Here is a 72,089-nt window from a genome sequence, read left to right as displayed (position 1 = left end):
CAAACTCAAGGAGAAGGGAGACGGAAGGGGAAAAAAACGCTTCGTACTTGGATTCTGTGTGATACTTCAATCTGCCTCCTTTTGTGCCTCTTTCTGTCCGCTCACAAAGAGAGTTGCTAATCCGGAGCTCAAAGGAGAGCTGGCTTTTCCTGTGTAATTACAGACGCAACGCAACGCAATTACAGCTGCCACACGGGAGAGATGGAGGGAGAGAGAGAAAGTAAGGGGTAAAGGGGAAAAAGAGGTGAAAACAGTGATATTGAGATCAGTCAAATTGCTATCAAAGGCATGTCTTTGCCACACACACACGAATGCACACGCACATACACACACACACGCACACACACACACGCACACACACACACAGCATATGTTTTACTATCCTTGTGGGGACTTAAAATTGATTGCCATTCAAAATCCTATTTTCCCTAACCTCTAACCCTAAACCTCACCTTAATCCTAACCCCAACCCTAACCTTAACCATAACCCTAACCTTAAAGGGAAATTTCATTACTGCTCTTTTACTGTAAATGTCCATTAATATGTTATTAACATATATGTGTCATAAAAATCGTGAATTTCCTCCCTAGACGCAAATACGAGCATTTCTGCATCTCACTGGTAGAAATGGGCCATCTAAATTTCCTGGCTGTAAGCAAACCACAATATTCAGAATTCATTGAGATTTCAGGATGTAGTACCGCCCTTGTCAAGGTGGATCCAATTGAGAATGGGTATCAAAAGGTAGCTAGCTAATGATACTCCCTGGATTAGCCATTCATCCATAGAACGTCAGCTTGCAAATAACTAATTATTTGTATTTTTGTGTAGAGAACAACTAACATTTTGTCATGGTGTGGTGCTCAGTACTTGGATGTGCAAACTACAAGCAAGCACAGGCTGTTGGGGTAACATTTCATTGGTTACCTTACTAAGAAGTCAAGCAGAGGTAAAATAGCTAATTTAGCTAGCTAACTATATTTGTTTATCTAAACCCAAATCTAGCTAGCTTTCATAATATGCTGGCTAGACATTCCAAAGCAAATCACCGTAATTAGCCAGCTACTATCGGGCGATGTAATTTGTAACTTTGCAAGCTAACATTAGCTATGTTCGGTTACATTAGCTACAGACTACCGGACCATATCTAACCATTAGCTAGCTAACTAACTGCCGCAGAGGCTAACGTGACTGGCCTATGTGTTCTATTCACAGAGTCCAATTCCATCAACATCTATTGCGGCATAAACATTGAGCAAAGCACCAGGAACCTTTGCTAAATCTTTCCATGACTCCATGATATACTGGAGCTAGGCATAAACATGGACTGTGTCTTGCTGTCATAGTTGGTGTGTTTATAAGTAGGCTATAACTTCTACTGTAGTTTTTCTGTATTATGGAGGCTTAGTTGATTGTTTATGCAGAGCTTGAGGTCTAAATTGAAGAGTTAGTAGTAAGGAGGGATTGGTGTGGGTGACTGACTGGTGTCTGTTGGGGATGGGTTTTATTTGTGAAGTTTAGTATGCATGATCTATTGACACGAGGAGGATGGGTGAATATAGTACAGTGATTGAGTGTGTACTGATGTACTTAAAGTAGTAAAATGTTGGCTAATCACTGACTAGTGTATGTCCTACAGACTAATCATGCTGCTGCTGCTGCTCTTACGATAAAAGATTGCAGTCAGAGTGCAGTATAACTGCAGTTATAGTGCAGTATAACTGCAATTATTTAGCAATTACTGCATCCAAAATAGCACAGTTGACTGCAGTTACTACACTTTAACTGCAGTTTTAATATATATCTATTTTTTGTTAGGCCTGTAGACCCATTGGATGAAAGCTTTCAGCCGGGAACACGTTCAAGCACAACATCATCTGACTTGGATGAGGAAAAGACTGCACATGGCTGGCAAGAGCCAAAGTGTATAGTCTATGAGTGTAAGGTCTGCTGCCATTGCCCAACACAAAACGAGGTTCACGCTGCTTGGAAGATTCAACCAACACAACATCCATATTCAGTTAGACTGATGTTGTAGTATAATATAGAATGCCTAGTATGCTCACAACAGCGGTGTGGTATAGATATTGCTATCTATTGTGCATACAGTGCCTTCGGAAAGTATTCAGACCCCTTGACTTTTCCCACATTTTGTTAGGTTACAGCATTATTCTAAAATTGATGAAATATTTTTTTTCCCTCATCAATCTAGACACATTACCCCATAATGACAAAGCAAAAACAGTTTTTTTTTAAATGTTTGCTCATTTATATATATAAAAAAGAAATATAACATTTACATAAGTATTCAGACCCTTTACTCAGTACTTTGTTGAAGCACCTTTGGCATCGATTACAGCCTTGAGTCTTCTTGGGTATGATGCTACAAGCTTGGCACACCTGTATTTGGGGAGTTTCTCCCATTCTTCTCTGCAGATCCTCTCAATCTCAGTCAGGTTGAATGGGGAGTGTCGCTACACAGCTATTTTCAGGTCTCTCCAGAGATGTTCGATCGGGTTCAAGTCCAGGCTCTGGCTGGGCCACTCAAGGACATTCAGAGACTTATCCCAAAGCCACTCCTGCGTTGTCTCGGATGTGTGCTTAGGGTTGTTGTCCTGTTGGAAGATGAACCTTCTCCCCAGTCTGAGGTCCTGAGTGCTCTGGAGCTGGTTTTCATCAAGGATCTCTCTGTACTTTGCTCCGTTCATCTTTCTCTCGATCCTGACTAGTCTCCCAGTCCCTGCCACTGAAAAACACCCCCACAGCATGATGCTGCCCCACCATGCTTCACCGTAGGGATGGTGCCAGGTTTCCTCCAGGCGTGACGCTTGGCATTCATGCCAAAGAGTTATATCTTGGTTTCATCAGACCAGAGAATCTTGTTTCTCATGGTCTGAGAGTCTTTAGGTGCCTTTTGGCAAACTCCAAGCGGGCTGTCATGTGCCTTTAACTGAGGAGTGGCTTCCGTCTGGCCACTCTACCATGAAGGCCTGATGGTGGAGTGCTGCAGAGATGGTTGTCCTTCTGGAAGGTTTTCCCATCTCCACAGAGGAACTCTTGAGCTCTGTCAGAGTGACCATTGTATTCTTGGTCACCTCCCTGACCAAGGTCCTTCTCCCCCGATAGCTCAGTTTAGCTGGGCGGCCAGCTCTAGGAAGAGTCCTGGTGGTTCCAAACTTCTTCCATTTAAGAATGATGGAGGCCACTATGTTCTTGGGGACCTTCAATACTACAGAAATGTTTTGATGCCCTTCCCCTGTCTGTGCCTCGACACAATCCTGTCTCGTAGCTCTACGGACAATTCCTTATTGGTTTTTGCTCTGACAACTGTTGGACCTTATATAGATATGTGTGTGCCTTTCCAAATCATGTCCAATCAGTTCAATTTACCACAGGTGGACTCCAATGAAGTTGCCCAGCAATGCTGTTGTGAGCATACTAGGCCAGCATCCCGGAGTCACCTCTTTATTGTTGCTGTTGAGACTGGTGTTTTGCGGGTACTATTTAATGAAGCTGCCAGTTGAGGACTTGAGGCATCTGTTTCTCAAACTAGACACTCTAATGTACTTGTCCTCTTGGTCAGTTGTGCACCGGGGCCTCCCACTTCTCTTTCTATTCTGGTTAGAGCCAGTTTGAGCTGTTCTGTGAAGGGAATAGTACACAGCGTTGTATGAGATTTTCAGTTTCTTGGCAATTTCTCGCATGGAATAGCCTTCATTTTTCAGAACAAGAATAGGCTGAGGAGTTTCAGAAGAAAGTACTTTGTTTCTGGCCATTTTGAGCCTGTAATCAAACCCACAAATGCTGATGCTCCAGATACTCAACTAGTCTAAAGAAGGACAGTTTTATTGCTTCTTTAATGAGAACAACAGTTTTCAGCTGTGCTAACATAATTGCAGAATGGTTTTCTAATGATCAATTAGTTAATCCAAGTTTATCATTTTAAAAGGCTAACACAACGTGCCATTGGAACACAGGAGTGATGGTTGCTGATAACGGGCCTTTGTACGCCTATGTAGATATTCCCTATCAAATCTGCCGTTTCCAGCTACAATAGTGATTTACAACATTAACAATATCTACACTGTGTTTCTGATCTATTTGGTGTTATTTTAATGGACAAAACATGTGCTTTTTTTTTCAAAAACAAGGACATTTCTAAGTGACCCCAAAGTTTTCAACGGTAGTGTTTTGTATATAAACATAGAGATATATATTATACAACTTTTGAAGTTAATGCAATGCCATTGTTAAGTGAGAAAACCACTCTGGAGAAGGGCGGAACAGCTTCTCTGGATGTGAGCATGAAACAGATTTTAAATTCACTGTCTAGTGATATGAAGAACCATTTTAAAGTAGAGAAGTGTAGGCAAGCGATTTGGGGAAAAAATACAGAGAATGTCTAACTCCTTGACAAAGACACGATGGTCTTTAACTGCTTTAGCCAAAGTAAGAAAACGGGATGAGAAATTATTTCTGGAGAATCATGACCGGACATTGCAAATCAAATCAAATCAAATGTATTTATATAGCCCTTCTTACATCAGCTGATATATCAAAGTGCTGTACAGAAACCCAGCCTAAAACCCCAAACAACAAGCAATGTAGGTGTAGAAGCACGGTGGCTAGGAAAAACTCCCTAGAAAGGCCAAAACCTAGGAAGAAACCTAGAGAGGAACCAGGCTATGAGGGGTGGCCAGTCCTCTTCTGGCTGTGCCGGGTAGAGATTATAACAGAACATGGCCAAGATGTTCAAATGTTCATAAATGACCAGCATGGTCAAATAATAATAATCACAGTAGTTGTCGAGGGTGCAACAAGTCAGCAACACAGGAGTAAATGTCAGTTGGCTTTTCATAGCCGATCATTGAGAGCATCTCTACCGCTCCTGCTGTCTCTAGAGAGTTGAAAACAGCAGGTCTGGGACAGGTAGTACGTCCTGTGAAGAGGTCAGGGTTCCATAGCCGCAGGCAGAACAGTTGAATCTGGAGCAGCAGCACGGCCAGGTGGACTGGGGACAGCAAGGAGTCATCATGCCAGGTAGTCCTGAGGCATGGTCCTAGGGCTTAGGTCCTCTGAGAGAAAGAAAGAGAGAAAAAGAGAATTAGAGAGAGCATACTTAAGTTCACACAGGACACCGGATAAGACAGGAGAAATACTCCAGATATAACAGACTGACCCTAGCCCCCCGACACATAAACAACTGCAGCATAAATACTGGAGGCTGAGACAGGAGGGGTCAGGAGACACTGTGGCCCCATCCGATGATACCCCCGGACAGGGCCAAACAGGCAGGATATAACCTCACCCACTTTGCCAAAGCACAGCCCCCACACCAATAGAGGGATATCTTCAATCGCCAACTTACCATCCTGAGACAAGGCCGAGTATAGCCCACAAAGATCTCCGCCACGGCACAACCCAAGGGGAGGGGCGCCAACCCAGACAGGAAGACCACGTCAACGACTCAACTCACTCAAGTGACGCACCCACATTTAAGACATTTACATTTAAGTCATTTAGCAGACGCTCTTATCCAGAGCGACTTACAAATTGGTGCATTCACCTTATAATATCCAGTGGAACAACCACTTTACAAAAGTGCATCTAAATCTTTTAAGGGGGGGGGGTTAGAAGGATTACTTTATCCTATCCCAGGTATTCCTTGAAGAGGTGGGGTTTCAGGTGTCTCCGGAAGGTGGTGATTGACTCCGCTGTCCTGGCGTCGTGAGGGAGCTTGTTCCACCATTGGGGTGCCAGAGCAGCGAACAGTTTTGACTGGGCTGAGCGGGAACTGTGCTTCCTCAGAGGTAGGGAGGCGAGCAGGCCAGAGGTGGATGAACGGAGTGCCCTTGTTTGGGTGTAGGGCCTGATCAGAGCCTGAAGGTACGGGGGTGCCGTTCCCCTCACAGCTCCGTAGGCAAGCACCATGGTCTTGTAGCGGATGCGAGCTTCGACTGGAAGCCAGTGGAGAGAGCGGAGGAGCGGGGTGACGTGAGAGAACTTGGGAAGGTTGAACACCAGACGGGCTGCGGCGTTCTGGATGAGTTGTAGGGGTTTAATGGCACAGGCAGGGAGCCCAGCCAACAGCGAGTTGCAATAATCCAGACGGGAGATGACAAGTGCCTGGATTAGGACCTGCGCCGCTTCCTGTGTGAGGCAGGGTCGTACTCTGCGAATGTTGTAGAGCATGAACCTACAGGATCGGGTCACCGCCTTGATGTTGGTGGAGAACGACAGGGTGTTGTCCAGGGTCACGCCAAGGCTCTTAGCACTCTGGGAGGAGGACACAAGGGAGTTGTCAACCGTGATGGCGAGATCATGGAACGGGCAGTCCTTCCCCGGGAGGAAGAGCAGCTCCGTCTTGCCGAGGTTCAGCTTGAGGTGGTGATCCGTCATCCACACTGATATGTCTGCCAGACATGCAGAGATGCGATTCGCCACCTGGTTGTCAGAAGGGGGAAAGGAGAAGATTAATTGTGTGTCATCTGCATAGCAATGATATGAGAGACCATGTGAGGATATGACAGAGCCAAGTGACTTGGTGTATAGCGAGAATAGGAGTGGGCCAAGAACAGAGCCCTGGGGGACACCAGTGGTGAGAGCACGTGGTGCGGAGACAGATTCTCGCCACGCCACCTGGTAGGAGCGACCTGTCAGGTAGGACGCAATCCAAGCGTGGGCGGCGCCGGAGATGCCCAGCTCGGAGAGGGTGGAGAGGAGGATCTGATGGTTCACAGTATCAAAGGCAGCAGATAGGTCTAGAAGGATGAGAGCAGAGGAGAGAGAGTTACCTTTAGCAGTGCGGAGAGCCTCCGTGACACAGAGAAGAGCAGTCTCAGTTGAATGCCCAGTCTTGAAACCTGACTGATTAGGATCAAGAAGGTCATTCTGAGAGAGATAGCAAGAGAGCTGGCCAAGGACGGCACGTTCAAGAGTTTTGGAGAGAAAGGAAAGAAGGGATACTGGTCTGTAGTTGTTGACATCGGAGGGATCGAGTGTAGGTTTTTTCAGAAGGGGTGCAACTCTCGCTCTCTTGAAGACGGAAGGGACGTAGCCAGCGGTCAAGGATGAGTTGATGAGCGAGGTGAGGTAGGGGAGAAGGTCTCCGGAAATGGTCTGGAGAAGAGAGGAGGGGATAGGGTCAAGTGGGCAGGTTGTTGGGCGGCCGGCCGTCACAAGACGTGAGATTTCATCTGGAGAGAGAGGGGAGAAAGAGGTCAAAGCACAGGGTAGGGCAGTGTGAGCAGGACCAGCAGTGTCGTTTGACTTAGCAAACGAGGATCGGATGTCGTCAACCTTCTTTTCAAAATGGTTGATGAAGTCATCCGCAGAGAGGGAGGAGGGGGGGGGGAGGGGGAGGAGGATTCAGGAGGGAGGAGAAGGTAGCAAAGAGCTTCCTAGGGTTAGAGGCAGATGCTTGGAGTTTAGAGTGGTAGAAAGTGGCTTTAGCAGCAGAGACAGAAGAGGAAAATGTAGAGAGGAGGGAGTGAAAGGATGCCAGGTCCGCAGGGAGGCGAGTTTTCCTCCATTTCCGCTCGGCTGCCCGGAGCCCTGTTCTGTGAGCTCGCAGTGAGTCGTCGAGCCACGGAGCAGGAGGGGAGGACCGAGCCGGCCTGGAGGATAGGGGACAGAGGAAATCAAAGGATGCAGAGAGGGAGGAGAGGAGGGTTGAGGAGGCAGAATCAGGAGATAGGTTGGAGAAGGTTTGAGCAGAGGGAAGAGATGATAGGATGGAAGAGGAGAGAGTAGCGGGAGAGAGAGAGCGAAGGTTGGGACGGCGCAATACCATCCGAGTAGGGGCAGAGTGAGAAGTGTTGGATGAGAGCGAGAGGGAAAAGGATACAAGGTAGTGGTCGGAGACTTGGAGGGGAGTTGCAATGAGATTAGTGGAAGAACAGCATCTAGTAAAGATGAGGTCAAGCGTATTGCCTGCCTTGTGAGTAGGGGGGGAAGGTGAGAGGGTGAGGTCAAAAGAGGAGAGGAGTGGAAAGAAGGAGGCAGAGAGGAATGAGTCAAAGGTAGACGTGGGGAGGTTAAAGTCACCCAGAACTGTGAGAGGTGAGCCATCCTCAGGAAAGGAACTTATCAAGGCGTCAAGCTCATTGATGAACTCTCCAAGGGAACCTGGAGGGCGATAAATGATAAGGATGTTAAGCTTGAAAGGGCTGGTAACTGTGACAGCATGGAATTCAAATGAGGAGATAGACAGATGGGTCAGGGGAGAAAGAGAGAAAGAGAGAATGTCCACTTGGGAGAGATGAGGATTCCAGTGCCACCACCCCGCTGGCTCGATGCTCTAGGGGTATGCGAGAACACGTAGTCAGACGAGGAGAGAGCAGTAGGAGTAGCAGTGTTATCTGTCCCTCCTAGGGACGGCATGGAAGAGCACCAGTAAGCCAGTGACTCAGCCCCTGTAAAAGGGTTAGAGGCAGAGAATCCCAGTGGAGAGAGCGAAACCGGCCAGACAGAGACAGCAAGGGCGGTTCGTTGCTCCAGAGCCTTTCCGTTCACCTTCACACTCCTGGGCCAGACTACACTCAATCATAGGACCTACTGAAGAGATGAGTCTTCAATAAAGACTTAAAAGTTGAGACCGAGTCTGCATCTCTCACATGGGTAGGCAGACCATTCCATAAAAATGGAGCTCTATAGGAGAAAGCCTCCCTCCAGCTGTTTGATTAGAAATTCTAGGGACAATTAGGAGGCCTGCGTCTTGTGACCGTAGCGTACGTGTAGGTATGTACGGCAGGACCAAATCGTAAAGGTAGTTAGGAGCAAGCCCATGTAATTACATTTACATTTAAGTCATTTAGCAGACGCTCTTATCCAGAGCGACTTACAAATTGGTGCATTCACCTTATGATATCCAGTGGAACAACCACTTTACAATAGTGCATCTAAATCTTTTAAGGGGGGGGGGGGGTTAGAAGGATTACTTTATCCTATCCTAGGTATTCCTTAAAGAGGTGGGGTTTCAGGTGTCTCCGGAAGGTGGTGATTGACTCCGCTGTCCTGATGCTTTGTAGGTTAGCAGTAAAACCTTGAAATCAGCCCTTGCCTTAACAGGAAGCCAGTGTAGGGAGGCTAGCACTGGAGTAATATGATCAAATTTTGGGGTTCTAGTCAGGATTCTAGCAGCCGTATTTAGCACCTACTGAAGTTTATTTAGTGCTTTATCTGGGTAGCCGGAAAGTAGAGCTTTGCAGTAGTCTAACCTAGAAGTAACAAAAGCATGGATGACATTTTCTGCATCATTTTTGGACAGAAAGTTTCTGATTTTTACAATGTTACATAGATGGAAAAAAGCTGTCCTTGAAACAGTCTTGATCTGTTCGTCAAAAGAGAGATCAGGGTCCAGAGTCACGCCAAGGTCCTTCACAGTTTTATTTGAGACGACTGTACAACCATCAAGATTAATTGTCAGATTCAACAGAAGATCCCTTTGTTTCTTGGGACCTAGAACAAGCATCTCTGTTTTGTCTGAGTTTAAAAATATAAAGTTTGCAGCCATCCACTTCCTTATGTCTGAAACACAGGCTTTTAGCGAGGGCAATTTTGGGGCTTCACTATGTTTCATTGAAATGTACAGCTGTGTGTCATCCGCATAACAGTGAAAGTTAACATTATGTTTTTGTATGACATCCCCAAGAGATAAAATATATAGTGAAAACAATAGTGGTCCTAAAACGGAACCTTGAGGAACACCGAAATTTACAGTTGATTTGTCAGAGAACAAACCATTCACAGAGACAAATTGATATCTTTCCGACAGATGAGATCTAAACCCGGCCAGAACTTGTCCGTGTAGGCCAATTTTGGTTTCCAATCTCTCCAAAAGAATGTGGTGATCGATGGTATCAAAAGCAGCACTAAGGTCTAGGAGCACGAGGACAGATGCAGAGCCTCGGTCTGACGCCATTAAAAGGTGATTTACCACCTTCACAAGTGCAGTCTCAGTGCTATGATGGGCTCTAAAACCAGACTGAAGCATTTCATATACATTGTTTGTTTTCAGGAAGGTAGTGAGTTGCTGCGCAACAGCTTTTTCTAAAATTGCAGAGAGATAAAGATAGTTTGAGAGCTCTTGGTAAACAGATAAAAACCTTGAAAGGAGAAATTCAACAATTACAGGCAAGGGTCGTAAAAACAGACATGGCTGCCTTTGTTCCCTCAATCTACCCTCACACTGAGTTGCGCAAGGCAGATCGGGTTTCAAGCATTTTGTCAGCATTGCCTGGTTTTGAGTCAACAGATACTGACAGAGGTGACGAACGATGTCTTAGGCCAACCAGAACACAGGCTGTAAAAGGAAGTAAATACAAACCTCTGGTGACAGTAATCACACATAAATCAGCATCTCCAAAACAGTTGGATGAATGGTCAAAACCGTTGAAACATCCATGAGACATGGGTATTAAAATATGGGACTTGGGTATAGTTGAAAAGACACATTCTGCTGACATGTTGTTCATACTGATCGTTGGAACAAATGGTCAACTGTGTTGGAGGCTCCTATCATCATCACACAATGTGGCACAGCATGTAATCCAGTTACTCTGATGCTTCCTCCAGAAACAACATTACTGTTGTGAGTTGGTTTATGATCAGCTCTCTGATGGGTTTATTAAGAGTTATCCGTTGGAAAACCCTGAGTTTATCTTATACACAGATGGTGTATAAGGAAAAACAGCTAATATCTACACAGACTCAAGGTATGCTTTTGGTGTTACCCATGATTTTGGAAAAATATGGAAAAACAGAGGATTCATGGGAGCTCCTGTGAAGAATGGACCAGAGGGGATGGTTCTACTGAATGCTCTCCAGTTACAGGACAAGTTGCAATTTTCAAAATGAAAGCACATGGAAAAATCTTTACAGATGAGAGTAAAGGTAAGGATCTGGCTGACAGGGCTGCCAAGGCGACTGTCAAGAGAACATCTCTGTCACCTAAACTGATTAGGAAATAGATCTTGGATATATTGCAACACATTAGAGACATGCAAAGCAGTGCACCAAAAGATGAAGTGTGGGAATGGATGGCTGCAGGATGCAAACTCAATCAAGAAGGTGTGTGGAAATACAACCTGAGATGTGTAGCACCAAATGCACTCTTACCCTACTTGGTGACACAGATCCACTCTTTGGGACACATTGATGTGGACAATATAGTTTATCGTTTTTGTGGGCAAATGGTGGAATCCTGGTGTGCGGAAAGAGGCTGAGGCTGTTGTGGCGAATTGCAACATTTGCATGGAAAACAACACCAAGGGACGAGTGAAAGTACAGACATGACGAGCGCCTGCCCCACCAGGATCGTCTACCCAACCAGCGCCTGCCCCACCAGGATCCTTCAGACATCTACATCACACCTCCCAAATGTAAAGGACACAAAGATGTGCTGTTTGTTGTTGATCGTTTCTCACGATGGGTTGAAGCCTACCCTACTAAGAATGGAACTGCACAACACACAGCTAAAAGTCTGATTCGAGAAATCATAGACAAGTAAAAGAGGCGTGGGGAATAACTCCCGAGGGGGGACATGACGTAATACCAGGACAGTGGGTGATGGTAATAAAATATGTAACAGACACATTAGGGACAAAATGGGAAGGTCCTTATCAAGTTTTGCTCATAACGAGTTAAAGTCCAGGGAAAATCATGATGAATACATGTCACTCATTGCAAGGTTGTCCCTTTTGATGACAAAGCGGAGCCTGGAGAATAAAGAACTGATTGATTAGCAATCGGGGGCCAATCTCGGGTGAAGAAGCATAGTAAGATGATCAGAACTTGATAAGCTTCTATGTTGTACACCGGAGTCATCATATTAGGGATTTCTAGGTGAAATATCCAACTTTTTCCTGAACATGCTTACTTAGGGAAATCTATGTGAAATATAATTTTCTCTTGAAACAAGGACATGTTACTTTCACTCTTTTGTTTCCTTTGTTACAGGTTATGAGAATCTACCGTCTGAAGCTAAATAAATATTCCTTGACCCAAGGACTGTACTTGACATGATACAAGATCAACGGTGAAGTGTTCATTAGAGAAGTCCTTATCAACCAGTGGAACGGAAGAAGAATTCCTCACTACCAGCAGACTGTCAGAACATAATTTCTAATAGTTATCTATGTGGGACTGATACCAGTGTGGAAGAGCTGGTCACTTTTAAAAGACTTGGGGAATGATTGCCTTGCCAATTGGACGATTGAATATTATTGTCTTCCTCCTAATACAGGATGTGGTAGGAATCGTAAGCGACATCATCATTACACATGTCAATACTTATTTTATCTAACGTTGTTAGAAATCTATTTCTTATAGTAACAGCAAGTAGAATATGCCCTTTGTGTTTTATAGAAATGCAAGGTGTTTAATGTGAATGATTTTATGCTTACTGCAAATGTTTTTTATACCGTCTATTTTTTCATGTTTTCTATTGTTTCTAAAAATACATTTTAAGTATATTTATTTTGAAAATGTTCTAGGGGGAGTGTAAGAATATTTAGAAGATAAATACACAATGCAGAGGACGAGAGGTCAATAGAGTACTAACTGTCAAGAGGACTAAAAGTCAATAGAGTACTAACGATCAATGGAAATAGTGTTTTTTCTGTAATAGGGGATTAATGATCAATGGGTCAGATACATGGGAGGAATTTCAGTCCGGGACTCATAGCTACATGGCAAGTTCTCGTTGGTCCAAATTGTTTATACATTGAGCCTGAAATATGCTACTTGTTATTTGGCCATTGTCCCAGTTAATTGCAAGGAATTTTAATTGGTCAACCACAGGCTAGGGTTGGGATATAAAACTACATCCTGTCCCTTTGTTCTGTGGAGAGAATCACTGAGTAGAGAATAACTAAGGACAGGGGAGAATGGGGAGAATCTACCTCCCCGCATGATTTGTTCTCTTTGAATAAACAAACCTATTTTCCTCCCCCTGATTTGCTTTGGGGTTTATGTTATTGAAGAGTAACATCAACAGCTAACACATGCGACAAATACAACTGGTGTAGACTTTACAGTGAAATGCTTGCTTACGAACCTTTCCCAACAATGCAGAGTTTAAAGACTAATAATACACAATTAAATAGTAACTAACACAAGGGGAATAAAATAAAATACACAAGAATGGAGCTATATACAAGGAGTACCAGTACCAGATCAATGTGGAGCTATATACAAGGAGTACCAGTACCAGATCAATGTGCAGAGGTACAAGATACTTGAGGTAGATATGTACACGAAGGCAGGGTAAAGTGACTACGCATCCGGATAGAGAGTAATAAGAGCAAAATAAAGAACAAAGTAGCAGCGGCAAATGATGTGTTTTACAAAAAGTGTAAAAGTGAGTGTGATTGTGTGTATGTAAGTTTGTGTTGTGTTGTGTCGGTATGCGTGTGTGTGTTTTGAGTGTGTATACATATGTAGTGTTTGAATGTGTGAGAGATTTGTGTGGGACTGACAGTGTGTGTGTGTGAGTGAGTGTGTAGATGGTGTGTATATAAAATTGAATGAGTGTGCGTAGGGTCAGTGCAAGACAGAGTCATTGTAGATAGTTTGGGTACCATTAATTGACTATTTAGCAGTCTTATGGCTTGGGGGTAGAAGCTGTCTCGGAGCTGTTGGTCCGAGAGCCGATGCTCTGGTACAGTTTGCCGGACGGTTGCAGAGTGAACAGTCTATGGCTTGGTTGGCTCTAGTCTTTGGCAATTTTTCGGGCCTTCCTCTGACAATGCCTGATTGAAAATGAATTACAGAACCCTGAGTCAATACTTTGTAGAAGCACCATTGGCAGCAATTACAGCTGTGAGTCTTTCTGAGTAAGTTTCTAAGAGCTTTTCACAACTGGACTGTGCAACATTTGGCCATTATTCTTTTCAAAATTCTTGAAGCTCTGTCAAATTGATTGTTGATCATTGCTAGAAAACCATTCTCAGGTCTTACCATAGATTTTCAAGTAGATTAAAGTCAAAACTGTAACAGCCACTCAGGAACTTTCACTGTCTTCTTGGTGAGCACTGTATATTTAGCCTTGGGTTTTATGTTATTATCCTGCTGAAAGGTGAATCCTTCTCCAAGTGTCTGGTGGAAAGCAGACTGAACCAGGTTTTCTAGGATTTGTGCTTAGCTCCATTTAGTTTATTTTTTATCCCCCCATTCCTTAACGATTACAAGAATACCCATAACATGATGCAGCCATCACTATGCTTGAAAATATGGAGAGTGGTACTCAGTAATGTGTTGGATTGGATTTGCCCCAAACAAACACTTTGTATTCAGAACAAAAAGTTAATTGCTTTGCCACACTATTTGCAGTATTACTTTAGTGTGTTGTTGCAAACAGGATGCATGTTTAGTAATATTTTTAATCTGAACATGCTTCCTTCTTTTCACTGTCAATTAGGTAAATATTGTTGAGTAACTGCAATGTTTTTGATCTATCCTCAGTTTTCATCCATCACAGCAATTAAGCTCTGTAACTGTTTAAGTCACCATTGTCCTTATGGTGAAATCCCTGAGCGGTTTCCATCCTCTCCGACAACTGAGTTAGGAAGCATGCCTGTATCTTTGTAGTGACTGGGTATATTGAATCACCATCCAAAAACGTTATTAATAACTTCAGTGCTTGCTTTTTTTTCTTTCTTTTTTACCCATCTACCAATAGGTGCCCTTCTTCGCGAGGCACTGGAAAACCTCCCTGGTCTTTGTGGTTGAAATTCACTGGTCGACTTATGGACCTTACATGTGTGGGGTACAGAGTTGAGGTAGTCATTAAAAAATCACGTTAAACACTATTAGTCCATACAACTCATGCGACTAAGAAGTTTTACACTCCTGAACTTATTTAGGCTCGCCCTAACAAAGGGGTTTAATACTAATTGACTCAATATATTTCCGCTTTTCATTTTTTATTCATTTGTAAACAATTCAAAAAACCTAATTACACTTTGACATTTTGCGGTATTCTGTGTAGGCCAGTGAAAAAACATGACATTTATTCAATTTTAAATTCAGGCTGTAACAACAAAATGTGGAAAAAGTCAAGGTGTGTGAATACATTCTGAAGGCACTGTAGCTACAATCTTATTGCTAAAACAAATTATGCAGGGAGTTGGTTTATCATTTCAGCTTTTATTTCTTGGCAAGTAAACATATTTCAATAAAACAGTAGCAAATAAATAGATGGATTGTATTCAAGATAAAGTTAATTTGCTCAGGAGACCGAGGTGAATTAACACAGCAGTATGCAGGAACAGTTATGACCAAATATACTACTAACGCCTATAATAAATACTACAGTTCTACAAAGGGAATACTTGCATATGATGTGTTTCGTAGGTGCAGTGAGGTGTTTGGAGTCACTTTGATACAACGGGAGATTTCACATCTCCTCTTGAGTCATCAACCAACTTATTTGTATCCAACATACTGTCCAACATACTGTCCAACTTGTGAGGGATAAATGGCCCCAACAACACACACAGGCAAGGGGATTCGGTGTCCTGTGCCTAGTTTCTCCCCACATAGAACTAACTCCAAACAGATTCCGTAGGCCACCGAACGGTATTGCCTGTACGAGAATGACAAACGCTATTAGACTTTCATGAGCAATCGTTGTGTACAGTCTGTATTCCTGCTGTAGCAGCACAATGAATAATATTACACATCTCACAGGAACACGTTAGCAATCTAGCTACAACATATAGGTATAGTTACTCAAAGACTAATGTGTCATAAAACCAAAGTCATTCCATTCTTCGTTGTCATCATCATTATCAACAAAACATTTCTCCAGTTTTGCTAATAAGAATCTCCTAATAAGATGCACTGAGGGTAACTGGGCTAGCTTATAATGTTAGCTAGCTATCTAGCCAGCTATAACATTAGTCTACAGTACATTTTGGATATAGCAAATAAAGCTACCTAGCTCAACTTGGCTAGTTTGGCTTGTAATGGTACTAGCAAGCCCCGTTACGGCTGACTCGATCCCAAAATTACACTGCCTTGTGTAAAAAGAGAGCTTATATTGCTAGCTAGCTACTGACAGCAAAACAACTTACTCGTTTGTCATTTAACCTCCTGGTCAAGCTGGTCTAGGCTGCCACCGCCAGTTGATCATGGAGGTTCTGATGAATGTCTCCAACACACCTCTCCATATCTGCATCGAAACTTTGATGGTCTGTCACAGACACACGATCCATAGGGTCTGCTGTGACCCTCTTCAGTAAGAACTGTCCGCCCCGTTTTGAAAAGCCTGCCTTCTTACAGCTATCAGGCTGCAGTCTGCATGTTGTGGCTCTATTGAACACGGACAACCATATTGATGCACTGCTAGTGTGATTGTGCAATTGGCGACACACAGAGGCCAGCATAATTGCTACAAAACATGACTCCATTCAATTTTAGATCAGACAGCAGGCTCAATCAACCAATGACGTCATTGGCTGAATTCTAAAATACTACCATGGTGCATAATTATGTCTGAAACACCTCTCATCACTCATAATTATGTAGGGAGACTGAAAAAACATTCCAAATAGTAGTGTTTAGCGGTGAAGTTTCCCTTTAACCCCTAACCCACTGTCACACCCTGATCAGCTTCACCTGTCCTCATTATTGTCTCCACCCTCTCCAGGTGTCGCTTGTTTCCCCCAGTATATTTATCCCTGTGTTTCCTGTCTCTCTGTGCCAGTTTCCAAGTCAACCAGCATTTTTCCCGTTCTCCTTCTTTTGCTATTCTCATTTTTCTAGTCCTCCCAGTTTTAACTCTTGCCTGTTTCTGGACTTTGTACCCGCCTGCCTGACCGTTCTGCCTGCCTTGACCATGAGCCTGTCTGCCACTCTGTACCTCTTGGACTCTGATCTGGTTTTGACCTTTTTGCCTGTCCACGACCATTCTCTTGCCTACCCCTTTGGATTAATAAACATTGTAAGACTCCAACCATCTGCCTCCTGTGTCTGCATTTGGGTCTTGCCTTGTGCCTTGATACCCACGAGGGAGAATTTTCCTTGTTTTGCTATCCTTATGGGGACTTTCGGGGATTTCCAGTACCCATTAGGGTAGCAATACAAGCACATAGATGTGCTTGCACGCATGCGCACGCACACACACACACAAACTGTCATCAGACATACATTTTCTAACAAGTAGCCTGACATTTTCTCTGTGATAATCAGGGCCTGTGCATTGTTCCATGCTGATGTCACCGTTCAGAGTGCCTCTCTCTGATTTCATATTATTGTGTGCCGCCAGCTGCGGCTGAATCACCAAATCGCTTTACTCCCTCGGGACAAGGAGCCCTTTCACCCCAAACCCCTCGCTCTGATCTGCTGGATAGTCTCAGGCTTTCACTGTGTGTTTGTGCATGAATGCCAAGGAGGGAGAACACTTCTGAGGTATTGTGGACATCTAAAAGTGTGTGGTGTTTGCAGTATGGGTGTGTATGTGTGTAAGAGAGAATAATAATGCATGTGTGCATACGCAGGTGTGAGAAAGATCGAATGTCTACGTGCATGTGCACATGTACGCATGTGTTAGAGCAGACAAGTGTGCATGTGTGCATACATTTGTGTATGTGTGTGCCAGCGAGGAGGAAGCTGAGAAGCAGACAAGACATTAAACGGTGTCTCAGAAGTGAATGTGAAATGTCCAGCCTTCCCCCTAGGTTACAGACCCTGAGAGAGAGACAGGCCACACCTGGACACAGTAAGACTTATGTGAAGAATCACAACAAAGAGGAAACGACAACCCAATTAGACTCTGCTGTTCACTGCTCATCCTGCCGCCACAGCTGGTCTTTGTCTGAAGCCCAACAGCACTATACTCCCTGAGCTGTGTGTTAGTGTTTCTCAGTTGAATCCCATAGCCCTGCACCTATCAACCATTGGTAATCTTGTGCCGTTGTTTATAATGTTTATGACTGCCTATGACAGATGTTATAATGTCTTATGTAGCTGTTATAAAGACTTTATAAATGTATACATAAGGGGAGTTGCGGTAAAGTGTCCCAACCATAACAGGTTAGAAGTTCTTACCTGGCTCTTGATCAAAATGCTATCTAATACTTTATAAACATAATTATTTCTAATGGCTTAAACGGTTAGTCACTCTGTTGTCCTCCGTTTGATAATAATTCATATGAGTAATTATGATGCCATCTTGATGCTTAGGAATGATTGGGGTGGGCAGGGAGGGACTGCTGGAAGAAACTCGATGCTGAGAACTGTGACATCATCAGTTAGTAGAGCATTTATCTCTCCAAGCACAACTCTGTCTCAATCACAGGAAGTGCCTGTTATTCTCAACAGCCTGTGTTCTCCATAAAGGACCAGAATGCTGCTATGGATGATATCCTATAGACGTGCCTAAGAATTGGTTTGCAAATCTCTGACTATGAGTGAGAAGGTCGTTGCGTACTGTAGTTAGTGATATATTGCTGCATATTGCATATAAATAGTTCCATGTAAATAGTTAATGGCATAACCCATATTGCAACTTATTAATTTCAAGTTTTAATGTCACTTGGACAAGTGCAATGAAATGCCATTCTTGCAAACTAAAAACCCAAGAATGCAATAATCAATAACAATGTATTACTAGAAAAAAAACACGAGAAATAAGAATAAGAAATATGAAATACACAATAAAGTAAGTAAGCATACTATATGCAGGAAATATTTCAGAAGTCAGTTCCAATAGCCTATTTACATGTGCAGGGATACTGGAGTGATGGGGGTAGATATGTATAGGGGTAAGGGCACTAGGTGTCACGTCCTGACCAGTAATAGGGGTTATTTGTTATTGTAGGTTGGTCAGGACGTGGCAGGGGGTATTTGTTTTATGTGGTTCGGGGGTTATGTGTATGTAGAGGGGTGTTTTATTTATGTGTTTTGGTGTATGTTCTTGTTTTGGTATTCTAGGTTTTTCTAGTTTGTATATTTCTTTGTTGGTCTGTGTGGCTCTCGATCAGGAACACCTCTACATCGTTGTTCCTGATTGAGAGTCATATATAGGGAGCTTGTTTTCACCTGGTTGATTGTGGGTAGTTGTATTTTGCACTGCTGTTATCATTAGCCTGTGAAACTGGCGTTCTTTGTTTATTGTTTTCGTGTTCACTTTAATTAAATAATTAAAGTATGAGTATTCACGTACCCGCTGCACCTTGGTCCCCTTCTCTCTTCAACGACGACCGTTACACTAGGCAACAGGATATAAGACAAACAGAGTAGAAGCAGCTTGCATGTGAGGGGTTGTGTGGGTGTGTACAGTCAAATGTATGTCCATATTATGTGTGAGCGAGCAAGTGATGGATCGAGTGTTTGTGTGTTTGTGTGTGACAGTGTGTGTGAGTGTGTAGGGCCCTGTGAGTGTGCATAGAGATATTGAAATAAAAGGTAAATTATGATACAAGGTAAACTCGGTGATAGAAGCTGTTCAAGAGCCTGTTGGCAGACTTGATGCACCGGTACTTCTTGCCATGCGGCAGCAGAGAAAATAGTCTATGGCTTGGGAGGTAGGGGTCTTCGACGATTTTCCGGGCCTTCTTTTCACACCACCTGATATAGAGGTCCTGGACGGCAGGGACCAGCAGCTACTCTTCCTGGGGTCCAGCAAAATTAAGGCACCTGTACATTTTAAAAACATTACAATACATTCATAACAGATTTCACAAAATATTAAGTGTGTGCCCTCAGGCCTCCACTCTACTACCACATAAACTCAGCAAAAAAAGAAACGTCCCTTTTTCAGGACCCTAAAAATCTAAATAACTTCACAGATCTTCATTGTAAAGGGTTTAAACACTGTTTCCCATGCTTGTCTACCTTTCCACAGGTGCATGTTCATTAATTGTGTATGGTTCATTGAACAAGCATGGGAAACAGTGTTTAAACCCTAACCCTTTACAATGAAGATCTGTGAAGTTATTTGGAGTTTTACGAATTATCTTTGAAAGACAGGGTCCTGAAAAAGGGACGTTTCTTGTTTTGCTGAGTTTATATGCCTCCCTGCTGTTCTGCGCATGCTCTGAGAATGCGCCCTGGAATACCTCTGGGGTTTGCGGCCTTGCGGGTGTTGACCTGATTAAAGACCTTTCTCACATTGTCCTTGCAGAGCGAGCTTACCCAGTCCTCTGGGTCGATGACGGCCCTCACGCCCGGCTCGATATTGTTGTTTTCAAAGCGTGCATAAAACGCATTGAGAATGATGTGTTGAACATTGCAGTCGTATCCAACGGGATCATTTGAGAATAGAACTGACCCCCCATTGGTTCAGGCTCAGATGATGCCAGAGTCTCGTTGGGTCCAGCAGAGATGTTGAGACATGTTTTATAAGGGGCCAGATGTCTTTAGAATGGAGCCAGGCACTAGGTTGGCCTAGAGGGTGTGTGCGTGTCTTCCTTAGTTACCACACAGTAAGCCCAGCTCTGCCTGGGACCACACTGTCTTTATTTATCTCAGCGGTTATGTAGATATCTGCCATGTCATATTTCTCCCTGGGCAGCCTGCCTGTCTCCCTCTCAAGGTGAGAAGCGTCATACCAGAACAAACTGACTCACACCTCCCACATACTTTTAATACTGTTCATACTCCTTCCATCTCTCTTTACTTTCCTGCACCCTATCTGTGCACACACTCCCTCTGTTTTTCTCCTCATCTGCAGACTCCCTTTCGTTCCCTTCTTAGTCAATATCTGGCAGTTACTCTTCTGGAGAGTTATTCAATTCTGGCAAATACTGTAAATGTATATTCATGGAGTACTAACTACGTGCCATTCTAGCTTACCTCCATAGCTTTTCACAGTAAGAAATAGAGAGAGATGCATTCAGTGCTTGTGTTGGAGATGAAAATGACAGCACACTCATGCCACATAAAAAAATCATAATGTTATTGTTTTGCTCAATGGGAGTGTAAAAAAAATCTGTTTTTGAAACTTCTCTCTTAATATCTCTCTCAAGGTTTGATAAAATGTATGTAATATCACGCTTCGATTAATACAGATTAACAGAAAAAAGAAAAGGCGAATTGTGTTATTCCCTTGTAATTTAAATAATTTATTTACCACTAGAGTACAACAACAATAATGTGTTACAATACATCATAGTGGGTCAACAACAACAAAAACATAATCATCATAAACAACAACAACGGAAAATAATAGCTCTATCATGACAATATTGGTGCCTCGCTCCTCTTCCTGGTTTTCCAGGAAGTCCACTGGCGCGGGTGCCCAAAGGGGGGTGGGGTTAGGGGCGGGGTAGTGTCACCTACACTTCCTGCTCTAAGTCACATCATCAACACTCCTCATTTAATAAGGGGGAAGTAACGACTAATAAAAAATCAAAAACAGAATCAAAATAGCGTCAGTGCAATTCTTTGTATCCAACAATTTTTATTCCTACAAAGGACAAAAACCTATGACTGAATAATGGCTTTACACTTTGAGGGAGGCGGGCGAGACGAAGCTTTTCAGATGCAAATGAGCAGATATAAACAACGCTGGTGTCCATAACAACTACTGCACACCTGTAAATATGACCTTTTGACCTCCGACCTAAAGTAATCTCAGACCTAATGGAATGGTCTCAAAGGTTCATGGAGAATCTCTGAACCAGGTCGCATCTACTGTCCATTCTCACCTATTGTATCCCTTCTCTCTAATTATCACTACAACACCTCCCTAACTAATATACCTCCCCATTCCCATACCACTGCATCATATAGACAAGGACAACCCTGTTCCAATAAGAACAATCCAACATATCCACAGAAATCTTAAATGTGTGTTTATGATGACATACCTTGTGTAGTTAATGGAATCACTGTTGGGCTCCCTAAAGCATTCAAGATTCAATGCACAAGGTAAACAGAGCTCAACAGTACTTTGGGACACTTTTTTTTAATTATTATTTTTTTAATCAAAATGTCAGAACTGTTCATTCCAGCAGTCTGAATATGTTGCCTGCTGCAGGGCTTGGGATGGGTGTGTGCTTTTTTAATGAATATGCCTGTGTGAGGATGAGTCTCTGTTGAAAAGGTAGGCATACTAGGTGTGCTTATTTTCTTTCATTCTGTCTCTCTCTTACAGTCTCCTAGCCTCTTTCTGCCTTACGTGGCTGTTACAGCACATATAAACAGCATATGGGATGCGATTATAACATTACTATGTTATAACATATTAGTAAACTGACATTGGGAAGTGGATTCAGAGAGTTGAAAACAATTTGGGTGCTAACCATAAAACACTTGACTTTAAATAGGCAATACAATTATCAAAAATCAAAACAAAATATAAAATCACAATAGTTTCAAAAGGATGCAAAAGGAGACAAACAAAATCAGGAAGATGGCTTGCTTTGAATGTTGAAACCGAGGGCGGTTGTCTTTGTTTATCAGACGTATTATTTCACATATAGACACATACTTTTTTCCAGTGTTTACCGTACTCTTGCGTCTTTGTGTGACAAGTGTGTGAGGTGAGGCATGTTAACAGGGCCTTTCTAAACACAAAAACACAGGCACGCCTGTACAAAAGCCACAGCTGTGTGTGTGTGTGTGTGTGTGTGTGTGTGTGTGTGTGTGTGTGCATGGTTGTTTCGGGAGACATGTTTTCTGTACCTAGATCTGCTCAGCACCTTTTCCACTTGTGCTTGTAGGAGATCAAATATGTCTTTACAATAGTGCAGGAGAGTGATAGTGTGACTGACTGTGTGAATGTACAGTATGTGTTTGTTGATGAATGTGTGTATGTGTATATATACAGTATGTGTATTTATGTGGGTGGGTACGTGTGGGTGGGTACACGTGTGTATGCGTGTGTGTGACTGAATGTGTGTGTATCCAAGTGTGTGTGTGTGTGACTGACTGAATATGAACGTGTATATGAATGTGTGTGACTGAGTGTGTGTGTATGCAAATGTGTGTTGCCTTGTAACAGTTCCTAGCTGCACTTGCAGGACTTGACAATCATGTTGGAGAGCTGCTCTATCTTGGGGGTCTTGCCGATGTAGTAGAGGATGGTGAGAGGTTCCAGATCCTGAGACACACAGCAGGGCGATGCTGACGCCTCCGGGTTGATGGTGTTGTACAGACCTAGCACCTGAAGCGAAGAATCACACACAGAGGTCAAGTATGAGGCTTGATGTTGACAAAGGCAATGGTCTTTGACCAGTGCTGCTTGAAACTATGAAAAAACAAAAAAGAGGAATGAGACGATCTACAGAAGAACTCCACTGCACAACGCTGCCACAATGATCGCTACGCCACACTGCTACTCTCACCACTGCTCTACACTACCACTCTGACCTCTGCTGGCTCTAAACTGTGGATTATTTGGATTAATATCCTGTGGATTATTTAACCTTTGACCCTTGACTTCTCACCTTGGAATGCTGGGTGTCAGCGCTCCATAGATAGGGACAGGCCCCGGCGCAGAAGTTAGCGTTGTAACCCTTGGGCTCGTGGATCCACCTCCAGCCCAGATCCTTCTTGAAGTCGATGTAGAGCGACCGCAAGCAGCAGTTATCCTGGACGTTTCTGTGTGTAGGAAGACAGAGAGAGTTAGGAGTGAGGGATGGATACGGTTCTGTGGGAGCCACACGTGTGTGTGTGTGTTTGTATGTGTGTGTGGGTGTGTGTGTAAGAGAGTGAATACATGCATAGCTGTGAGCAGAGAGAGTTCTGCAATAAGAACAATTGCCAAGTGTGTGTGTGTCACTGAGATGGTGAGCTGCTGACAGAGAAGGTAACTATTTACTAGGTATGTACAGTATCTATTAGGTGTGTGTGTGTATGCGCACATGCTTGTGTGAGTGTTGAGTTCCCGACAGCAGAGTGGTGTCGGGGTCATGTGAGGATCTGTGGGGTCAGTAGGGATCAGTATGGGTCAGTACCTGGAGCAGAAGGCAGCGTCCAGGGCTCGTTTGGAGCGGTGGCTCTTGTGCTGGGACTCCAGGCGGTAGGAGGGCAGCAGCATCATGAGCAGGTGTGGAGCCTGGGCGCTGTGGCGCCGCTTCCTATACACCTTCAGGTCTCCGCTGTGGTGGAAGCTGTCATCTATACCTGTCAATCACACACATATCATCAATATTCATCATGTTCATACAATGTCAAATCAAGTTAAGGGAAATGAAGTGTGACATTTTAAAGTGGAAATGACACATTTTTTCCTATTTTTTTTTTTTAAACCTTGAATACATTACAATTTGCATTTCCTGCTGCACAGGAAAATTCTCTGCGACAACAGAGTGATCAAATTAAGATAGAACGTCTGTGTAGGACCCATAGGGCTCTGCTCAAAAGTAGCGCTCTATATAGTGACTAGTGTGCCACTTGGGACGCAACCAAATTATCTGTACCAGTGAATCACACAAACTGCATATCTGCTACTTGCTGCACTTCTTATTTACACTTGCCAAACACATTGTTGCATAACTATTCATGTCAGTTATCTACATATGAATAAAAGTAAAATACAATGTACTTATTTATCAATATACAGATATCTTTATTTGATCTCTCTGTTGTCGCAACTGTGGCTCAGTTGGTAGAGCATGGTGTTTGCAACGCCAGGGTTGTGGGTTCGATTCCCACGGGGGACCAGTACGGAGAAGAAATGTATGCATTCACTACTGTAAGTCGCTCTGGATAAGAGCGTCTGCTAAATGACGTAAATGTCGCAGAGAATTTTCCTGTGCAGCAGGAAATGCACACTGTAGTGTTTCAAGGTTTAAAAAGGCTTCTAAAGTTTGTAATTTCCACTTAAAAATGTCAGACTTGATTTTCCCAAATGAAAAATGTATCAACCCCTTCAAAACTGTCCATAATAATTCACATTTCCTGTTGCTGCAGGATTCTTTTCCTGCTGTGAGAAACTGGTCAAATTCAGATAGCATCTGTCTACCTGTAGTGTAACACACATATACTTCCCAATACATACCTGCAAAGCGGGTTTCCAGCTCCTCACTCTTATTGGGGATGATGTAGTTGTTTGAGGGCACAAACGTGCAGCACGGACAGTGCAAGCTGATCTTGAATCCACTGTTTCTGTCTGGGGGGAAAAACAGGATTGTTCATATACATCAGGCCAATGAGATTTCAGCAACATGTACGGTCTGATCAGTGATTCAGCTGTAGTATAGGAGGTCAAAACCTCTGTGTCCTACCTCTGTGAAGCAACCATTCACTGACTGCCTCTGTCACGTCAAAAGACAGCCACTCCCCCTCCATGCGTGTGCGTACCACCTTGCTGTCGATGTAGCGCTGCGTTGGGGAAGCCAGGTCCTTGTGACTTAAAATCTGTGGAAACACATCAAGCGCACAACACAAGTCCTATGTATGAGAACAACCTGGAGGGAAATTGTGGTAAGTCCCAGAAGTCGCTCCTGGTTCAGTTACTCGGGTCTAGTAGTGGTCCCCCCTGTCCCCCCAGTCTCCCAGAATGCTCTCTCCCTGATCGATTGAGCAGGTCTAGGAGGAGCCGAGCTGGGCCGGAAACAGATGCCGGACAGAGCGTTGTTATTCTGCTGTCCTTCATAACCATGTATTTATGTTGGCCATGCTCTCCTTAATGTGAAAAACACTGCTCCTCTACTCCACCACTGTCTGCTACACCACTGAGATCTACTGCTGCTACAGGGAAGCCTGACAAGAGAAGCGAGAGAGGGAGGGAGGGAGAAGAGGTAGGGGAAAGGCGAGAGAGAGGCAGAGAGAGAGAGAGGCAGAGCGAGAGAGAAAAGGAGGTTGAGACCAGTCAAAATCTCTGAAAAGTAAGCCTACAGAGACTGTGGCCAATTGCTTACAAACTCTTGAGATGAGAAACAGGCATGGGGGGCCCATCGACCTGGATGGTCACTTACTTCAACATATCTAGGCCCTAGCTATCTTTCCTCTAGGCCCTGGTTAGTTTTCACTAGGCCCTGGCGAGTGAACCATCTCAGGGTCCGATTACTCCTCAACAGTCATGGCAAAGAGAAAGCCTTCCTAGTAGCTAATGTATAGTATCACTGTATCTCTGAAAAATACATAATTATGATTATGCTCAATTCCACTCTGTATCTGAATGTGTGTGGAACTACACACGTCAGCGTAAGGTTTTGGGTGTCCAGTTCATGTACAGCGCGACTTGAATTAATTACTCAAGGTTGTCAGTTGATCTCCTTGGAGAAACTCTCCCTGGTTGTACCGGCTCTATCCGTCCTCCCTCACACGCTTTCAATCGCCTGTGTTCGCGTGAGAAAATCCTTCATGTTGAGCTGTGTTTAGGCCACCTGTCATTCACCCTGGCTGGACATAAACACTACCACGCCCTGGGAATGGGCTGGTGCCAATGGTCCTACACTGTGTGGAGGCAGTAGACATTGGGCTGGCTGGGCCGGAGCGCAGCCCTCGGAGACTCAGCACCGGGTCTAAATCACCGCTCTGCATTCCACACTACTCTCTCGACTCACAAATAACGCTGGACTGATCCATGAGCCGCCCGGCTCCCGACACTACTGACTCACACATTTCTAACAGGCCCACGCTGAGCTTCATAATGTGTGTGTGTGCACGCATGTACGTTCAAGTAGGGTTTATAGTAATTTAGCGATAAGCATTACGTGCTGGTGTGAAGTGGTAAAACTTGGGGGATTAAAACAAAAAATAGTATCTTTGTGGAATACCACCATATTGTTATTCATGCTATGTCAAATGTGCTAATAGAGACACAGTATGTATATAGTATGGAGTGGTTGAGTAAAGAATAAAGGAAAATACACACCATAACGTACATCAGCCGTGCACAGTAAATCACCTGCTGTGTCGATGAACGGTGGCGATTGAACATGTAGAATCGTCGGGAAATTAACAGAAAATTACAACTGTTGTTCTGTGGTCAGAGGTGATAAAATGGCCACTCACTGCTTTTAATTCGCTGGCACGGTCTGTTTTGTCCTTAAGTGGAAATGACACTTGATCCAGCTCAGAGTGGTTCATCAACTAGGTTTTCATCCAATTGGCTAAAGATTTTCATGCAAATATTCTAAAATCCGCATAAAAACAATATGCACATTCTACCACCAGAGATGTGTTTCCATAAAATGGATTTGTTGTGGATAAAAAGCTGTGCCTGATGACATAGTGCACATGTACCAAATAAAAAAGTAAAATGGGTTTCCAATGCATTTTCAACTCTACCGATGGTTTTCTCACAAAAGATGTTGCGTTATATAGCGAGTGTGCCCACTCTGGTATTGACACATGCGCTCTAGCCAACAGCTCGCAGATACACTGCAGTTAGGCCTATCGCCTACAAAATGAGATTATTATGGACAAAAGAGCAAGATTATTTTAATTTGTGAAACGCCAAGCATCAATGATCATGTCACCAAAATAAGACCCTCGATATTTATTGGAAAGGAGCATCAAGCTCATCACATTGCACTTTCACCAACCTGTGAAGTTCATCTTCATTTATTTAATCTGTAGCCTAATAAATTGCATGCTTTCCTGGACAAGTCGTAGTGGGAGTACCACACAACATGTGTGACTCCAAGTTTACTTCAATATGATGGTTGTTATATCAATATTGGTGAATGAAAGCATTTCCACCGACATTTCTCGCATAATTAATTATACTGACAGAAAAAGATGCCAACTTGTCTAGTGTACTTTGTTTAGGTCTACATTTGGTAAGTTTACTGACAAATGTTCTGATTCCATCAGGCTTGTCTTACATTTTGTATCCAACATGTACAGTACTTCACTCACATAAAAAGGTTGGAGTGGCGTCACTACAGACTTAGGTTCGAATCCAGGCTGTATCACAACCGGCCGTGATCGGGAGTCCCATAAGGCGGCGCACAGCGTCGTCCGGGTTAGGGGAGGGTTTGGCCGGGGGAGGGGGGGCTTTACTTGGCTCATCATGCTCTAGCGACTGCTTGTGGCGGGCCAGGCGCCTGCAGGCTGACTTCGGATGTCAGTTGAACGGTGTTTCCTCTGACACATTGGTGCAGCTGGTTTCCAGGTTAAGCGGGCGGGTGTTAAGAATTGTGGTTTGGCGGGTCATGTTTCGGAGGACGCATGACGGGACATTTGCCTCCCGAGCACGTAAGGGAGTTGCAGCGATGAGACAAGATTGAAATTGTGGAGAAAAAGGGGGTTAAAAAAAAATCGAATACATTTAAAAAAAAAAAGGTTGGATGGAAACCTGGTTAGAGATGAGGACAGAAGGGAGGTTTACCTGGTACAGCTCAATCCTCTGTTCAGACACGCGGGCCTTGGTGTTCTGGAGACGGAAGACGCGTAGCTCAGCCTTGACCAGGTTAGAGGCATTCTTCTCCATTGAGGTCACGTCGAAGGTGAGCCGTCTGTAGTACGGGTTGTAGTGCGTGGGAGAGATGACATCTGAAATACAGGAAGGAGGACGGAGTTTAGCAACACGACTGACGATTGTGTTTGTGTGTGTGTAAAGACAAGACCAATCCAAATGTAATGGCTGACAGGGTGGAAATTCTTCCCTACTTTTACTCTTCCCCAGTTAATTCACTCACTGTGTTCAGTTGAGGGGTCATAAAAAGGCAAAATGACATTCACTCTCATCTTTGCAACTTCAAAGAATTCTCATAGTTCTCTATGAGAAACCACAGCAGTTAACAAAATAGCTCACACACCAGATTAGAATTGATGCCATTCGCTCTCTTGCAAATGTTAAGACACACACATCTCCCTGTCTCTCGCGAGGGTCACTTGGGGGGTAATTCTGCAGTTCATATGGTTCCTACAGGAACCCGGTACTATGGTAACACTCACTGAATACTCCCGAACATGTGTGTAGCTCTGTGTAACTATCTGATATGGGATCTGCACAGTAGTACTGTAACACTCACACACAACTCAAAACCATGTGTGGTGGAAGCGTGTGTTTGACAGAAGCTTACACAGTGGAACCGGGTGACACACTTCACATTGACAACCCTGTGTGTAGTGGTGCGCCTGACAGCCGTGCTTGGGCGCAGAAAGTAATGCAACACACGTAATGCTGGGAACCATGCGTGCGGTGGGGTGTGTTTGACAGTTCTCGACACCACGGTGTATTAGGAGGCCCGGAGCCTTAAATTGATGGCTGCAACGTTAGGCAGAAGCCCAGGATTAGCCAGCCACCATGGTTTGTTTAAAGAGAGTATACAACCGCAACGACCATCAAGACAGGAGGGAGAGAGAGGAGAGAAGGGGGAGAGAAACTGCTAAGCAGTTGTACTTGGAGCCAGACCTAAATGGACAACTACAGACAAAATACAATTTACTTTACTCAACACTGAGATAAATTAGTAGAATTATAATAGCTTGTGTGTGTGGGGGGTTTGTATGCGTGTTAAACACAAAGCTGTGAAAATGCTCTTGTGTCAGAGGGAGCATGGGTGAGGTGACTGTGTCTAATGTGACCTTTGACCTTCTTAGTGAGATCCCCACTCAGGTCTCTCACAGGCACCTACCAAATACCCGTCCCAGCGTCATGTTTCAGAGCAGTTCCTGTCTTTTTTTTATCAGTCTATCAATCTTTTTTCTCTCTCTCTGTGTGTTGCACCAGTGACCAATGGTCTGGGCGCGCCAACACTAACCCTTCTCTGTGTGACCAGAGAGTCAGATGAGCCAAGACTAACTACGCTCTTGCTCACTTCCTTCCCATCCGTCAACAGAGAAAGTCACACTTCCAAGTCCCAATGGGCCAGCTTAAGGCGGTGTGTAACTTCTTCACAGCAGCGCTGCCTCATGAATGAGGCCGCTGTGCTTAACACAACACTGGCCGCATTGACCGAGGGCACAGGAAATAGTGCAGCTGGACTAACCACAATGAACACACACTCACCTAATGTACAGGTCTGGATATCCATTCGCACACATACAATCTATTTGCATACACTTCAAACAGACATACATACCCCACCAGACACGCCACAACGTGTTTCTTCATGGTACCCAAACCAAAAACAGATTTAATGCATTGCTCAGTTATGTATAGAGCCATGTCATCGTGTAATGCTCTTCCACCAGATGTAACTTAAGCAAAACGCAAGTTTAGCTTAAAAAAACGGATTAAAAATACATTGTGCATCACAGCGCCTCCTCTTTCTAAAGATGTAATTTAACTGTACTGTATATAAGAATATGAATATGTATATATGAATTGTGTGTAAATAGTATTTTTTGTTGTCTCCACCTGTCTTTCCTATATAACTCTTATTTAATAAAAAAAGGTATAATTTAATGTATCTTGTCTATAACTGTTCTGTACTTCGTTATGTATTTGTACGTTTTATGTGGACCCCAGGAATAGTAGCTGCTGCATGTACAGTAGCTAATGGGGATCGTAAAAAACTAAACCAAACACACGCAAGCACACACACAAAGATACTGTATATCCGTTATATATACATGGCATGCTCTCTCACACACAACTACTGCTCAATAGGTCCTTTTGCTCAACAAAACATAAACAGTCAAGCAGACACACACAATACAGTAAGACATCCTCCCTCAAGTCAACTGGGGAATTCTGGGTGACTCAATAAGCCAACCACTGGTTGACATGAGGTTCAGTGGCATAGATAAAGAGAGAGAGAGAGAGAGAGAGAGAGAGAGAGAGAGAGAGTCAGACCACAGTAACACTGATTTATACGAACATGACACCAAAATGATCCACCACAACTGGCGCCGCTGTAGTCTGTCTGTAGAGCACTGCACCCGGGCTCATTCAGGGAATTGAGACACGAGGAGGCAGTGGTGATGTCACAGATGGAACGGAACACACCAAGCACAGGCTCATTGGGAGGGGGTGAGGGGCTTGGTTAGAGGGGCTGCACTATACCTTCATTAACCAGACCAAGGCCTCCCTTCTTCCCCCTTTCCTCCCAGAGGGGAGCCTGATGTCACATGAGAGCTGTCACACACAGTGAATAGACAGCCCCCCTGATGCCTCTAATCATTCCCTTCATTACTCATCACTTCCATGACATTACAGGCCAGTGACAAAATAGTCAGGCATGTGCTGCTGGGAGAAAAATACTATACTGCCCTCATGTATATTCAGAAGCCAAGCAATGATTGTCATGGACTTTTCAAAAATAAACAACAAGCACATAGTTTTATTTCTTATCACATTTTTCAATCAGGCAAGTCAGTTATGTTGTAAGTCACATACAAGCAACTGAGGGAGGAAAAAAACTGGGCTTATCTTTCAGGGATCACAGTTTCATAATAATACACCATGAATTTCTTCCTGCGCGGGGAGGAAGAAACCTATCCTGGGATACTTCAAACATCAGCTTATAACATTTATTCATAACAACCTTCGGAAACATAGTGCCGGAAAGTATTCAGACCCCTTGACTTTTCCCTCATTATTTTGTTACGTTTTGCCTTATTCTAAAATGGATTAAAAAAACATATAATAATCAGCAATCTACACACAATAGCCCATAATGACAAAGCAAAAACAGGAATTTTCTGTCGAAGGAATTGTCTGTAGAGCTCCAAGACAGGATTGTGTCGAGGCACAAATCTGGGGAAGGGTACCAAAAAATGTCTGCAGCATATAAAGGTCCCCAAAAACACAGTGGTCTTCATCATTCTTAAATGGAAGAAGTTTGGAACCACCAAGACTCTTCCTAGAGCTGGCCACCTGGCCAAACTGAGCAATCGGGGGAGAAGGACCTTGGTCAGGGAGGTGACAAAGAACCTGATGGCCACTCTGACAGAGCTCTAGAGTTCCTCTGTGGAGATGGAAGAACCTTCCAGAAGGACAACCATCTCTGTAGCACTCCACCAATTAGACCTTTATGGTAGAGTGGCCAGACGGAAACCACTCCTCAGTAAAAGGCACATGATAGCCCACTTGGAGTTTGCCAAAAGGCACCGTATAGACTCTCAGACCATGAGAATCAAGTTTATATGGTCTGATGAAACCAAGATTCAACTCTTGGTCCTGAATTCCAAGCGTCACGTCTGGAGGAAACCTGGCACCATTCCTACGGTGAAGCATGATGGTGGTGGCATCATGCTGTGGGGGTGTTCTTCAGCGTCAACGACTGGGAGACTAGTTCGGATTAAAAGATACTGACGCAAAGTACAGAGCGATCCTTGAAGAAAACCTGCTCCAGAGTGCTCAGGACCTCAGACTGGGGTGAAGTTTCACCTTCCAACAGGACAACGACCCTAAGCACACAGACAAGACAACGCAGGAGTGGTTTCGGGACAAGTCTCTGAATGTCCTTGGGTTGCCCAGCCAGAGCCTGGACTTGACCCCGATAGAACATCTCTGGAGACCTGAAAATAGCTGTGCAGCAACACTCCCCATCCAACCTGACAAAGCTTGAGAGTATCTGCAGCGAAGAATGGGGAAAAACTCCCAAATACAGGTGTGCCAAGCTTGTAGCGTCATACCCAAGAAGACTCAAGGCTGTAATTGCTGCCAAAGGTGATTCAAAAAAGTACTGAGCAAAGGGTCTGAATACTTATGTAAATGTGATATTATTATTTTTTTAAATCTTCTAAAAGTTTTTGCTTTGTCATTATGATGTATTGTATGTAGATTGATGAAGGGGAAAAAACAATTCAAAACATTTTAGAATAAGGCTATAAACTAATAAAATGTGGAAAAGGTCAAGGGGTCTGAATACTTTCCGAAGGCACTGTATATACCTGCTCACCGAACATCTCATTCCAAAATCATGGCCATTAATATGCTCTCCTCACAAGTAGAGTCCTATAGAGTAGTGGTTCCCAAACTCTGGCGTCGGCAGAGGGGTTGCGGGGGTCCAACCCCTCTCACAATATACAGCTCTGCAAAACAAATAAGAGACCACTGCAAAATTATCAGTTTCTCTGGTTTTACTATTTATAGGTATGTGTTTGGGTAAAATGAAAATTTTTGGTTTATTCTATAAACTACTGACAACATTTCTCCCAAATTCCCCCCCAAAATAGTGTCATTTAGATCATTTACTTGCAGAAAATGACAACTGGTCAAATTAACAAAAAAGATGCAGCATTGTCAGACCTCAAATAATGCAAAGAAAATATGTTGACTAGCGTTTATCTTGGGGGAATTACATTAAATATGCATCTTTCCCACGGCTCCAGAGTCGGGAGGACTGTGAACTGCTCAATGTCTGCTGTGCCGTTATCTAAACAGCAGAGTCACAGGGACCTGTGTCAACTAATGCAACCCCTCCCAGCATCCTTCACTCCTCACACTGTCACTGACCTCCACTGACCCTACACACACTTCCTGCATCCTGGCTCCACCCCCTTGCTTCCTGTCCCCAGAGTGGTTCCAGAACTGCAACCAGCATCATCTTTGTCTTTTAATGCACTCCAGACATGCAGGTTTTATACAGTACACCGTGGTGTGTGTGTTGCCCAAACTCTCTCAGTTTATACTGTAATGACACTAAAACTGCCCTTAATTGCAGACTGTTTGTCAAATAGTGATGTTTCAAGCTGTGTCTGGCTTCTACTTTACAGAGAGACATTAAGGAGGGTTTTTTTTACATGAAAGGGACTTTATGGTGCTTGGCACAGGTCAGTGAAACACCTGAAGTGGGCAAACATTTGACCTTCGAGAAAGGAAAAAACTATTTAAGGCCGAACTGTTTAAATTGGAGTTGGTCTGTGCTGGTTTCGGCTGAGCCCACTGCACCAGCAGCACTTGACTTTGACTCCTTTTGCTAATGGTCAGCCAATAAAAATGTCTGCTCAGTTTTTACTTAGGATCTACGCACTATTTTAAAATCTCATTCAACAAGCTCTTTCGTCTCCTTAACTGAAGACAACTTGATTTTTCCTGCCCTCACTCCCTGATAATAAACAGTGCAAATCATTGAGAAACAGCTGAAGAGTGCCTACAAAAGTTAAAATACCTAACTCAAAAGGTTCTGCTCTGGAGAAAACTTGCCTGGTAGCAGATCTGGGATCAGGCTAAAAACTGTGGTTTCAATAAAAACCTGTGGTACTAGCACAGGCTATTAGGATTTCATAACAACACCTGCAAGTGTTTTTTGCAGATAAATTGGCATGTTGCATGCAAACACAGTCTCACACACAGTCTCACACGCATGCACGCACACACACACACACACACACACACACACACACACACACACACACACACACACACACACACACACACACACACACACACACACACACACACACACACACACACACACACACACACGGATATTACAGGGTGTTTTGTGTAATATTAAAACATTTGAGTTGCCTGGAGACCTTTATGGCATAACATGTGGCTTTAATAAAATATGACATTAAGTGGTATATATTTTATGAGGAGACATTCATTTTCTTTATTGTTGGAATGGTCCTACAAGCAATGAATTACCAAGAAAATATGAAAATGTTTGTTCAAATTTCCCAAAAGTCTGGTTTATGACTTTGTAAAATTACCGGATGCAACTGTTTGCTACCTCATAGTAATTTTCACCATTTGAAAATGGAAATTGAGACCAAATATTGGTTTGCGTGGCTGAGATACCGGGACAGACCGAAGGGAAAATTATTTGACCTACTTTGGAGCATTTCTCACTTCTGTAAGACATGCTCTCAGATTCCCCAGGCTTACTCTATGGACGGACAGTCTGTTCTCTCTCACACACACTTGACCGGCAAGTGGTACCACTGCACCGAGTAGGGAACCAACAGGACACTGAACAGCTTCTACCAGGAGTAGCCATAAGACTACTAAATAGTTAACCAAATAGCTACCCAGACTATCTCAGGACTTTACAGTGCGACCATTTACTCACATATGTGCCCAAACATTTTTCTGTGCGACCTATAATTTGTATTTATTTGCCTTAAATATTTATCATTGTGCTCCAACATTTCTTTGTGTCCGCCTACATTTTTCCACTTAGGCACACACGTGTTCCTTGTAAAAAAAAAGTCAGCATAGAGTATCTGCATTTGCAGTATCTGCATTTGACCCTCTTTGCACTAACTCTTTTGACTCATCAAATACGCTGCTGCTGTTACTGTTTATTATTTGTCCTGTTGCCTAGTCATTTTACCCCTACCTATAAGTACATACATTTCATTCAGAAAGAATTCAGACCACTTGACTTTTTTAAAATTTTGTTCCATTAGAACCTTATTCTAAAATGGATAAAATCGTTTTTTCCCCTCATCAATCTACACACAACACCCAAAATGTATTACAAAGAAAAAACTGAAATATCACATTTACATCAGTATTCAGACCCTTTACTCAGTACTTTGTTGAAGGACCTTTGACAGCAATTACAGCCTTGAGTCTTCTTGGATATGACGCTACAAGCTTGGCACACCTATATTTAGGGAGTTTCTCCCATTCTTTTCTGCAGATCCTCTCAAGCTCTGTCAGGTTGGATGGGGAGTGCCGCTGAACTGCTATTTTTTAGGTCTCCCCAGAGATGTTCGATCAGGTTCAAGTCTGGGCTCTGGCTGGGCCACTCAAGGACATTCAGCGACTTGTCCCGAAGCCACTCCTGTCGTTATCCAGTTGGAAGGTGAACCTTCACCCCAGTCTGAGGTCCTAAGCGCTCTGGATGTCACGTCCTGACCAGTAAAGGGGTTATTTTTTATTATAGTTTGGTCAGGACGTGGCAGGGGGTATTTGTTTTATATGGTTTTGAGTGTGTGTTTATGTAGAGGGGTGTTTGATTTATGTATTCCGGGGTTTTGGTCATTGTTCTATGTTTGTATATTTCTATGTCTATTCTAGGGTGTTTAGATCTTTGTTTAGGTAATTGGGATTGGGCCCTTCAATTGGAGGCAGCTGTTTATCGTTGCCTCTGATTGAAGGTCCTATAATTAGGAGTATGTTTGTTTTGGGAATTGTGGGAGGTTGTTCTTAGCACTGCTGTATTTAGCCTGCAAGACAGTTAGTTAGTTTCTTGTTTTGTTTATTTAAGTGTTCACTAATAAAGTCAAGATGAGCACTCGACCCGCTGCGCCTTGGTCCACTTACTACGACGATTGTGACAGAACCTCCCACCTCCAACGGACCAAGCAGCGGAGAAAGGAGCAGCAGGTGGACTATAAGGAGTACTGGACTTGGGAAGACATCGGGGGTGGCCTACACATGGGAGGAGATCCAGGCTGGAAGGGATCGTCTCCCATGGAGACAGGTGGAAATAGCGAGGGAGGAACAGCGAAGGTGGAGTGAAGACCGGGATTATTATATGGGAACACGGCTGGCAAGGAAGCCGGATAGGCAGCCCTCCCCCCAAAAATGGGGGGGGCACACGGGTAGTTTGGCTAGGGCAGGCAGTAGACCTGAGCCAACTATCCGTGCTTATTATGGGGAACAGAGGATCAGAGGAGCACCGTACAATGCGGAAATGCGCACGATCTCACCTATGCGCACGAACAGTCCGGTGAAGTTGATTCCAGCCCCTCGCAAGTGCCATGCTCGAGTGAGCACTCAGGGCATAGGAGTTGTATGCTCCAGACCGCCAGTAATGCTTCACGGCCCAGTGTATCCTGTTCCCGCTCCTCGCACTAGCCTTGAGGTGCGTGTCTCCAGTCTGATACCTCCAGTACCAGCACCACGCACCAGGCTTCCAGTGCGTCAGCCCAGTCCTGTACGTCCTGTTCCTGCTCCTCGCACTAGCCTTGAGGTGCGTGTCTCCAGTCTGATACCTCCAGTACCAGCCCCACGCATCAGGCTTCCAGTGCGTCAGCCCAGTCCCGAGCTTCCGGCAACAGTGCCTCATCCAGAGCTTCCGGCGACAGTGCCCCATAGAGACGGCCCACTGTCCGGAACCAAGAGAGACGGCCCACTGTCCGGAACCAAGAGAGACGGCCCACTGTCCGGAACCGAGTGAGACGGCCTACAGTCCGGAACCGGGTGAGACGGCCTACAGTCCGGAACCGAGTGAGACGGCCTACAGTCTGGAACCGAGTGAGACGGCCTACAGTCCGGAGCTCCCCGAGTCGCCCCAAAGTCCGGAGCTCCCAGAGTCGCCCCAAAGTCCGGAGCTCCCAGAGTCGCCCTACAGTCCGGAGCTCCCAGAATCGTCCTACAGTCCGGAGCTCCCAGAATCGTCCTACAGTCCGGAGCTCCCAGAATCGTTCTACAGTCCGGAGCTCCCAGAGTACAGTCCAGGGTCTACAGTGACATGCTTCAGGCCGAGGTATTCAGTAGGGGTGGACTGGTCAGGTGGGGGACTAAGGCCTGAGCCTGAGCCACCTCCACTGTAGGAGGTTTGGGGAGGGGGGGTGTAGCACGGGAGCCGTCGGTGACGGCAGCCACCCTCCCTTCCCTCCCTTTAGTTTAGGGGTTTATTTTTGTCTATATTTTTTGTTGTTAGGTGCATCCGGGGTCTGCACCTTTTGGGGGGGGGGGGGGGGGGACACTGTCACATCCTGACCAGTAAAGGGGTTATTTGTTTTTAGAGTTTGGTCAGGACGTGGCAGGGGGTATTTGTTTTATATGGTTTTGAGTGTGTTTATGTAGAGGGGTGTTTGATTTATGTATTCCGGGGTTTTGGTCATTGTTCTATGTTTGTATATTTCTATGTCTATTCTAGGGTGTTTAGATATTTGTTTAGGTAATTGGGATTGGGGCCTTCAATTGGAGGCAGCTGTTTATCATTGCCTCTGATTGAAGGTCCTATAATTAGGAGTATGTTTGTTTTGGGAATTGTGGGAGGTTGTTCTTAGCACTGCTGTATTTAGCCTGCAAGACTGTTAGTTCGTTCATTTCTTGTTTTGTTTATTTAAGTGTTCACTAATAAAGTCAAGATGAGCACTCGACCCGCTGCGCCTTGGTCCACTTACTACGACGATCGTGAGACTGGAGCAGGTTTTCATCACAGATCTCTCTGTGGTCCGTCCATCTTTCCCTCGATCCTGACTAGTCTCCCAGTCCCTGCCGCTGAAAAACATCCCCACAGCATGATGCTGCCACCACCATGCTTCACCGTGGGAATGGTGCCAGGTTTCCTCCAGACGTGAAGCTTGGCATTCAGGCCAAAGATTTCAATCTTGGTTTCATCAGACCAGAGATTCTTGTTTCTCATGGTCTGAGAGTCCTTTAGGTGCCTTTTGGCAAACTCCAAGCGGGCTGTAATGTGCCTTTGACTGAGGAGTTCTGTCAGAGTGACCATCGGGTTTTTGGTCACCTCCCTGACCAAGGCCCATCTCCCCCAATTGCTCAGTTTGGCTGGGTGGCCAGCTCTCGGAAGAGTCTTGGTGGTTCCAAACTTCTTCCATTTAAGAATGATGGAGGCTACTTTGTTCTTGGGGACCTTCAATGCTGCAGACATTTTTTGTTTACCCTTCCCCAGATCTGTGCCTCGACACAATCCTGTCTTGGAGCTCTACGGAATTCCTTTGACCTCATGGCTTGCTTAAAACATTATCTAAAAACCTGTATTTTCTTTGTCATTATGGGCTATTGTGTATAGATTGATGAGGAAAATGTTTTATTTAATCCATTTTAGAATAAGGCTGTAACGTAACAAAATGTGGAAAAAGGGAAGCAGTCTAAATACTTTCCGCATGCACTGTATCTACCGCAATTACCTCGTACCCCTGCACATCAACTCGGTACTTGTACCCCGTGGATATAGCCAAGTTGTTGTTACTCATTGTGTATTTATTCCTTGTGTTATTATTTCTTCTATATTTTTCTCTCTGCATTGTTGGGAAGGGCCCGTAAGTAACCATTTCACTGTTAGTCTACACCTGTTGTTTACGAAGCATGTGACAAATAAAATGTTATTTGAGATGAGGAGACGTGGAGAGGAGAGAAAAGGGAGGAATGCAAAGGTGAGCGGGAGAGAGGGAGAGACAGATCCTGTGTGGAATCAAGACGACCATCTAAGGATATAAAAAAAGGCACGAGCAATGACAAAGGAGAGAAATATTTGTCAAGAAAAGGTAACGAAGAGGTCGAGGAAAGGAGAGGAGAGGAAAGGAGAGAGGAGAGGTAAAGTCGACTGGCTGCGAAAGTCAAACTTGACAGATGGAATAGGAGGACAGCGATAAAGAGAGAAGTCGAGAAGGAAACAGGGACAGACAGGAGATCACTGAGGAAAGAGTGGGGGGAGAGTGAGAGTAAAGGGGGAAAAAGACGACAGAAAGTGAGAGAGAGAGAGAGAGAGAGAGAGCGAGAGGGAATGTGAGACGGAAGAGAGCTCCCGCCTGTCTCGTTCCCTGCAGACGCCTCCGCCCAGCCACTCACCTGCCAATAGCAAATTGAAAACAACTCTGCACATAATCCCTGGGAACTAAAAATACCCGGTGCTTTGAAGCCCCTTCCGTGAAGGCCTGTCAGTCTCCACAGGGCTCTTTCCCAGCAACAGACCAACACACACATACATAAATGTATATACACACATATACAGAAACACACAGAGAGAGAGAGAGAGAGAGAGAGAGAGAGAGACTCAGATGAGAGGGGCTTTTGGGCTTCAGCCACCAGTCAGACACATGGTCCCCCTCCGCTGTTGCTGTATGGCAACCAGAAAACAAGCAAACTAGGCAGCAGCATAACAGAGCAGCGATGGAGAAAGATGAGGAGAAATAGTGTAAGAGAGATATATAGAGAAAGGGGGAAGGAGAGAGAGATACCTCATGGCGGTGCGTGTATGTTTGTGTTTGTGTTTAAATGTGTGTGTGTATGAGAGAGAGAGAGAGAGAGAGAGAGCGAGAGAGAGCGAGAGAGAGCAAAAGAGAGCGAGAGAGGGCGAGCAAGAGAGCGAGGGTGTGCATGCATGCTGGGTAGCAGTGGCCTGGTCCAAACTCAGTGGGAGAATACCTCACCTCATTAATCGCTGAATACATAAACCTTCGGGAACACTATGACACACACTGCAATACACTATCCTCTGCTCGACGATTGCGTAACATTACAAACCGCAATCACACATTCAACAGTCCCATAAAACGTGCCTCTCTGCAGGACACATTCACTAAACTGCCCTCCACTAACAGCAGCACTAGCTCTCACTCCCGTCTATTACTCTCATGTTAGAGTATCATCTTACACGGGAACCTGTCCCATTGTTGTAAACAAAACGAAAAGTCGTCGGAGGAACAGTTGTTATTCTTTTGCTTACTCTTTCTCTCTCTTTCCCCGTTTCTTTTTTATCTTTCCCTCGGTTATGCAATGCTGCTTGGCCACGGTTGTCCTCCAGTTCAAATGGCAGCAGCGTCCAGGTCTTGCGTAAGTTTAGCAGAGGATCGAGCCCCATTTTCAACAACAATCCCACAGTGCTGCTGCTGCTGATACCTCCTGGCTCTCTGTCTCTTTCTCTCCTTCTCTAAGAACACCAATGAGACATCAACATGGTGCAGAACAGCAGAGAAACTGACACTGACAAAGACCTACTGCAGATGCCTCAGTCAAAGAACTACACAACACCAAGGCTACATGGCATTATGATTACATATCAAACACAGTTTCATTACAATAGAACTCAGCTCCATGACACAGCAACAACATAGCCACCAGTATAAAGAAAGACAGGATTACGTATCACAGCCATATACCTGAAACAGGGATACAGGGGAAACACATTGACTATAGTAGTTGCTTTCGGACAATATCCCTTCAAGACAGATGTGCAATTGCTTGAGGTACAGTGGCACCAAACCCAGGAAAATCCCTCTCCCTTGAAACAGCTTGGTCAAAGTCAGATGCAGCTAATAATAGCGGCAAAAACAGCGTGAGCTTGAGGCTTTGTCTTGCCCACAAATAGTTCAAATGGGCCCGCTCTCCACAGTGTGTTTGTGTTCATCTGTTTGGCTGTTGTTTGTACAGCCCTCTCCTCACGAAGCAGCAACACACGCACAAACGCACATACGGACACACGCGCCACAAGACCATGTTATTTACAGAAGTTCAGGGGAGATAGGCAAGAGTGTTCACTTAAACTAACTAAACACAATCCATCACACACATCGAGCCACACCAGGCTCAACACATACAAGGCTTTCAACATACTGAGCTAACACATCCGAACACACAAACACCAGCAGTCAAACACAAACTAACAAAGATGCTGATATTATAGAAAAGGCCCAATGCAGTCAAAAACTAGATTTGCCTGTACTTCATATTTCCGCACTATGAGGGAATAATACTGTGAAAAAGTGCAAATGATGATAACGCTCTTTTAGTGTAAGAGCTGTTCAAAAGACTGCTTGAAATGTCTGCCTGTTTTGGTGGGATGGAGTTTTGACCTGCCTGGTGATATCACCAGGCGTTAAATTAGTTAATAAACCAATAAGAGAGTTCCAAACCTCTCTGCCAATAACAGCTCGTTTTCCACCCTCCCCACTCAGACCACTCCCAGACAGTCCTAGAGAAAATCTTGCTTGAGAAATTACTCTTTGCAAAGAAGCTATTTTTGTTTCTTTTTGACCATTTTTAATTAAACCAATCTTAATTGTTACCCAAAAATGATTTGATATTGAGATAAAAACGGCTGCATTGGACCTTTAGCATACTAGACAGGCCCACAGACATACTGTACACACACAAACAAGAACACAAGCACATACAGTACCAGTAAAAAGTTTGGACACACCTACTCATTCTTTATTTTTACAATTTTCTACATTGTAGAATAATTGTGAAGACATCAAAACTATGAAATAACACATATGGAATCATGTAGTAACAAAACAAGTGTTAGACAAATCAAAATATATTTTATATTTTAGACTCTTCAAACCAGCCACCCTTTACCTTGATGACAGCTTTACACACTCTTGGCATTCTCTCAACCAGATTCATGAGATAGTCACCTGGAATGTATTTCAATTAACAGGTGTGCCTTGTTAAAAGTTAATTTGTGGAATTTCTTTCCTTCTTAATGTGTTTGAGCCAATCAGTTGTGTTGTGACAAGGTAGGGGTGGTATACAGAAGATACAAATAAAGAAAAACCTTTGAATGAGTAGGTGTGTCCAAACTTTTGACTGGTATTGTATATGATTGAATTGCACACAAGCACACGTTACACAAACACGGGCGGACACACACACACATGCATGCACACAATACACACCATTAAATCTTAATACAAGCAGTGCTATTCATAAATGTGCATTTGTCTTTAAGTCCTATGTAAGTCTGACACTCTCTGCTTCCCATAATACAAGTGACACATCCTTCCTGCAGACAGTTTAAAAAGCTGATTAGAAGTAATTCTGTAACTCAAACACTTGACACATACACACTGGGCCTTTCTTTTATATTGACCCTCTGCAAACTCTCACCAGAAGAATGGCTCCACACAGCGCTAAGCTAGCTAGCTCACCTTAGGAGAGTTATATTATGAAGAAGAAAAGAACTTCACAAAAGCAAAATAACAAATCAAAATCAAATTCAATTGTATTTGTCATATGCTTTGTAAACAACAGGTGTAGACTAAGTGAAATGCTTACTTATGGGCCATTCCCACATTTTATTATGTTACAGAATTATTCGAAAATTGATTAAATTGATTTTTTTCCCACTCATCAATCTACACACAATATCTCATAATGACAGAGCAAAAACAGTAAAAACAGTACTTTGTTGAAGCACCTTTGGCAGAGATTACTGCCTTGAGTCTTCTTGGGTAATGTGCAACAAGCTTGGCACACCTGTATTTGGGGAGTTTCTCCCATTCTTCTCTGCAGATCCTCTCAAGCTCTGTCAGGTTGGATGGGGAGCATCGCTGCACAGCTATTTTCAGATCTCTCCAGAGATGTTCGATCAGGTTCAAGTCCGGGCTCTGGCTGGGCCACTCAAGGACATTCAGAGACTTGTCCCAAAGCCACTCCTGTGTTATCTTGGCTGTGTGCTTAGGGGCGTTGTCCTGTTGGAAGGTGAACCTTCGCCCCAGTCTGAGGTCCTGAGTGCTCTGGAGCAGGTTTTCATCAAGGATCTCTCTGTATTTTGCTCCGTTCAGCTTACTCTCGATCCTGACTAGTCTAGCAGTCCCTTTAGCTGAAAAACATTCCCACAGCAGGATGCTGCCACCACCATGCTTCACCGTAGGTATGGTGCCAGGTTTCCCCCCCAAACGTGACACTTGGCATTCAGGCCAAAGAGTTCTATTTTGGTTTCATCAGACCAGAGAATCTTGTTTCTCATGATCTGAGAGTCCTTCAGGTGGCTTTTGGAAAACTCCAAGCGGGCTGTCATGTGCCTTTTACTGAGGAGTGGCTTCCGTCTGGCCTCTCTACCTTAAAGGCCTGATTGGTGGAGTACAGCAGAGATGGCTGTCCTTCTGGAAGGTTCTCCCATCTCCACAGAGCAGAGGAACTCTGGAGCTCTGTCAGAGTGACCATCGGGTTCTTCGTCACCTCCCTGACTAAGCCCTTTTCCCTCGATTGCTCAGTTTGGTCGGGCTGCCAGCTCTAGGGGAGTCTGGTTCCAAACTTCCTCCTTTGAAGAATGATGGAAGCCACTATGTTCTTTGCGATGTTTAATGCAGCAGAAAATGCAGGATAGTGCCTCAACACAATCCTGTCTCGGAGCTCTACGGACAATTCCTTCGGCCTCATGGCTTGGTTTTTGCTCTGACATGCACCTTCAACTATGGGACCTTAAATAGACAGATGTGAGCCTTTCCAAATGATGTACATTCAATTTAATTTAGCACCGGTGGACTCCAATTAAGTTGTAGAAACATCTCAAGGATGCACCTGAGCTCAATTTCGAGTCTCATAGCAAAGGGTCTGAATACTTATGTAAATAAAGTATTTCTGTTTTTTATTTTTAATACATTTGCAACAACAAAAAAATTCACCTGTTTTCGCTTCGTCATTATGGGGTATTGTGTGTAGATTGATGAGGGGAAAAAAACAATTCAATACATTTTAGAATAAGGCTGTAACCTAATAAAATGTGGAAAAGGGGAAGGGGTCTGAATACTTTCCGAATGCACTGTACATATAAAGTAGGTAGGGATAAAGACAATAGGATAGATAATAAAACAGTAGCAGAAGCGTATGTGATGAGTCAAAAGAGTTGGTGCAAAAAGGGTCAATGCAGATAGTCCGGTTAACTCACTTACTATTTAGCAGTCTTATGGCTTGGGGGTAGAAGCTGTTCAGGGTCCTGTTGGTTCTAGACTTATTAATCAGCATCATAGCTTGTTACAGATTAGCAACATGGACATTGTTCTATCACATTCATGTTCAATTAATTTACCTTAGTAGAGCTGTTACTGCACAAAAAAAAGTGTTACTTAACTATACTAAACTACAGCGTATAACAAGGAGGCTTTATGAGCAAATAACACCGAAACACTCCAAATCTAAAGTGATTCAAACTTGCCATAATGCATTTTATTTTAACCATGTAAAGTTTAATGTTCAGAACTTGTTCAAAGTGTAATGTGTTATCGAAAGGCTAGGTAATTAGTGCTCCATTGAATCCACATTACTAAATAAAGGCAGAATCACCATGTACTATTTACATTGGTACAACAGGTAGATGCTTTCCACTCACTGTGTTAGCTCCTTAACAGCTGACTTCTCTTAAAACACTGAAATGTTTGCCCAACAACATCTCATAAATTTGAAATACGTCAAGTGATTTGCTGTGAGTAAAATATATCAATGTCTAATGCATTGAGTGTAGTTTAGATAGTGTTGTAAATTGTACTACACTATGTACAATGTACTCTTCTATTCTACAATGTACATTTCCAAAGTTAACATTAATGTAAATCAAATGCCATATATAGTTTAATACAAACACTCACAGTGATATGACTAAAATCATGGGAGGAGTAGGCTGCTCTGAACGAGGATTGCACTTCTATATTGAACAAAAATATAAACATAACATGTAAAGTGTTGGTCCCATGTTTCATGAGCTGAAATAAAATATTCTAGAAATGTTCTATACGCACAGAAAGTGTATTTCTCTCAAATTGTTGGAAGACATTTCTTTACATCCCTCTTTGGCCAAGATAATCCCTCCACCTGACAGGTGTGGCATATCAAGAAGCTGATTAAATGAGCATTACACAGGTGCACCTTGTGTTGGGGACAATAAAAGGCCACTCTAAAATGTGCATTTTTGTCACACAACACAAATGTCTCGTGTTTTGAGGGAGGGTGCAATTGGCATCCTGACTGCAGGAATGCTCACCAGAGCTGTTTCCAGAGAATGTCATGTTCATTTCTCTACCATAAGCCACCTCCAATATCATTTTAGAGAATTTGGCAGTACGTCCAACCGGCATCACAACCGCAGACCACGTGTAACCACGCCAGCCTAGGACCTCTACATCCGGCTTCTTCACCTGCGGAATCGTCTGAGGGGGTGCTGAGGAGTTTTCATGTCTGTAATAAAGCCCTTTTTGTGGGGAAAAACTCATTCTGATTGGCTGGGCCTGGCTCCCCAGTGGGTGGCTGCGCCCTTGCCCAAGTCATGTGAAATCCATAGATTAGGGCCTAATGAATTTATTTCAATTGACTGATTTCCTCATATGAACTGTAACTCAGTAACATCGTTGAAATTGTTGCATGTTGTGTTTATATTTTTGTTCAGTATATAATGAGCAGAATGTTCTATATTCAAGTATAGCTGTAACAGTTTGCATTGTGAAGTTGTTACTTATTTCAGTGGTGTAAAGTACTTAAGTAAAAATACTTACGTTTTTTGGGGTATCTGTACTTGACATAACTATATATATTTTTTTTTTTGACTACTTTTACTTCACTACATTCCTAAAGAAAATAATGTATTTTTTACTCCATACATTTTCCCTGAAACCCAAAGGTACTCGTTACATTTTGAATGCTTATCAGGACTGGAAATTGGTCCAATGCACACATTTATCATCCCTACTGCCTCTGATCTGGCGGACTCACTAAGAACAAATGCTTTGTTTGTAAATTATGCCTGAGTGTTGGAGTGTGCCCCTGGCTATTCGTAAATTCCACAAAAAAAGAAAAGAAAACGGTGCCGTCTGGTTTGCTTAAAATAAGGGACTTTAAATTATTTATAGTTTCACTTTTATTTTGATACTTAAGTATATTTTGCAATTACATTTACTTTTGATACTTAAGTATATTTAAAACCAAATACTTTTAGACTTTTAGGGAAAGGGGGATACCTAGTTAATTGTACAACTGAATGCATTCAACTGAAATGTGTCCTCCCAACCACTTTTACTCAAGTAGTATTTTACTGGGTGACTCACTTTTACTTGAGTTATTTTCTATTAAGGTATCTTTACTTTTACTCAAGTATGACAATTTGTACTTTGCCCTCCACTGATAAATATCAACCAACCAGCATTCCTGTCTTATCACAAGGCCAAGACCGCATAGGTGATGCTACTCTCGCGATGCCACCTTTCTAAGTCTAGGCTATAATGCTTTCTCCTCTCCAACTATTATCACAATCGATAAAGGTTTGCACATGAAAGACAAGTCAGAATGAATGTGCTGCTAAATTATGAGGCTATTAGTTTAACCCCTGCCTTTGAACGACGCTGTGTAGATGACATCATCTAAATCCCATTTTATAAAAGCAAGCAACACATATAGTTTAAACATACATACACAAATCATAAAGACAGCTTAGTGTAATACACAAACCATGTGCCACGGTAAAGGGAATGGCAAAACTATCCCCCAACAGACACACACACACACTAGGGTCACTGTGTTCCTGGAAGGCTCGGAAGGCTCTAGTCCACAGGGGAGCTATAACACACTGGAGACATACAATAACTTAGAGAGTAGGCAGGGCTATGCTAAACAAGCATTTATGTATAGGGCAATGAGGGCATGCTAACAGGCCAATGTTGTATCAGCGTGTACAGTCCATTATGAACGAGACTAATGCAGCATCATGAGAGACTGTCCCATGACATAGCCTAGGTGACAAGGTTGAAAAAGACGCAGCAAGCACACACGCAGGCAATGCATGTAGCATGCACACACACACATACGAGATTGGGAAAGGGGGGGGGGGGGGGGGGTGAGAGAAGGCAAGCATTGGGAAGAGTTTAATTGGGGGCCAATGAGTATCAATGAGGGGCAAAAATGAGTGGAGAGATGAGAAAGAGAGAGGATGAGATTGGGATGGGGGAAGGATAGGTTCTCTTTCTACAAACCACTCCACAGCCCAGCAACAGTGGGTCTCCAGCTGGAATTTTCCATGGAGCAAGTGGCAGAGCAGAGCCCAGGGCAGCATTCAGTATTACAGTGGAGGAAAAAAGTATTTGATCCCCTGCTGATTTTGTACGTTTGCCCACTGACAAAGAAATGATCAGTCTATAATTTTAATGGTAGGTTTATTTGAACAGTGAGAGACAGAATAACAACAAAAATATCCAGAAAAACGCATGTCAAAAATGTTATAAATTGATTTGCATTTTAATGAGGGAAATAAGTATTTGACCCACTCTCAATCAGAAAGATTTCTGGCTCCCAGGTGTCTTTTATACAGGTAACGAGCTGAGATTAGGAGCACACTCTTAAAAGGAGTGCTCCTAATCTCATTTTGTTACCTGTATAAAAGACATTGTCCACAGAAGCAATCAATCAATCAGATTCCAAACTCTCCACCATGGCCAAGACCAAAGAGCTCTCCAAGGATGTCAGGGACAAGATTGTAGACCTACACAAGGCTGGAATGGGCTACAAGACCATCGCCAACAGCTTGGTGAGAAGGTGACAACAGTTGGTGCGATTATTAAGAAACACAAAAGAACTGTCAATCTCCCTCGGCCTGGGGCTCCATGCAAGATCTCACCTCGTGGAGTTGCAATGATCATGAGAACAGTGAGGAATCAGCCCAGAACTACACGGGAGGATCTTGTCAATGATCTCAAGGCAGCTGGGACCATAGTCACCAAGAAAACAATTGGTAACACACTACGCCGTGAAGGACTGAAATCCTGCAGCGCCCGCAAGGTCCCCCTGCTCAAGAATACATATACAGGCCCGTCTGAAGTCTGCCAATGAACATCTGAATGACTCAAAGTGTTGTGGTCAGATGAGACCAAAATGGAGCTCTTTGACATCAACTCAACTCGCCGTGTTTGGAGGAGGAGGAATGCTGCCTATGACCCCAAGAACACCATCTCCACCGTCAAACATGGAGATGGAAACATTATGCTTTGGGTGAGTTTTTCTGCTAAGGGGACAGGACAACTTCACCGCATCAAAGGGACGATGGACGGGGCCATGTATCGTCAAATCTTGGGTGAAAACCTCCTTCCCTCAGCCAGGGCATTGAAAATGGGTCGTGGATGGGTATTCCGGCATGACAATGACTCAAAACACACGGCCAAGGCAACAAAGGAGTGGCTCAAGAAGAAGCACATTAAGGTCCTGGAGTGGCCTAGCCAGTCTCCAGACCTTAATCCCATAGAAAATCTGTGGAGGGAGCTGAAGGTTCGAGTTGCAAAACGTTTAGCCTCGAAACCTTAATAACTTGGAGAAGATCTGCAAAGAGGAGTGGGACAAAATCCCTCCTGAGATGTGTGCAAACCTGGTGGCCAACTACAAGAAACATCTGACCTCTGTGATTGCCAACAAGGGTTCTGCCACCAAGTACTATGTCATGTTTTGCAGAGGGGTCAAATACTTATTTCCCTTATTAAAATGCAAATCATTTAATAACATTTTTGACATGCGTTTTTCAGGATTTTTTTGTTGTTATTCTGTCTCTCACTGTTCAAATAAACCTACTATTAAAATTATAGACTGATCATTTCTTTGTAAGTGGGCAAACGTACAAAATCAGCAGGGGATCAAATACTTTTTCACCCCACTGTATATGTACAATGCCTGCTTGCTGGTTTATATAGTGCACTGCCAGGCTTCTCTCTCTGCCCCCACTACGCCCTCCCCAAACCACAACCATCTCCCCCCTGCTCCGGCCGACTCCTCCCCTCCACAGCCCATCCTCTCCCCCTTTTAGTGCGAGTTACAGTGCCGTGGTGCCCCGCAGTGCTGCTTCTGAGGACTTCCTGGCGCCCTACCAAATAAGGTTGATACCCTTGTGTGTTTGTGTGTCTGTGTGCATTATTAGCTGGCAAAGACATTCACACTTTGACACTGGATCACACACACACACACACACACACACACACACACACACACACACACACACACACACACACACACACACACACACACACACACACGAGTCAACTGTTAAAAAAATAGCCACCTGTATCGTCTTTGGCTGTGCACTATGGGACTAACAACTGGTGGTTTGACTCCCTCTCCCTCGTCTCTCTCTTTGTCATCTTTCCTCCCAGGAGCTAAAGAGTGGAGCAGCGTCAGAAGTGAAAATCAAAAAGGATAAATACAAGAATAATCTGTCTTTTTTCTCTGGATGTTGACTCAGGATTATTTATACCCTGTAAATGCCTTCCTGACTGCACTTGGCACATTGCCTGATCTATTCATATTTAGGGTATTTATACAACGGGCAGGGCCAAGGATAATATTTAATGCAAAATATACTTTGGGGCATATAAAATATCTCCTAATTAACTTTTCCTCCATGCCGTGTACTCACATTTGATCTGGAGGAGAAAAAAATATTACAGAATAAATGGCACAATAGCAGTGTTTAATAGTATAATTGTGTTTAGACAACCATAACTTTGAAAATATGAATGCCTATGTAAAAATGTTGTTATTAACACAGTGGTTTATTACTTGAAAGCAGTGAGGGGGTAAAAACAACTTTAAATTAGGTAATTGTAGTGACTCTGGGAGCCCTGGGTTAACAGTCCCAGACCCCTATTAATCCAATCCAATTTGGGAGTGTAGGTCACACAAAACACACACACACACACACACACACACACACACACACACCATTTTCTCAATATCACCCCCTGCCTCAGGAGATGAAAGGAATAAAACTTGATATCTCAAAACTGTTCTGACAATATTTTAGATTGCCCTGCTCTTGGTGCTTTATAGAAGTCAGGGAAAACAGGAATTCAGAGGCGGCCCACTGAGAATAAGATGGTATCACTGATATAATCCACTATTTCAATGTGATATAAATACTCATAGGCCTCTCTATGTGTTAATGAGTCATTTGCCATTGGTGCTCACCCTGTCCCTATCTACACAGCAGCTTCAGGCTGGAGAGACTCAGGCAAGGACACGTGTTAAATTACAAATTTACTCACATACACAATACAAGGTACCCCTTCTTTAAAGTGAGATGGGGGGGGGGGGGGGGGGGGGGTAAGTCTTGGATCAGTGTTTCATTGTAGTCTGCTTCTACTACCTCATAACTATGCAATAACACATTGTCAAGCCGGTGCCGGGAGTCAGCCTAGAATGAAATCGATCCCCCTATCTCACGAGGAGTTCATGTCAGGCAACTTTTTTCGATGACCGCTCTAGCAGCACAGGCCCGCATTATCGTTGTTTTACCTGCCCGGATGCAACAGTGCCAGGAATAGTTTATATAGTTTCCACAAACACACATGATGACATACATAAAGGCAATGGCGATATTTTAATACTTTGCAGATAATACTACCCACTGGGCAAAAACGTCTCCACGTCATTTCAACCCAAAAACTCAGTGGAAAACTGCAGTCATCCAACTTTTAACCAAAATCCAATGACATGGTGACATACTTTGTTGATTTCACTTTAGTTGACAACTCAACCAAATGTAGATCAAAACTGTACGTTGAACTGACTTCTGTGCCCAGTGGGTAATTACCGGTTATTGGACCTTTTAAATTATGCATTTAACCATAACCGTTACACATGTGCGCAGGCGCTCTGGCACGTATTCAGGCGCGCACACAAACACACACACTTACTCTCAGAGGGGTAGGGGGGTTGCATGTCGATTTTGTGAACCTCTTTTGCATAGTACTCCTCCTCGCTTCGTTGGCGCTCACACGTCGCCGCCCGTTCGTTGGCTTTCTCCTGCAACAGGTCCCTCGTGCTGTTATAGATGGCGATGATATCCCGCGACACCTCTTCGGGCTTGGGGTATGTCTCTGGGGGGCTCGTGAGCTTCAGCTTGCTCAGTATCTGTCCCCGGATGGCTTCTATGCGCTTTTTCATAAACTGATCCATGTCCAGCGTACTGCATGTAGACAAACTGACGGCCACAGTGGCTAAATCCAAGGTCAGGAGAAGACTTAAAACGCAGTAGTTCATTGTGAACTCTAAAAGTAGACTACAGCAGCGTCTTGAAATCTTGAAAAAAAAAAATGATAAAGCGGCCTTGGAAAGGGAATTTAGATATAAACGAAAGGCAATATAAACATGAAAAAAAAGCCCAAATATTGGATTTTTTTTTACAACTAAATATAGGCCTACACACAACTACTTGTAGCCTAAATATTGGGAAACGTGGTAGTTTTGTGATCCCAGTTTAAGCACAGTATTTCAAATTGTGCCTGGAAATCCATTTAACAACCATGGAAGGGAAATAATCTGTAAAATCCGTTATACGGGCAGCGGAGAGCAGACAGTAGCAGTAGGCTATGTATATTACCAATCACTTCACAATAAACGCATACTAAACGCGCGTAAAGTTACAATTGTCCAAACAAAAAGACCGAATTGTGGCCATTAAATGGCAATCAAAGTTTAATACAAAAACGAAGTAAAACAAACTACAACCAGCTAGCTCGCTATCTCCAGTTGTACAGAACAGACGTGTAGCCTGTGGGTTAGCGCACACCTCCACTGCATCAGAGCGCTGCAAGCTTTCCAACTGTGGCCAGTACCGCGCTCAGCACAAGTCCGTCTTTGATTTCTCTATCTCAAGATGGGCTTCGCTGAGCAGTTGCATCGCGGTTCTTGACAGAAGAACATACAACAGTGCAAAATCAACCCGTCCGGGTACTCGCAAGGTGTCGTCTCGATTAGATATAACCTATTAAAGTTGTTATAACGCATATGTTGGGTCAATATAAATGGAGAAAATGCGGGATTTTTTAAATCAAAAGTATGGCAAGTACGTTGAAGTATAAAGATAATAATTCCTTTTAATACAATGGTAAACCGTTGACGCGTTCCTCCATCCCTTCTTGCTGAAAATCGGTCCACAGAGCTGATGTTGCCAGTGGCACAACAGCATGCGGCAGGTTGTAGAGGGATATTTATAAGACTTACTTAACCACGTGCTCCCCCTTCTTCAAATTGATGTTGTGATCGTCACTTTCAGACCGGGGGACTCATTCAACTTCAGGTTACGATACGATTTATTGTAACGAGTGTTTAGTGTGCCCATCCGGACAGCGGGTAATGTCCCTGCGAGCAACCACGGGGTCCTAACGCCAGATGATTAATTTGGCGTCCACAAGCTAAATAACCATATCCCCAAATCCGGTGTAAAACATACACTTATTTTGCTACCGCATTACGCAATGGATAAAGTAGACCAGAAATATTTAAGATTCGAGTTGGGATGGCTCTAAAGAAACATATTGCAGATGAAAACTCCGAAATTACAAAAATATACAATTTAGCTTCCTGAGAAATTATATGAACTGGATAAATAAATGATAGGCTGATTTGATTTGTGGGCTCCAGGTAAGCCTTTTCTCAACCCTCCTCAATAACATGACAGAAGTTGGCAAGAATACGGCTTCCCATAGGTTTAAATAACTTAAATAAAAACATCACTACAAGTGAAGGTGTTATTTTTTTATGCCCATTCTTTTTTAAACCCTTTATGCAGCTCTTAAATGGGGGAGGTTTAGAATGGTTCTCCCCTGGGTCTTTGTTAGGGAGTGGTACGCTACAGCACTCTCTTCATCCCTGCACCTGTCTTAGGGGGACTGTACCATGTCAGCCATGAGAGTCCATGGACATTCCCGCATCCACTCTATTTTTCTATTTTCTTGTATTCTCACTCCCACAGTCATAATGCACCAGGTTGATTTACATTTACGCTCCCAAGAAAATCCCACTGTTTTCATCCTTTGCCAAGGCTTTTTTCCTGTCTCTGCTAAAACCTCCCTCTCTCACCCTGCCCCCACACCTCCAACACCACACCACACCACTCCACCCAAACCAAAGCCTGCAGTTCATCAGCTGTGACAGGCTCTCAGAAACTCTCTCAGAGCCCAGCCTTACTGGTGTAAACCAGATGTCACTAAATCAGTACCCACACAGACATCTTAGGCCAACAAGAGGTGTGAGTGTGTGTAAGGTGCATGGGAAGTAGAGGTAGGTTTCTCACACAGGGAGCGCAGTTCCTGCATGTCCTGTCCAACACCTGCTCACTGTGTTGAACACACCATGACCTCAGTCAGTGTATACAGTACAGTAACACAGGCAGAACACCATTATTACTTTAACCCCTCTAAACATATGTAGTGCGTTGACCCTGTCATGTTTAATCACCTTCTGCACCTGCAGATACCCCTATATCATTCCTTTACACCCAGTGAACCTGTATTAGTAACTCCTTCTCTACAATCCCTGTACACCGACTCAGGAAAACCCTTGGGTCGTGTTCATTTAGGCATACTGACAAAATGACGGAAAACAAAAACAAGTGTGTCTGATTGGGCAAATTCAGGTAGCACCTTGCTGATTACCTACATTTTCTTCCATTCTGTGCCTAATGAACATGGCCCAGGTTAGAGCAACAAAGGGACAGCTGGACCTAATAAAGAGGGAAATACCATATAGACTGAAGAGGATGAGATGACATAGCAGGCTGGTTCTCTAGCAGTGTGTCAACAGAGCCAGGAGAGCCCTGGCATTCCATAGTGGCAGGTCGCAGTGTTGCCATGACGAATGAGCGTTCTACGCGGTGGAGACAGGTCGGCTGAGTCGTGGCGGCATTCTCCTTGCGGCGATAAGGGCGCTCTGCAAATATTTCCACTACTTGTATGTGTGTGGCAAGGATCAGACAGGAAGAGAGGGAGTAAAACAAAAAGGAGAGAAAGGGAAAAGAGGAGCCAGCAGAACTGCCACTGGGCAGTCGCCACATCAACTTGGCACTCAGGGTCACTCTGAGGCGAGGGCCGTCTCCTTGGCAACTGTCCAGTAGACACACGCAGGCAAGCAGTGTGTAAAACGGGGTGAGCGTCACAAAACGAGAAGTTTATTACATTTTACATTTACATTACAAGTTTATGTAGTGGGGACAGCATCTCTATGTCACCAGCTGTTCCGTGCTCTCTGGCACACACATATTTCCTCTGAGGGGTATCATCTCACATTCTCTGACAGACAGGGAGCATGTCTACCATGTATTTTGTTTGTCATATGATAACTACAACCATAACACATACAAAATATATACAGTATATATAATTGAAATAAACTAGATACACTGTACAAAAGATTAAGTACAACTTCCTAATATTGAGTTGCACCAATCTCTCTTTTGACCTCAGAACAGCCTCCACAAGGTGCCAAAAGCGTTCCACAGGGATGCTGGCCCATGTTGACTCCAATGCTTCCCACAGTTGTGTCAAGTTGGTTGGATGTCCTTTGGGCGGTGGACCATTCTTGATACACACAGGAAACTGTTGAGCGGGAAAAACCCAGTTTCAGTTCTTAAATCTTTTGTGTCTTGCCCATTCACCCCTTGAATGGCACACATACACAGTCCATGTCTCAAGGCTTAAAAATCCTTCTTTAACCTGTCTCCTCCTCTTCATCTACTGATTGAAGTGGAATTAACAAGTGACATCAATAAGGGATCATAGCTTTCACCTGGATTCACCTGGTCAGTCTGTCATGGAAATAGCAGGTGTGCATGTTTTGTACACATGGTATAAACACATTGACAGTCTTTAGTTAAACTAGTGCTATAACTAGTACTATAACTAGATTAGTATTCAGTGAAAGGCTACATTCGCCCTTAGTTCACCTAAAAACAACTAATCACAAAACTGAAAAAGGAAATGTTTATCAACTGGCTTTTTATTGAGGGACATGCAACTGTTATGAAAAAAGGTCTATATACACAACAGAGTTCAGACAGAAAAATGTTCAGTTGGACATTTACAAGCCAGAGAGCACCAGCATTAAACAAACTAGGGATCCTGCAGCAAATAATTGTGCGCCAGAACAGGACCTTGACCCCAGTCTTTCTTCAGCTCCTGGTTCCATATAGAAAATTCAAAAGAGGGGTCTTTGGGCCTGGTAGGGCTGCCTCTGTGGGAAGAGGCGAGGGAGGCTGGGTTGAGCTGATCTCAGCGATGCAGGACCCTTCAGCTCCATTCCTCACAGTGGACTCAAAGGCACGGTCTAGTGTACACACACTCCTGGGTGTGCTCAGTCATACACATACTTACACAGATGGGCCTGTCTGCTCAGTCCGACTCGCTGTTGTAGTCCTCTGCACCCCCTGGTGCCTCCTCCTCGCCCCCCTCCTCGTCGCTCTCCTTGTCCCAGTCCTTCATGGAGGCTCCCATCATGAAGTCGTCTCTCAGCACGCTCCAAGCTGGCTTCTCTTCTGCCTCCCTGCCAGTCTATACACAAACAAAATATATTCGCTTTTTTACAAAGATGGTACTTATTATCCATAAATGATCCGTTTCTTATATCAAATATATTTCCGCTTCAGGTGTATGATCAAACACAAGAATAGACCACCACAATAACTCCCAACTCCTCAGTCTCATCAACTGAGATGCAGCGGTCTAAGGCACTGGATCTCAGTGCTTGAGGCGTCACTACAGACACCCTGAATCCAGGCTGTATCACAAACGGCCGTGATTGGGAATCCAATAGGGCGGCACACAATTGGCCCAGCGTCATCCAGGTTTGGCTGGTATAGGCCGTCATTGTAAATAAGAATTTGTTCTTAACTGACTTGCCTAGTTAAATGAAGGTTAAATAAAAATAAATACAAAATCATAACAATAGTCTCCTAGAAAGTTTCACAACATCTCAAAGCCAACGGTGCCACCATGTGGATATCAAGGGAAACTACACTTACGACAACAGGATATGGTCATATTTATTCAATTACATGCAATTAAATAAGCTGTTTTGATGGCAATTATTACAGACCCGCCTTATTCATTACGCAGTTTATTATTGTTAAAATCCCGTGTTTGTCAACAGAAAAAAATCCCGGCTTTGGGCTTGGGAAAAATTTCCTGGACACAAGAGTTTGGGGATGGACATCAGTCTAAGCCCTTCAATCCCCAGTGCCAGCCCAGCTATAACACTAACCCTCTAACCCTGAAGCTCAGAGGCCCTGTTAGTATATGAACATGTATGTCAACAGACTGTCCCTATGGTGCTGCGGTTAATATGAGAACAGCAATTGTGTTTATATATTTATACAGACATTGTGAGATGGATTTGGCCTATGTTCCCCGTTACGGCCATCTTCACATTCCCAATCAACACAGTGGATCTCTGCACCGTACCTACCACCATATCAAACTACTTCAGTCAAGTACCCTCTTGCTTGAGAATCAGTCTATTAGATAATTTTACTTATCACATGCTACATCCAAGCTAAAATAGGTTTTCTACTTAATTTATTCCTTATTTTACCAGGTGAATTGGGTTGCAAAGAGAGCTGACCCCATTTAGTCAACTGGTCGATTGTTTGGTCAACCGAGATTTCTTTAGTTGAAAAGTAGCAAAAAAACATTGAAAATCATGGTGTACAAGACACCTGTGGACTGATCCATTGCGGAGGCTGTGGGGATGGCACAGTCCATGCTGCAACATGAATAAAAAATTATATTATCTTATAACAAATGCGCTTTCTCCCGCGTTGGATAGTGAAACCATGACTAAAGGACATCAATAAGAAGAGACTTGCTTGGGCCAAGAAACACGAGCAATGGACATTAGACTGGTGGAAATCTGTCCGTTGGTCTGATGAGTCCAAATCTGAGATTTTTGGTTCTAACGGCGGTGTCTTTGTGAGAAGCAGAGTAGGTGAACGGAAGATCTCTGCATGTGTGGTTCCCACCGTGAAACATGGAGGTGGTGGTGTGATGGTTCTTTGCTGGTGACACTGTCAGTGATTTATTTAGGATTCAAGGCAAACTTAACCAGCATGGCTACCACCGCATTCTGCAGCAATACGCCACCCCAACTGGTTTGCGCTTAGTGGGAATATAATTTATTTTTTTAACAGGACAATGACCCAACACACCTCCAGGCTGTGTAAGGGAAATTTGACCAAGAAGGAGAGTGATGGAGTGCTGCATCAGATGACCTGGCCTCCACAATAACCCGACCCAATTGAAATGGTTTGGGTGGAGTTGGACCACAGAGTGAAGGAAAAGCAACCAACAAGTGCTCAGCATATGTGGGAACTCCTTCAAGACTGTTGGAAAAGCATTCCAGGTGAAGCTGGTTGAAAGAATGTGTGCAAAGCTGCCATCAAGGCAAAAGGTGGCTACTTTGAAGAATCTAAAATATATTTTGATTTGTTGGTTACCAAATGATTCCATATGTTATTTCATAGTTTGTCTTCACTATTATTCTACAATGTAGAAAACAGTCAAAATATAGGAAAACCCTTGAATGAGAAGGTGTGTCCAAACATTTGACTGTATGTAAATAAGGTTTTTCAGTTTAATCTTTTAGATAAATTAGCAAAAATGTCTAAAAACCTATTTTCACTTTGTCATTATGGGGAATTGTGTGTAGATTGCTGAGAAAAAACATCTTATTTAATCAATTTTAGAATAAGGCTGTAACGTAACAAAATGTGGATAAAGTCAAGGGGTCTTCCCGAAGGCACTGTAGGCCTATATTTCAATAATTACAGGCCATTCGGCAAGTATTCAGACCTCCTTTTTCACATTTTGTTAGGTTATAGCTTTATTCCAAAATTGACCATTTTTTCCCCTCATCAATTTATACACAGTACCCCATAATGACAAAGTAAAACAGGTTTTTAGAAATGTTTGCTAGTTATAAAAAATACTTTTTTTTAATTTTAATTTAAGTATTCAGACTCTTTATTCAGTACTTTGTTGAAGCAGCCTCAAGTTCTCTTGGATATGACGCTACAAGCTTGGCACACCTGTATTTGGGGAGTTTCTCCCATTCTTCTTTGCAGATCTTCTCAAGCTCTGTCAGATTGGTTGGGGAGCATAGCTACACAGCTATTTTCAGGTCTTTCCGGAGATGTTCCATCGGGTTCAAGGCGGGCTCTGGCTGGGCCACTCAAGGACATTGAGACTTGTCCCGAAGCCAATCCGGCATTGTCTTGGCTGTGTGCTTAGGGTCGTTGTCCTGTTGGAAGGTGAACCTTCGCCCCAGTCTGAGGTCCTGAGCAGGTTTTCGTCAAGGCTCTCTCTGTACTTTGATTCATTCATCTTTCCCTTGATCCTGACTAGTCTCCCAGTCCCTGCCACTGAAAAACATCCCCACAGCATGATGCTGCCACCACCAGCATCATGCTTCACCCTAGGCATGTTGCCAGGTTTCCTACAGACATGATGCATGGCATTCAGGCCAAAGAGTTCAATCTTGGTTTCATCAGACCAGAGAATCTTGTTTCTCATGGTCTGAGAGTACTTTTGGTGCCTTTTGGCAAACTCCAAGTTGGCTGTCATGTGCTTTTACTGAGGAGTGGCTTCCGTCTGGCCACTCTACCATAAAGGCCTGATTGGTGGAGTGCTGTTCCCCCGATGGTTGTCCGACGGTCATCCTTTTGGAAGGTTCTCCATCGGGACCATCGAGTTACCTGACCAATCCCGCCGATTACTCAGTTTGGCTGGGTGGCCAGCTCTAGGAAGTCTTGGTGGTTCTAAACTTCTTCCATTTATGAATGATGGAGGCCACTGTGTTCTTGAGGCCCTTCAAAGCTGCAGACATTTTTGGTACCCTTTTTGGTACCCTTCCCCATCTATGCCTCGACACAATCTTGTCTCAGAGCTCTACGGACAATTCCTTCGACCACATTGCTTGGTTTTTGCACTGATTTGCACTGTCAACTGTGGGACCTTATGTAGACAGGTGTGTGCCTTTCCAAATCATGTCTGATCAATAGAATTTAAAACAGGTGGACTCAAATCAAGTCGTAGAAACATCTCAAGGATGATCAACGGAAACAAAATGCACCCGAGTTCAATTTCGAGTTTCATAGCAAAAGGTCTGAATACTTAAGTAAATAAGGTCTGTTTTTTATTTTGTAGAAACTTGCAAAAAAATTCAAAAACATGTTTTCGCCTTGTCTTTATGGGGTAGTGTGTGTAGATTGATGAGGGAAAAAGTTAATTCAATCAATTTTAGAATAAGGCTGTAAAGTAACAAAATATAGGAAAGGGGAAGGGGTCTGAATACTTTCCGAATGCACTGTATATAGGCTACTGTATCAATCAATCATCTGTTCGTTCATGTCGTCACACAGCATACGAGACATTCATGATTTGAAATGCAATCAAGCATTTGTTTTAAAATAAAATAATAAAGCGACCATTGAATAATTAGCATAAACAATAAATAGGCCTAAACCATTCAGTTCAGAAATTGTATTCACAATTAATGCGACTTTAGTCTTTGCTGCAATAATGGGTTTAAAAAAACAACCTTAACAGACTCTGGTGCACTTATAATTTATTTAGTGTTGTTTACATTGTTCCAAATGGTCAGAAAGATTACAATATAATTTAACAGCACCTGTTTGGCACACATAAAATGCACCTAGCACTTGGTCCTTACATTCTTTTGCTTGATCTCCGGTATTTTCCACAACTGGTTTTATTTCGCACATCTGACTTCACTTTTACCTCCAGAGCAATCAGTAAACATTCCCCCCGTTTCGAGTTTGTCACATCCTCTGCATCCATTTTGCTGTCACGTGTTACGGTGTTCAGAGCTTGTTATAACCAATTTATTGATGTTACTATGATACGCTATAGGTCAGGCCCTAGTGGTCATGTGCATGCAATGCATACATGTATCACGTAAAGAATGCAAGGGTTGAGGGAATAGGGAATGTTTTTCCTTAACACATTAGGGATGTCGGTAACATAACTTCAGTCAGAAATGGCTGTAATTATGTTGCAGCTTCAGAAACACGGACAGTGCGATACACACTATTGATGTTCTGTGCTGGTCGCTGCAGCAGGGAGGAGAGAGAGACAACGGGTGCTTGTCACGCAGTCACAGTCCTTAAAAAAAAATTATAACACAGTCCAGCAAGTCTGAGCCAGGCCCAGCAATCAAATCAATTGCCGTCGGACTCCCTCTAATCATGTGTGTCTTTTAATTATTTCATCAAACATGTTCGCTTAAAGCATCAGACAAGCTCAGTGTATATAATTTATTTGATTAAAACACATAGGATGTGTGTATACTATATATGGAAAAATACACGTTTTAAAATTTGGAGTGAAAGAACAGACGAGTCTTGGTCGGCCAAGATTAATTTTAGTCGGGGACTGCCCTAGTTGCAATCCAATTAATGGAAAGAGAAAGGACACATTTGAAAGGACACATTGACTCTTTAATGCTTATCTAGTATGGACCCCTGACCAATAGATGATTAAGAGCAAAAAACACTCCAGAAGACAGGTGTTTAAGAAAAAAATAAATTCCATGACTGAAACATAAATCGATCTCAGCTCGATTGTCTGCGGGGCCAAGTTAACTTCCCCTTTCATGTAAAAACAAGTCATAACCATCATGCTGTTAGGGAAAGAGGATAATTTAGTATATGTACTAAACTGCGAGTTTGACCAATTCCAGTCACCTTGTTTAGGGGGTCCAGTGTTCTCACCCGTGATCATTTTTATGTAGAAGGACTCAGAAGCTCAGTTCTGGTGACTTTTTTAAATTCTACCCAAAACAAATGAAAATAAAATTATGCTGACCACATTTAAAATATCATTTCCACCTCAATAAATGAGCCCAATAACATACTAGTAAAAAATATTTTTATATTGGACCATGCATTGTCTACATCAGGGTTATTCAACTCTTACCCTATGAGGTCCAGAGACTGCTGTTTTTCTATTCTACTTGATAATTAATTGCACACACCTGGTGTCCCAGGTCTAAAATCAGTCCTCGACTAGAGGGGAACAATGAAAGAAAAGCTGTGGAACTGGCTTTGAGGTCCCAAGTTGAGTATGAGAGGTCTATATTATCAGAAGTGCTACTAGCAATAAGCATTATCACCTGTAACCCAACTGATGCAGCATAGTGGATATAAATACATAGGCTGAAGAATGGGGTTTGTCCTTCTGCATTTACCCCATTGGACACATCCTGATTGTAATTAATAATAATAATAATAATAATAATAATAATAATAATTCATAATTAAATTGAAAAATTATAATTTTGGCTTTCAAAAGTGTTTTTTCCACAATTTCTGTGCATTGACTGTTTCAGTCAATTAGCATTTTTAAACTATTTAACCATCAAAGTAATTGTTTTAAAAACCGGATGTTTTTTGTCATTTTATGAGGCATGTCTTAAACCTGTTGGGGCTCGGGGGCAGTATTGAGACATTTTGAAAAAAATATGTGCCCATTTTTAACTGCCTCCTACACCAACTCAGAAGCTAGGATATGCATATTATTAACACATTCGGATAGAAAACACTCTGAATTTTCTAAAACAGTTTGAATGGTGTCTGTAAGTATAACAAAACTCATATTGCAGGCAAAAACCTGTGAAAAATAGATCAAAAAAAATGTGAATTTTGTGACTGTACTATTTAGTGTCATTGTTTTATAGATACCATAGTGAGAAAGGATTCATTTCGCAACACCTACGGCTTCCACTAGATGTCAACGATCTTTATAAAGTTGTTTGAAGCGTCTATGATAAACAGAGAGCAAATTAGAATCCAAGGAAGTTGACATGTCATCACTTCATTTTTTTGCGCCTGCGCATAAATCTGAGAAGCGTGAGTTTGTCATCATTGTTTATCTAGACATAGGATAGGTTGTGTGAAAATATTACTGATGTTTAACGTTAAAAATGGACCAAAAGATTAATGCTAAACAACATTTGACATGTTTGAACGAACATAAATAGATTATTTACTAGGTTTTTTTAGCTTTTCGGCGTGATTTTACACACCCCCCACCACGTTTTGTGGGAGCATAATGAACGCTAAGTACTTGGTGTTATTTGGACATAAATTATGAACTTTGTCAAAAGAAACCACATTTGTTCCGGACCTGGGATGCCTTCCGGACCTGGGATGCCTGCCTTCTGATGGAGATAATCAAAGGTAAGGGGATATTTACAATGTTATTATCGATTTTAGATGATGCTAACTGTATAGCATAGCTTAGTGTTCTTAGCATAACACCCCGTTTATTGCAAAATGTGATTTCCTAGTAAAGTTATTTTGAGATCTGGCCATTCGGTAGCAATTACGAGATGATAATATATTATTCTTTGAATGACAATATTATAATTTACCAATGTTTTCGAATAGTAATTTTGTTATGTTCACCGGAAGCATTTCAGAGAAGAAAAAAATCTGAATTTCACGCTACTGTAAAATGCTGTTTTTGGATATAAATATGAACTTGATGGAACAAAAAATGCATGTATTGTATAACATAATGTCCTAGGAGTGTCATCTGATGGAGATTGACAAAGGTTAGTACATAATTCTAGCTGGTTTCTGCTTTTGGTGACGCCTGACCTTGAATTGAAAATGGATGTTTGTACTTTTGTGGCTATGTACTGTCCTAACATAATGTAACTTTATGCTTTTGCCGTAAAGCCTCTTTGAAAATCGAACATGAAACATGAAAATGTGGTTAGATTAAGGAGATGTTTATCTTTTAAATTGTGTAAAATAGTTGATTGTTTGAGAAATTGAAATGATTAGATTTTTGATGTTTTGAATTTCCAGCCTTGTTAGCAATCCCGACTCGGGGTTCATTGCTAACCTGTAGCCCCAACAGGTGTCTTAACTTGTTTCAAAGAAGCCTAGCCAAAATCAGACCCACTTCTTCATACGCCACAGAAAACAGCATTTCTCTCATGTTCTATTGGTTTTCAAATCAACTTTCTTTCATTATTAATTAGCCAAAGGAACAATCCTAGTCATATTAGCAACCCATGCAAGTTGTTGCATGTTTAGATCTCCCCGCTTTCTACATTTGTAACGGACATTTTTATCTCCGTCACATGAAACCGTTCTCCTGTGTTGTTGAGAACTGTGTTTTCCTGCTAATTGCATGTTGGTAGTGGTGTAAAGTATTTAAGTAAAAATACTTTAAACTACTACTTAAATCGTTTTTTTTGGGGGGGGGTATATCTGTACTTTAATATTTATATTTGACAACTTTTACTTCACTACATTCCTAAAGAAAATAAATGTACTTTTTACTCCATACATTTTCCCTGACACCCAAAAGTACTTACATTTTGAATGCTTAGCAGGACAGAAAAATGGTCCAATTCACTAATTTATCAAGAGATCATGCCTGGTCATCCATACTGTCTCTGATCTGGCAGATTCACTAAACACAAATGCCGAGTTTGTAAATGATGTGTAGGTTGGAGTGTGCTCCTGGCTATCATAAATATTTAAAAAAAAGAAAATCTTGCCACCTGGTTTGTTTAATATAAGGAATTTTAAATAATTCATAGTTTTACTTTTAAGTATATTTTAGCAATTACATTTACTTTTGATACTGAAGTAGATGTAAAACCAAAAACCTTTAGACTTTTACTCAAGTCATTTTTTATGAAGGTATCTTTACGTTTGGGTTGGAACATTCGGAACATATTTGAACATTCGCACGTAGCCTACTGCCGTGTGCGCATTGCTTATAATGTAAAAAATTGTTTATCGAAATTTTCTGGTAAATTTTTTGATCTGTTGCTTTTTAAAAAACAATTGTGTAGTGGTTGTATGAATTTGGGATCTATTGTCCCACAACTGTCCCAGAGTCTGTTTCAAATGTTTATTTCTCGCACAGAACGTCAAGCTAACCAATAGATTAGGTTAACTTTATTACTATAGGATATAGAAAATTGACATAGGCTAGTGATTTTAATGTTGGTTTACTTGTCTTGTTGGCTGAGAAAAAGTACATGTGGACAGTTCTTGGGGGGGGGCGACGATGACACACGACGACTTTAACCCCTGCCCGAAGACCAACTCGGGAAAACAACATATCAATAGTTGGAGAGAGAGGGGGATGAAACTCACCGTCTGTCTCTCTGTCTTGGTGACGACCTCGCTGCCCCCCTCTGTGCCCCGCAGTACGTTGATGAAGTCTTTCTTGGAGACAGAGGAGAGGAGCTTGGCCTTCTTCCTCTCCGAGCCACCCGCCTCCTTCACCTTCTCATCCACCGTTTTCTGGTGCTTCCTCACAGCGTTGAACAGCTGTACTACTCCCCTGTGGAGAGGAGAGGTACATACATCACACTGTTATTCTGGTAGAATTTCAAGCCAATTCACTAAGATTAATTGCAATATTTTGTGACGCTTATATTTAGCATAAATCATATAATGCATGGGATTTTCTCCTGATCTAATAATTTAGATCTGTGGCTGTGAGCCTGTCTGTGTAAGTCTCTAAGAGCTTTGCACACATGAATTGTACAATATTTGCCCATTATACTTTTCTAAATTCTTCAAGCTCTGTCAAGGTGGTTGTTGATCATTGCTAGACAACCATTTTCAGGTCTTGCCATAGATTTAAGCATATTTAAGTCAAAACTAACTCGGCCACTCAGGAACATTCACTGTCTTCTTGGTAAGCAACTTCAGTGTATATTCGGCCTTGTGTTTTAGGTTATTGTCCTGCTGAAAGTTGAATTTGTCTCCCAGTGTCTGGTGGAAAGGATTTTGCCTGTCCTCATCTCCATTCTTGTTTATTTTTTAATCCTGAAAAACTCCCCAGTCCTTAACGATTGTTGAACATTGTTGAGCCATCCTCAGTTTTCTCCAATCCCTGAGCAGTTTCTTTCCTCTCTGGCAACTGAGTTAGGAATCTGTAATCTGGAACCTGTATCTTTGTAGCGACTTTATCCAGAAGGGATATTAAACGTCTGCTTAAAAAAAAAAAAAGTATCTGTGTTTGAAATTCACTGCTCAACTGAGGGAACTCATAGATAATTGTATGTGTGCAGTACAGAGATAAGATAGTCATTAAAAAATTATGTTAAACACTTATTGCACAGAGTGAGTCCATGCAACTTATCATGCGACTCGTTACGCACATTTTCCCTCCTAAACTTATTTTGGCTTGCCATAACAATGGGGTTGAATACAGTGCATTCGGAAAGTATTCAAACCCCTAGACCTTTTCCATGTTATGTTACAGCCTTATTTGAAAATCGATTAAATAAATACAAATTCCTCAATCTACACACAATACCCCATAATGACAAAGCAAAAACAGAAACACCTTATTCAGATAAGTATTCAGACCTTTTGCTGAGACTCCAAATTGAGCTCAGGTGCATCCTGTTTCCATTTATCATCCTTGAGATGTTTCTACAAATTGATTGGAGTCCGCCTGTGGGAAATTCAATTGTTTGGACATGATTTGGAAAGGCCCACACCCGTCTATATAAGGTTCCACAGTTGACGGTGCATGTCAGAGCAAAAACCAAGCAATGAGGTCGAAGGAATTGTCTGTAGAGCTCTGAGAGAAGATTATGTCGAGGCACAGATCTGAGGAAGGGTACCAAAACATTTCTGTAGCATTCAAGGCCCCCCCAAGAACACAGTGGCCTCCATCATTCCTAAATGGAATAAGTTTGGAACCACCAAGACTCTTCCTAGAGCTGGCCGCCCGGCCAAACAGCCCGCTTAGTTTGCCAAAAGGCGCCTAAAGGTCTGATGAAACCAATATTTATTTCTTTGGCCTGAATGCCAAGCATCACGTCTGGAGGAAACCTCGCACCATCCCTACGGTGAAGCATGGGGCGGCAGCTAGCCTAGTGGTTAGTGTTGGGCCAGTAAGCGACAAGTTGCTAGATCGAATCGCTGAGCTGACAAGGTTAAAAAAAAAATTGTTCTGCCCCTGAACAAGGCAGTTAACCCACTTTTCCTAGGCCGTCATTGTAAATAAGAATTTGTTCTTAACTGACTTGCCTAGTTAAATAAAGGTTAAATAGCGGCAGGGACTGGGAGACTAGTCAGAATTGAGGGAAAGATGAATGGAGCAAAGTACAGAGATCCTTGATGAAAATCTGCTCCAGAGCACTCAGGATCTCAGACGAAGGTTCATCTTCCAACAAGACAACAAACCTAAGCACACAGCCAAGACAACGCAGGAGTGGCTTCGGGACAAGTCTCTGAATGTCCTTGAGTGGCCCAGGCAGAGCCCGACTTGAACCAGATCGAACATCTCTGGAGAGACTTCAAAATAGCTGTGCAGCGACGCTACCCAGCCAACCTGACAGCGTTTGAGAGGATCTGCATAAAAGAATGCGAGAAACTCCCCAAATACAGGTGCGCCAAGCTTGTAGCGTTCTACCAAAGAAGACTCAAGGCTGTAATCGCTGCCAAAGGTGCTTCAACAAAGTACTGAGTAAAGAGTCTGAATACTTATGTAAATAAGGTATTTCTGCATTTTATTTTTTATAAATTAGCAGAAAATTCTAAACCTTGTTTTTGCATTGTCATTATGGGGTAGTGTGTAGATTGAGGGGGGAAAAAACTATATTTAATACATCTTAGAATACGGCTGTAACGTAACAAAATGTGGAAAAGGTCAAGGTGTCTGAATACTTTCCGAATGCACTGTACTTATTGATTCAAGACATTTCAGCATTTCATTTTTCTATTAATTTTGTAGAGACCAAAAATCTCAATGTAATCAATTTGAAATTCAGGCTTTAACACAACATTTTGAAAAAGTAAAGGGATGTGAATAGTCAAGGCACTGTTGGTTTGTAAGCGGCACACAAGTGTTTATGTACCTGGTAGCAACTCTCTGCAGATTCCTCTCATTCTCTCGGTCTTTTACAAAGTCTGGTTTCTCTCGACACATCATCTCCCATGCTCGCTTTTTATCAATCTGTCAGCCAGGGAAAAAAAGTAATTATGCACACACATACAGGCAAGCTGTACTGAATAAATGTCATGGGTGCAAGTCAACTTCAGGTGAACTGATCTTAGGCCATTTCTGTTATCAGGCTATCATCTATCTGATTTCAATAACCAGCATCAGTTTAATACATGTTTTCATTAAAGCAAGAAATTGACATACAGGTACATGCAAACAAACAAGTAGGACTATGCACACAAACATTTACAGACATGAAAAAACACTCAGTACCTGTTTCTTCCTCTCCAGATTCTCCTTCTTCTGCTTCTCCTTCATCTTGTCCAGCTGTTTGTTCTTCAGCAGGATGCTGGGTTTGCTCTCCGGTGTCTTCTTCTGCAGAATCTTGGCCATGGCCTCCGCCCATCCAGCATTGGGGTTGGTGTCTACATCATCTACTTCCCTGTTGCCTTCACCCTCTTCTTTCTCTCCTTCGCTCCCTCCATCTGCAGCCTGTTCCCCTTCACTCTCTCCATCCTCTTCACTTCCTTCAACCTCTGATCCCTCTCCATCGTTTCCGCCATCCTCTGACCCCTCTCCATCGCTCCCTCTGTCAGAATCATCACTCTCAGCGCTGTGGTCCTCCTGGGGCTCAAAGTCCTCTTCTGATGTTTGAAAACAAGGCATTTATCATATTGTCTTATACAAATAATAGCTAGGCCTAATCGGTTGCAAATTCAAAACAATTTAGCTCTGCCACTTCATATCTAGCTGAACCTAATAGACATTTAATTAACACACTTTGTTATCATTATTCATGCTTCTCTATAAAACACTAGCTACAATCTATTGATTCATTAACTATTAACTACATTAACTATTGATTCGATCAAATGTGTGGCTTACACAGACAGCTTTCTAGCCAATTATCTAAGTTAGCTCCATATGCTAGCCAAGTTACGTCGCATAGACTAGCTAACGTTAATGCCATTTAACGTTTCAAATGCAGAGTGAAGACGAATGAAAGCAAGTACTGTAGCTAAACTAGTTAGATGATCTGCCTACTTAACTTCATAGGGTTTAATGTAAATGTAACTTTTTAGATACCTAACGCTAGCTAGCCAACTATACCTAACGTACAGCCATATATTATCTGATCATGCTAGAGTGCCAATGCTATAGCTAGCCTAGCTACCAGCTTGAGTCCCGTCTGTTGGGTCTGGGAGAGACCAACGATACAAGGTTAATCATCTAGCTAGTTGGCTACTTCTTTTGAACAATTCTAAGAAAAAGAATTAGTGTACCTAATATCCCTGCTGAGTTCTCCACATGTGCCTTTTCCACAGATGCCATTATTGTGCAGCACTGAAACCACTCCGTGAATAAAGTTCCGTTCCGTGTAAAAAGTTCCCACTTGACTTAGTCCAAAGGTGGGCAGATGGCGATATTGAGCCGTTTCATCTTACCGTCCAAAGGGAACACATGCAGCCAGCTATAAAGTTGTATCCTTAGTGGACCGGTTCATACATAAAACATTCTCCATTCCAGCTACAAAGGTGTCGATTTCCTCCTTAACTAAATTTTATGGGAAAAAAGCGGGGTAAAATATACATACTTTCTTTATGAAACACCATTTCCACCACCTTGCTAGTGGCTAATGCCTAGGAATGCTAGATCCGGATGTTGCGCGTGTTCAGGGGTGCAACATCAGGAAGTAGCATTGGCTACTCTAGCATGGTGGTGGAAAATGGTGTTTCATAAAGAAAGTATGCAGCCTGAATGGAGAATGTTTTATGTACAAAACCAGTCCACGAGGGATATTAGTGTATAGCCCGCTGCATGCATACTTCAATATCGCCATCTGCCGACCTTTGGGGTAACTTGACTGAAAATGATTATGGGCTAACTTGACTGACTCTGTGATATTTTTAGCTACACAAAAAAACACTGCCTGCATGCCACCCTGAGGGTCCTTTACTGCCCCCCCACACACACAATTTTGTCAAGTATATTGCACAATCCAGATGTGCACAGCTCTTTGGGATTTACTCAAAAAGACTTACAGCTATAATCACTGATTAAGGTGTTTATAACATGTTTTGACTCGGGGTGCATATTTATCCAATCAATATGTATTATTGTTTTATCTTTTTATGAATTTCACTGTTAGAATAACTTTTCCACTTTAAAATGTTTCTGCTTGGAATATTTTGTATAGATCATGAAAAAAATCTAAATGAAATCAATTTGAATCCACTTTGTAACACAATGAAATGTGAAAGTCCAAGGGGGTTAATACCTATAGGCACTGTAGGTTAATAACGTAAACATATATTATGTTTTGTACTTTCTTAAACCGGTGGACTCTGTGAATATGTGAGAAAATGTATAGATGACTATAACCACAGACGTTGTTTGGTTCAGATTTGATCCGGTCTGGACCGGCCCTGATTTGGCCCAAACATAGACTTGCCTAGGGTTGGTTCCGATTTGGTCCGGCCTGACAAAATTGGGTCTTGTTTAAGGCTGGAGCGCATTAAAAAAATACCCAGAGTGCTTTGCAAGTGTTCATTTTTGTATTTACATGTTGGTAATTTAGCAGACGCTTTTATTCAGAGCAATTTACAGTCAGTAAATTGGATCCAGGTGCGACTGTCGTCACTGTCACAGCTGCAACCTAACTATTTAACATTACTGAGTGAGTAGTTATTGTACATTGACTGTGAATTTAACTGTGAACATTGAACTATGATTACTGCTCCATTGTTACTGATATTGTGTGCCACTGGTGTGCTGTTCATTGGCAGGAGTGCCATTTACCATTTGTGTTCACATGCCTCTTACCTGAGGTCCTCCTGTGTGTTTCAGTCTCTAAGCAATGATGCCACCGTTGCTGATTCCTTGCCTCTCTACCAGAGAGATACCTGGCTGACTACAGTGGAGCTGCAGGCCAATGACGTCACCAGGCGATGTTCCCACAGCTGAGCAGAGGATCCAATACGACAAACCATGCAGCAGATCCTCAATGGTACAGCACTTTGGTTAAATACAGAGATTAAATGTTATATTCTACTCTCTACATTTTGATTGACAATGGTGCTTGTGTGCAGCTTAAACATTTTGAGCTTTGATGAGAAGCATAACCATATGGATTTAGAAGTATAATACAGAAACTATTGAAAATGCTATCGATAAATCTAACATACTCTTTTCTGAAAGTTTAAAAAAAACTGTTGTTGGTCCCTTTCCTACAGAAAATAATCCAACTGGTAACTCTGAATTGGACTACCGGTTTCTGTCAAAACACCCACACTGTGATGAAAGTGACCTTGTGAAAATCCAAGATATGGAACAGCTTGGATGTTATCAGTCTTTGGACAAGTCATGATGAGGTTAAATCTCTCACTCCTTCCCTCTCTCTCCTGGCCTGTTCTCTGTCACCTCTCCCCTCATATCTCCTCTACAGCACGTGGGTATTGCGGCCTTCTTGATCAAGTTCTAATGAAGTGGTCAGTATTCTCTGATGATTCTCAACATAAGCAAGAGAGCTCTCATATGTTTTTTTGCTCATAATGGTAGATGTGGATGTATTTATATAGTATCTTTCTAGTTGCACAACTAAGTGTCTGACTTACAATGACGTAGTCTACTCACTACAATCCCCATCCCAATATATTTTGACATGCATCCCTTATCACCCAGTAACTCCTCTTTCTCCTTCAGGCTGATGATATCTGCATCCTGTTGATAGACACTATGCCCCCAGATGCAGAGACTGGAGGAGACAACAGCCATTATTTAATATCTGCTCATAATTACTGAACCAAAATATAAATGCAACATGTAAAGTGTTGGTCCAATGTTTCATGAGCTCAATTAAAAGATCCCAGAAATGGTTTACATCCTTGTTAGTGAGCATTTCTGATAATCCATCCACTTGAAAGGTGTGGCATATCAAGAAGCTGATTATAAAGCATTATCATTACACAGGTGCACCATGTGCTGGGGACAATAAAAGGACACTCTAAAATGTGCAGTTAGTGCCACACAACACAATACCATATATGTCTCAAATTTTGAGATAGTGTGCAATTGGCATGCTGACTGCAGGAATGTTGCCAGATAATTTATTGTTCATTTCTCTGCCATAAGCCATCTCCAACTGTAACGGCTGTCTTCTGTAAAAATGGACCAAGGCGCAGCAGGTATGTGAATACTCATCTTTAATTAAAATAAAGGAGTAGAGCATCCACTTAACAATTCAAACAATATATAAGACAGGAACAGTTTTGCAGGCACACAACATGCAGTGCAAAAACAACTACCCACAAAACCAAGTGACAAACATACTCCTACATATATGACTCCCAATCAGGAACAACGATCCCCAGCTGTTCCTGATCAGGAGTCACAAGACCAACACAGAACAATCACACACACAAGACTGCCACGTCCTGACCCCAAAACTACAACAACAGCTCCATCTGCTGGTCAGGACGTGACACCAACGACGTTTTAGAGAATTTGGCAGTACGTCCAACCGGCCTCACAACCGCAGAGCACGTGTAACCACGCCAGCCCAGGACCTCCACATCTGACTTATTCACCTGCGGGATCGTCTGAGACCAGCCACGCGAACAGGCGATGAAACTGAGGAGTATTTCTGTCTGTAATGTAGCCCTTTTGTGGAGAAAGCTCATTCTGATTGGTTGGGCCTGGCTCCGTAGTGGGTGGCCCATCCATGGCTACGCCCAGTCATGTGAAATCCATAGATTAGGGCCTAATGAACTTCCTTATAGGAACTGTTACTCAGTAAAATCATAGAAATTGTTGCATGTTGCGCTAATAGTTTTGTTCAGTATAGTTATCAGTTATTACCAGGGGCACAACTTTGGTTTGATATATACAGAGAAAAGGGCCTGAGAATTGAACCCTGTGGCACCCCCATAGAGACTGCCAGAGGTCCAGACAACAGGCCCTCCGATTTGATACACTGAACTCTATCTGAAAAGTAGTTGGTGAACCAGGCGAGGCAGTCATTTGAGAAGCCAAGGCTATTGAGTCTGTCGATAAGAATACGGTGATTGACAGAGTCGAAAGCCTTGGCCAGGTCGATGAAAACGACTGCACAGTACTGTCTTTTATCAACCAAAACATCCCTCAAACAAAAACTTGGCAATCTGAACTA

At 42.9% G+C, this 72,089-nt stretch overlaps 2 protein-coding genes and 1 long non-coding RNA gene across 5 annotated transcripts in view; 1 reads left to right on the top strand and 2 right to left on the bottom strand.

The window, feature by feature from the left end:
• Window positions 1-12,957, top strand: part of LOC123743115 (uncharacterized) — a 13,097-nt gene extending 140 nt beyond the window's left edge. The window contains exons 1-2 of the long non-coding RNA XR_006769889.2: window positions 1-220; window positions 11,960-12,957. The exon at window positions 1-220 is cut by the window's left edge and continues 140 nt beyond it. This is a non-coding gene — a long non-coding RNA (uncharacterized LOC123743115). The remainder of the gene's footprint in view (window positions 221-11,959) is intronic.
• A 9,727-nt stretch (window positions 12,958-22,684) lies between these two features.
• On the bottom strand, window positions 22,685-52,236 carry LOC106605021 (transforming growth factor beta-2 proprotein). The gene is made up of 7 exons (XM_014200238.3): window positions 50,834-52,236; window positions 28,236-28,399; window positions 25,180-25,312; window positions 24,954-25,064; window positions 23,908-24,076; window positions 23,398-23,551; window positions 22,685-23,114 (listed from the first exon to the last, which is right to left on the bottom strand). The coding sequence occupies exons 1-7, from the start codon at window positions 51,177-51,179 to the stop codon at window positions 22,956-22,958; spliced, it is 1,236 nt and encodes a 411-aa protein (XP_014055713.1). The 5' UTR covers window positions 51,180-52,236; the 3' UTR covers window positions 22,685-22,955.
• A 1,829-nt stretch (window positions 52,237-54,065) lies between these two features.
• On the bottom strand, window positions 54,066-68,324 carry LOC106605018 (RRP15-like protein). 3 transcript variants are annotated; one of them, XM_014200236.2, is made up of 6 exons: window positions 68,206-68,324; window positions 67,196-67,566; window positions 66,837-66,934; window positions 64,111-64,300; window positions 55,289-55,465; window positions 54,066-54,514 (listed from the first exon to the last, which is right to left on the bottom strand). In XM_014200236.2, exons 1-5 carry the CDS (start codon window positions 68,252-68,254, stop codon window positions 55,307-55,309), a joined length of 867 nt encoding a protein of 288 aa, XP_014055711.1. In that variant the 5' UTR covers window positions 68,255-68,324; the 3' UTR covers window positions 54,066-54,514; window positions 55,289-55,306. The 3 variants fall into 3 exon arrangements, with proteins under 3 accessions (XP_014055711.1, XP_014055710.1, XP_014055712.1); XM_014200237.2 differs by lacking the exon at window positions 54,066-54,514 and adding an exon at window positions 54,897-55,148; XM_014200235.2 differs by having other exon boundaries at window positions 54,066-55,465.
• Window positions 68,325-72,089: the final 3,765 nt, after the last annotated feature.

The sequence above is a fragment of the Salmo salar genome, chromosome 05, assembly GCF_965601325.2.
Source record: "Salmo salar chromosome 05, fSalSal1, whole genome shotgun sequence".
In the NCBI taxonomy this organism is placed as follows: domain Eukaryota; kingdom Metazoa; phylum Chordata; class Actinopteri; order Salmoniformes; family Salmonidae; genus Salmo; species Salmo salar.
This window is presented reverse-complemented; position numbering and strand designations above follow the sequence as displayed.

Coding starts and splice junctions, on each gene's coding strand:
- LOC106605018 (XM_014200235.2), bottom strand. CDS start 68,254: ATGGCATCTGTGGAAAAGGCACATGTGGAGAACTCAGCAGGGATATTA. Junction 66,935..67,195: donor ATCTGGAGAGGAAGAAACAG/GTACTGAGTGTT, acceptor CCTGGCTGACAG/ATTGATAAAAAGCGAGCATG. Junction 64,301..66,836: donor CTGCAGAGAGTTGCTACCAG/GTACATAAACAC, acceptor TCCTCTCCACAG/GGGAGTAGTACAGCTGTTCA.
- LOC106605021 (XM_014200238.3), bottom strand. CDS start 51,179: ATGAACTACTGCGTTTTAAGTCTTCTCCTGACCTTGGATTTAGCCACT. Junction 25,065..25,179: donor TGAATGGTTGCTTCACAGAG/GTAGGACACAGA, acceptor TTTTCCCCCCAG/ACAGAAACAGTGGATTCAAG. Junction 23,115..23,397: donor CTGACACCCAGCATTCCAAG/GTGAGAAGTCAA, acceptor TCTTCGCTTCAG/GTGCTAGGTCTGTACAACAC.